The 69868-nt window shown below is 51.3% G+C and overlaps 2 protein-coding genes across 2 annotated transcripts in view; one reads left to right on the forward strand and one right to left on the reverse strand.

Moving 5' to 3' along the window:
• The first annotated feature begins 4053 nt into the window (after positions 1–4053).
• FADS2 (fatty acid desaturase 2) lies at positions 4054–46832 on the forward strand. The gene is made up of 12 exons (XM_020967999.2): positions 4054–4351; positions 18825–18935; positions 20722–20919; positions 21287–21388; positions 30866–30991; positions 38291–38351; positions 39778–39854; positions 40192–40289; positions 40843–40939; positions 41693–41772; positions 42507–42632; positions 43157–46832. Exons 1-12 carry the CDS (start codon positions 4139–4141, stop codon positions 43206–43208), a joined length of 1341 nt encoding a protein of 446 aa, XP_020823658.1. The 5' UTR covers positions 4054–4138; the 3' UTR covers positions 43209–46832.
• Positions 46833–50627: 3795 nt separating this feature from the next.
• Positions 50628–69868, reverse strand: part of FADS3 (fatty acid desaturase 3) — a 26445-nt gene continuing 7204 nt past the window's right edge. Inside the window, 12 exon segments of the mRNA XM_020968437.2 lie at positions 50628–51163; positions 52526–52651; positions 53025–53104; positions 53854–53950; positions 55256–55353; positions 56225–56301; positions 60187–60247; positions 60985–61107; positions 61968–62069; positions 63616–63641; positions 63644–63812; positions 64896–65006. Of these exon segments, the coding sequence (XP_020824096.2) occupies positions 51112–51163; positions 52526–52651; positions 53025–53104; positions 53854–53950; positions 55256–55353; positions 56225–56301; positions 60187–60247; positions 60985–61107; positions 61968–62069; positions 63616–63641; positions 63644–63812; positions 64896–65006 (1122 nt within the window). The 3' untranslated portion in view covers positions 50628–51111.

Genomic DNA, 69868 nt, shown 5'->3' on the forward strand with positions numbered 1-69868 from the left:
AGTAAAGGCTGCTGGCTGCACCTTCCACTAGCTTCTGAGAGATCCTCTCCCTGCCTTTTTGATTATCTCAATCTCCTGCTGAAAGCCTGAGACGGGAGCTCTTTCCCACTATTCCTTCTCCAATCTCAGACCTCAAAAGTTACCCAAAAATTTTTCTGGCAGACACAAAACATCCACAGACAGACAGACAGACAGACAACGTGCACTCGATTCTAATTCTAACCTTGACCAGTCAAAAGAAACTCATTTTGTCCCAAGGTCCCCTTGGAATGGGCTCCAAGGTTTTTCTGCCCCTTTTCTTTCAGTAGGAAAAGCTTTTCCTGGGTAGTCTCACTACCTCAGCTAGCTAGCTAGTGTTCCCTGTCCTCCCATCACTAGGTTTTCTCCTCCCAGGGTCCCTTTCCTTCCTGGGACTGGTCTTAACCTAGGATTTGTGACTAACAAGGTTTCCTCCCAGGGTCCCTTTTCTTCCTGAGACTGGTCCTTACCTTGCTCAAGGTATCTCGACTTTCATAGTCCCCTGGCCACCAAGGATCTCCCTCGATTGTTCACTCATCCCTTTCGGCCTTATAAACTGAAACCTCAGGGTCTGGGTGACATGAAACTGACCCAGCCCAAGGAATAAATCAGGGACTGACAAATTAAGGACAGGAGTGCTCTTCTTTGAGTTCACTCACTTGGGTCGGAGTTGGAGGTCTTTGGATCCTGGAGAGCCCCCACATGTGAGTAATGAGGCCTTAGAGACCCTCAGAGCAGATGACTGAGAAATCAAGCCTTCTAGTTAAAGACAAAACTGAGCTCAGAGTGAGTGAAGAATCGTTTATGACAGTTCTTGGGAGAACCGGGCACACCTCTCGGAAGAGAGTGCACCAAATACAGAAGCGAGACGGAATTTTATACTGTCAGAACGCCTCGACTCCTCCCTTCCAGGTCCGGATTGGTCCGTTCCTTTCCAGGTTACAATCTCACACGTCCATCCATCCCATGTCCCCTTGACATGCCCCCCCCATCCCTCATCCTTTGTCCTTCTTAGGGTTGATGAAAACCCATTCTGCTCTCTAGAACTTTGGGGTCTATTAAAAGATTAGGACCCTTCTCATCGGCTTGCTCTTTCCCCTGTTTCCCTGTTTTTGCAAGGTTTTGCAAGCTTGTTAAAACAATGTAAGTTGTTATTACCAACATCTTTGCTGATGTTGTAAGATGTCAAAGGTTATCTTAAATTGTGGAAACATGATACCTTGTCCCCCCGTACAGGATCACCTAGGGCAACAATATACAGGGAGAAGAGGGGCCAGGACAGGACCTTGGGAGATAGTGGGCGTGATTCAGCAGAAGGTGCAGCAAAGGAGACTGAGAAGGAGCAGTCAGACAGGGAGGAGGGGAACCAGGACAGACCTAGAGTGGACACAGTATCCAGGACAGCCTGATACACAGTGTCAGAGGCTGCAGAGACCTAAGTGGGATGAGGTTGCCAAAAGGCCATTAGCTCTAGCCATGGAAACAACACTGGGGACTTTGGAAAGGGAACTGATTGAATGATGAGGTCAGAAGCCAGGCTCCAGAGGTAAGAAAAGAGAGAGGAGGGAAGGCAGGAACAGAAAGTGTAGATGGCCTTCCTGAGGAGTTTAGACAGGAGAGGGAGAAGAAATTATAGGATGGGACCTAGTGGAGATGGCCACATCAGTGAGGGTTTTTTAAGGATGAGGGAGCCTTGGGTGTGTTTGTAGCAGCAGCAGGGAATCGGACCAGCAGAGAAGGACAGGGAGTCAAGAGGCCTGGGTTCTAGTCCTCCATCTGCCAGCACGGTCTCTTCTTACTGGCTAGCTAGTACAGCCTTGGTGAAATCTCTTCCTCTCTCTAGGCCCTATTTCCCACCAAAATGAGAGGGTTAAGGGGGAAGCTAGGTGGTGCAGTGGATAGAGCACTGGCCCTGAAGTCAGGAGGACCTGAGTTCGAATCTAGCCTCAGATATATAACACTTACTAGCTGTGTGACCCTGGGCAAGTCACTTAATCCCATTGCCTAGCCAGGAAAAAAAAAACAAACCCCCCCCCCCAAAATGAGGGTTGAATTAAATGTCTCTGAAGTCCCAGCCAGCTCTAACTTTTTCTGCCCTATATTAACATTTCATGAACATTCTTACTTCCAAGGCCCCTTCTAGCTTTGATGCAATATATTCCAAGGTCCTTTCCGGTTCCAGGGCCTTCAATCAACCTTTTTAATCTTCTGATGATGTCAGGCCCCTGCTCTAAGATCCAGCAGCTCTTCAAACTGAACAAAATGGACACGCTCGTTTTCTTGCTAGTCAAGTTCTGCTACAATCTAGCTGTAACTTACCTTTCTTCTTTTATTTCGTATTTCTTTACCCAAAAACTCTAGGGCCTTGCTCACAACCCTCCACCCTTCTGGGTCTGCACCCACCCCACCCCCATCCTCATGGTGGAGGGAGATGAAGTCTTTCCTTCACCCACAGATTTCCCCTTCCCACCCCCACCCACCTTGGGCTCCGGCCTCAGCTGCCTTCCCTGATGCCTTGCCAAAATGCTCTCTTCTTCCTACAACATCTCAGCACTTTGCTTGGGTCCTATCCTAGGCACTTGCCTCATTCTTGTAGAGGAAAAGTGCAACGGACTCAAGAGCCCAGGACATTGGTTCGAATTCTGCCTCTGGTGCTTCCTCCTGTTTGACCATAGACACATTTCATTCCAGGGTTAATGGGTGAGGCCTGGTTGGAGATCCAGTGGGAGGTGTCAGAGAGGTAGGGGAACAGCCAGGGTGGGTAGTGTTGAGAAAACCTAGAGAAGAGACGATGCAGAAGAGGGTGACAGCTTTGTGTGAGGCTGAAGGGAGGGCAGGATGGATAAGAAACCAGATTTCACCTGTTGTCCTTTGAATCAGAGAGGACCATGCCATCAGGAAGGTGTTAGAAAAGAGAGGAAACGAAATGGAGGCACCATTAGAAACTGCCTCTACCCTCAGGGAGTTTCCATTCTAACGGACCACTCTTGGAGCGTCTGTTGGGGGAGGAGGTCGATAAAAGCAGCAGCGTGGGGAGAGGATGCCCGCGCACAGTGCGTTAGCACCTCACTCCGGTTCCCTCTGGCACCGTGAGAGGAGCTTGGGGCACGAGGGCTTGGCATGGGCACTCCGGCACGGTCCTTTGCAGACCCCTCAATCCCTTTCCCTATTGCTCGCCCCAACTCAGTAAGAGGGGGACCGTCTCTGGAAGCATAAGGCTACCGGGGCAGCGGGGATCAGCGCAGGCAAATGGCCTCGATTCCAATCCCACCTCGGATGCTTCCTACTTGCGTGGCCCTGGACCAGTCCTTTTGCAAGCCAGAGCCCGCCTCCTCCTGCTGACAATAAGCCAGGGATAGATGGGAGGGCTCCCGGGACCCCTCCCGGCTCCAGCTCTCTGGCCCCACAGTCCTGAAGGACTGAGCACATGGGAGGGGCTGCCCGATCTCTGCCAAGAGGCTGACTGAGCGCCTCCCCTTCTTCTGTCCGATCAGGTGATGATCTGGAAGGTTACAGACGGCATGTGTGTGTATGTGTGTGCGTTATGTGTCCTGGGCGCCCAGGTGTGTCCTCCCACTTCGTGCACTCAGGTGCCAGGGGCCATTTGCCTGCTGGTCCTGGAAGGGGGGTGCAGTTGGCAACGGGGCTGCGCGGGCCGGCCAGCGGTCCGCTGGCTGGTGGCGGAGTCCAGCCCGCTGGTCTTCGAAAGATCCTCCTGGGCCAATGGCAGGCGGGCGACCCCTCCGACGGCGCACTCGGATTGGTTCAGAGGCTCTGCTGATCCCGGTGGAAGCCGGGCCGCTGGGGCTGGGGGGCGGGGGGGGGGCCTGGACTCCCCCTCCTCCTGCGGGGGCTGGGCTGGGGGGCGGGGCTGCGTAGGGAGGGGAAAGTCCACGGAGGCCGGGGCCGGGAGGGGGCGGGGCCGCCGGGAGGGCACTGGGGAGCCCGGGGCTACTGCTGAGGGAGGGAGGGCGGGGGCAGGAGCTGCAGACAAAAGCGGCGTGGGCTGCCGGGTGGCCCGGCACAGACTGCTGGAGCGGCGAAGGCTGCGACAGCTGCAGCAGCGGGGCCGGGGCTGGGGCTGGGGCTGGGGCTGGCAGCCCGGGCGGCCGCGGGCGCCATGGGCAAAGGCGGGGAGCAGGGAGATGAGGGCTCCACCGAGAGGGATGCACCCGTGCTGCCCACCTACAGCTGGGAGGAGGTCCAGAAGCACAACCTGCGCACGGACCAGTGGCTGGTCATAGACCGCAAGATCTACAACATCACCCAGTGGTCCGGCCGCCATCCGGGCGGACGTCGGGTCATCGGCCACTACGCTGGCGAGGATGCCACGGTAAGGGGCGGGGGCTCCGGGCTGGCCAGCTGCCCTGTCTCCGGAGAGCTCCCGGGAGACGGCTTCCTCAGCGCTCCCAGGCCAGCGCGCGCCACCTCACTCCCCTGGGATGACATTCAGGGCACCCCCCCTTCCAACCCACCCACCTCTAACACCCACTCCCCCTCCTCAGCGGTTTGGGCCCTGGGTCCAGCCACCCGGTAACCGGCTGCGCTCTCCCTGGCAAGGCCGAGAGGGCCGAGGATGGGGGACGGGAGGCAGCCCCCAGCCGCCCGGTGCAGTTCGTTCAGCTCCCCTGTATTTTACCAGGTCTAGGAAGCAGCTGGCCAGCTGCACCGGCTTCCACATGGCCGGGCCTGCCGTTCTGTCGCTTCCCCCCCCCCGCCCCCGCCCCCGCCCCAGCCAGGGCCTGCATTGTACTTCGGAGCCGCAGGAAGGAGGTCCCCTGGGTTTCCCGGTTCGGGGTTTGTGGCAGGAGGCTCCTAGCGACCCTCACTCTGCAGAGCCCTGGAGGTGGGGTTATTCTGGGTCATCCTCAGGGAAGCAAAGCGTGTGTGGCCTAAGGATTTCTCAGGCCTGCCAGGACCGCTGCCCCCCTCACTCCCCTTCCTCATCCCAGCTCTTCAAGGGGCTGACAGGGACCTGGGAGATGAGCCAGGGTTGCCAGCTCACCAGAGGCACCGAAGATGGATGGAGGGATGGCTGACGGGTGGCCAGTGTCTTCCCCTGCTCCGGGGATCCCCGGTTTGTGCCTGCGTGCACGTGCATACTGGCCTGTGGGCCCAGCTCCGGAAGAACAGAGGCCTTGTCCTTCCTCAACTTTATCTGTGCTCCAGAGCCCAGCACAGGGCTCTCCCCCTCCCCACATGGCAGAGGCAGAGGTTTCCTTTAATTAATGTTTGTTGGGTCAGTGACCCCATGCCCTTGGAATTGAGGTAGGCAGGTGGGCTCAAAGGATTGGGCACAGAGTGAGCAACAGCTGGGCTGGAACAAGCGGGCACATAAGCTGCTGGCAGGGACCAGGGGGAGCAGGAAGAGGGGTTGGGGAGGAGGGAAGAATCAGCCCCTATCACAGCGTCTGCACCCAGAGTTCCAGCTGGGCCAGAAGGAAGATAATAGGAAGATGTGGGCTTCTGCCAGTGACTTGGAAACCTTGACCCCTTCACCCCAGGGCAATGTTTCACTCTTGGTCCATCTCCTTCTAGGACAGCTCTGGGGAGGCCATGGCCAGAGACCCTGGTTACATTGCACAGTTTGGGTCTTCAGATTCCTGCCCTTCTGGGCCTTGCAGGGCCAGGGCAGGGACTAGTGGTCTCATCATTTCCAGTGCCATTCTAGAGCATCTTGTATATACCAGCCCATCTGCGGTCACAGGGGCCCCTGCCCATTTGGGGAAGGTGTCTTCCAGCATATGGGGTAATGCTTAAAGAGCAGGCCTTGGAGTCCATGAAACCTGGATTCAGACCCTGCTTCTAATTCTTACTAGCTGTAGGTTTAGGGCAAGAAAGAATCTTAAAGTCTATCTAGTCTACCCCTAGCTTTTTGCTTAACAGATGAAGAAACTAAGGGAAAGAAGGGAAAAGAATACACATTTATTAAGTGCCTGCTAGGTGCCAGGCACTGTGCTGATCTCATCTGATCTTTACAACTCTGGGAGGTGACATGGGGGCTGTTATTGTCCTCACTTTACAGACGAGGAAACTGAGGCAGGCGGCGTCGGGTCACTTGCCCAGAGTCACCCAGATAGTGTCTGAGGCCAGATTTGAACTCAGGTCTTCCTGATGGGGATGGGAATAGCACCTGCCTCCCAGGGCTGTTATAAGGATCAAATGAGAGAATTATTGTTAAGTGCCTGGCATATGGTAAGCATTACATATAAATATTAGCTATCATCATCATCTAAGCCAGCTCCCACCTATGGCATAGAGCAGTGGGCCTGGAGTCAGGAAAATCTGAGTTCAGAGCTAGCCTCAGACACCTACTAGCTGTGTGACCCTGGGAAAGTCACTTAACCCTGTTTGCCTCAGTTTCCTCACCTGTAAGAGGAACTGGAGAAGGAAACGACCGCTCTAGTATCCTTGACAAAAAACCCCAAATGGGGTCATAATGGCTAAGGGACCTATAACAATACTTTGAATCCTTTGACCCTGTGATTCTTTGCGTTGGGGTTATCAGATTCCCCTCTCCTCCTTTACTAGCTGTATGGCCCTGAGTGAGTCATTGCTCCTCTGCAAAATGGGGGTAATGGTACTCATTTTGCTCCCCCTTAGGGGATGCTGGGAGGACAGTGCTTTGTTCGATCTGGGATACTGCAGAGAAAGGGGGCCAGTATGACCCAAAGGCTGCTAACTCTTCATGCTTGGAAGCTCAGCCTAGCCCTCACTTTGAACTGGAGGCCTTAATCAGAACATCTGAGCAGAGAGTGTGGTATTTGTTCTGGGAAGTTTTGTACTGGCCTTTGGTCAGAAGCACTCAGAGTTCCAACAGGGCCTGCTGGACAGGTTCCTGCTGGGCAGTGGGAGGGCTGAGGAGGGCACTTCACCCACCTCCCAGAGTCAGAAAGACTTAAGTGACATCTGATATAGCCTGCAGTTGGCCAAGAACCAGGCCTTTCTACGACATCTCAAGAAGTGCTTCTCCAGCCTTTGCAGGGAGCTCACTACCTATCTCCTGAGGCAGCCCACAGCACTCTGGGACAGCTCAGCTATTGGAGGCTTCTCCTTGATCCAGCCCAAATCGGCCTCTAGCCGCTTCCCTTGCTCTGGGTTGTGTCCTTTTGGGGCCGAGCAGATAAGAAAGCCTCCTTTCTTCCACAAACTGCCCTTCCTGTACTTAGCATAGCTCTTAGATATGACCCTGGCAGGGCTCCCTGAGGCCATCTGAGCAGTGCCTGGTCACTACTAGCGGACTGCCTGAGGCAGGAAGGCCTGAAGCCTCGGTCCTGGCCTCTGGAAGCAGGGTTCTTCCAGTTAGGCTGTGCTGCCCATTCCCAAGGCTTGAAAACAGCTAGCCTGTCCCCCATCTTCTCTTCTCCATGCTGAGGATCCCCAGGCCCTTCAGCTGTTCTCAGAGGAGGTTGGGGTTCAAGACACTTGACGCTTCTCCCCATCACACCCACTTGTTCAGACTCTTTGTGACCGCATTTGGGGTTTTCTTGGCAAAGATATTGGCAGTGGTTTGCTGTTTCTTTCTCCAGCTCATTTTACAGATAAGGAAACTGAGGCAAACAGGGTGAAATGACTTGCCTAGGGTCACACCCATTTCTTCCAATGAGAAAGGAACTGCCTCGGCATCTTTCTTTTCAAAGAACAGCAGTTATTGCTAACTTAAGCACATTAAAGAGACTATTCCCAGGCTGGGCTGGGATTCTAGAAATAAGGAAGTGAGTCCAGTCAGCCCACCATCTGAGGCTTGGTGCTACAGTTTAGGAAGAGCCTTGATAAGTTGGGGGTATCCAGAGGAGGGCAGCTGGAGTCCGGGTACCATTAGGATCATTTGATTCAGCAGAAGGAGTTGGGGGCAGTTAAGTCTAGAGAAGGGAAAACTGGGGGAATGGGGGATGGGGGGAAGCATGTCTGCTGTGTTCACCTCTTTGAAGGACTGTTGTGTGATCAAGGGTTTAGCCCCACTCTGGTTGGCCACAAAAGACAGAGCCAGGAGCAGTGAAGAGAAGGTTGAGGAGGAAAACCAAGGTTGGGTGTTGGGGAAGACTTCTCCACCGTGAAGAGCTGTCCAGGAGAGGGGTGGGCTGCTTCAGGATGGGGTGGTGGGCTCCCCTCATTAGACAGAGAGAGGGCAAGGGGGAGAGAGAAAGAGGAAAGAGAAGGGAGAGTGGAAGAGAGAGAGAGAAGGAGAGTGGAAGGGAGAGAGAGAGAGAGAAGGAGAGAAAGAGAGGAGAAAGAAGGAGAGTGGAAGAGAGAGAAGGGGAGGGAGAGGAGAGTGGAAGGGAGAGAGAGAAGGAGAGAGGACTGAGACAGAAGGAGAGTGGAAGAGAGAGAAAGAAGGAGAGTGGAAGAGAGAGAAAGGAGAGTGGAAGGGAGAGAGAGAGAAGGAGAGAAAGAGAGGAGAAAGGAGAGTGGAAGAGAAAGAAGGGGAGAGAGAGGGGAGTGGAAGGGAGAGAGAGAAGGAGAGAGGACTGAGAGAGAAGGAGAGTGGAAGAGAGAGAAAGGAGAGTGGAAGGGAGAGAGAGAAGGAGAGAAGAGAGGAGAAGAAGGAGAGTTGGAAGAGAAAGAAGGGGAGAGAGGGGGAAAGGAGAGAGAGAAGGAGAGAGGACTGAGAGAGAAGGAGAGTGGAAGAGAGAGAAAGGAGAGTGGAAGGGAGGGAGAGAGGAGAGAGGACTGAGACAGAAAGAGAGTGGAAGAGAGAGAAAGAAGGAGAATGGAAGAGAGAGAAAGAAGGAGAGTGGAAGGGAGAGAGAGAGAAGGAGAGAAAGAGAGGAGAAAGAAGGAGAGTGGAAGAGAAAGAAGGGGAGAGAGAGGGGAGTGGAAGGGAGAGAGAGAAGGAGAGAGGACTGAGAGAGAAGGAGAGTGGAAGGGAGGCAGGCTGCATGGGGTTAGAGTTGGAGCAGATAGCCACCGATGGTCCCCTCCAGCTCTAAATGTTGTGATCCAGAGGAGAAAGGTCCAACTCAGGCTTGAGAGAAGGGGCTTAGCACTCATGGCCTCACTTTCTAAGTGGCAGAGGCAGGGTCAAAGCCAAGTTTCTAGGTCCCCACTTCACTATGCTCTCCACTGCAGCCCACTGGTGGCCTTTTCCTGAGAGACTGGTCTGCCTGGCAAGTTTTTAGGAGCTTGGCCAAAGAGGGGGAGCTTAGACCTAGGCATCGTGGTGGGATGGAAAGAAAGCAGGGTTTGGGCAGAGGATTAGTGCATGGCATCCCTGATGTTGGCTATCTGTGGGACCTTGTACAGGCCCCTCCCCCGCTCTGGGCCTCAGTTTCCTCATTTATCAAAGGGAGAGGGCTGGGCTAGATGCTACTGCCTTCTTTACTGGCTCCTTAGAGGAGCTGATGAGCCCTGCCCTGAGGTCAGCGTTAAGTACAAGAGAATATGGAGGTTTGGTCACTGTTTTGAGACCTGACTTGATGGGGTGCTGCCCACCCCCTCACTGGAGCAGTGACACGCGCTGTTCCTTAGGACAGACAGTCTCGCCAAGGGAGATATCTGGATGTGAATCCCTGAAGATATGCTTGAAAAGAGGAGCATGAGGGGCAGCTAGATGGTGCAGTGGATAGAGCACCGGCCCTGGAGTCAGGAGGATCTGAGTTCAAATCTGGCCTCAGACACATAACACATACTAGCTGTGTGACCCTGGGCAAGTCGCTTAACCCCATTGCCTAGCCAAACAAAAAAAAAAAAGAAAGAAAATGAAAAGAGGAGCATGAGTCCCTAGCCTTTCCCTGCACTTTTCTTGTGGCTCAAACCCTGTTGGAGGCTGCCTGGGCAGCACACTGTCTGCTGGCCTTCCCTTCTCCAAAGCCCTCATTTTTTAAAGGAGAAGGGACTTGTCCAAGATCACACAACTGGTTGGTGATGGAGCCAGCGTTTAGATCCCAAGCTCTTTGGAGTGCCCGTGACTGGCCAGAATGGACTTTCTGGAGGGAGGATTTCTGGATGGACCCAGGGCAGGGGCTAAGAAGAGTATGTACCCATTCCATTATAGTAAGTTTAATAATAAGGAGTTTCTAGAACTAATAATTTTTATTGGCTCATTGATAGCAAGTTACTTAATCTCCCTTTTTCTCAGTGAAATGAGATTATTCTAAGTGGCATCTGACATCTAGGCCCACGTCCCAGGATTACAAAGCATCTTCCCTTCCTTTCAGAAGGTCTCTGATGGGAAGGGGTACATAGGTCCTTATCCTCATTTGGCTGAGGGAACAGCTGAAGCCTGAACACTTACCTCTCACCCAGGTAGCAAGTGACCTATCTAAAAGATCCCAACCCTAGTCTTTCTGCTTCTAGGCCCAGTGTTTTTGCTCCTTGGAAGGAGTAAAACAGACAGGGAAGGGAATAGAAGGGAAAGGACATGAGCCAGAGATAAGAACGCCTGGGAGGAAGAGGCTTACTCAACGTGTGCAGAGAACAGCGTTCTATTAGTGGGCATGTCTCCTAAGAATGAAAGCTCGGGAGAAGTTGGCCTCCCCAGTGGGGGCAGGCATTGCTTTCAACCTCTCTGGACTCTGCCCCTCTCAGACCACCTCTGTAGGCTTAAGACCAGTTCAAGAAGGCTCTTAAGCTGGAGAGAGTTCAGAGAATGGCCACCATGCTAGGCGCTGGGGTCTTGGCGTCCTACCACCGAAGGGGAGGTTTGCAGGTTTCTTTAACTGGAGAAGACAAGAATCTGCTATGCCACACTGCCTGTCCTCAAGACTGGACAGCAGCTAGCCTGTCCCCCGTCTTCTTTTTCCCATGCTGAGTATCCCTAGTTCCGTCAGCTGTCCTCAGATGAAATTGGCCATTCTGATTACTTTCTCTGGATGTACTCCATCATATCCATACTCTTCCTAAAATGAGAAAGGACTTGCCCCAGCATCTTTCTTTTCAAAGGACATCAAGGCTTTCAGGTTATTCCTGAATTAAGCAGGTTAAAGAGAGTATTCCTAGTATAGGATGAGATTCTAGACATAAGGATGTGACCATTTCTTTCTTTCCCTCTCTCTGTCTCTGTCTCTGTCTCTCTCCTCTGTCACTCTCTGTCTCTCTCCTCTCTCCCTGTCTCTGTCTCTCTCCTCTCTCTCTGTCTCTCTCTCTCTGTTTCTCTCCTCTCTCTGTCTCTCTCTCCTCTCTCTCTGTCTCTCTCTTCTCTGTTTCTCTCCTCTCTCTCTGTCTCTCTCTCTGTCTCTCTCTCTCTCTCTGTTTCTCTCCCTCTCTCTGTCTCTCTCTCTCTCTCCTCTCTCTCTGTCTCTCCTTTCTCTGTCTCTGTCTCCTCTCTCCCTGTTTCTTCTCTCTCTCTCTCTCTCTTCCCCATTGCCCTCCCCTTCCCCTCAGCCCACCATCTAGTGCATTGGGCTGAGGTCCTGGTGCTACAATTTGTGAGGGACACACAATAGGTGTGTACAAATATTTGTCAGGATGTCAAAGGGCACACAGTTAGTGTTAATTAGCTGCTTGTTGCATTGAGCTGAAGAGGTCCCAGGTGGGCCCAGGATGACTTAGTATGGGGCAGGGGAGAGGTGATAGCAGCTGGCTTAGGGACTCCTCAGGGCCCAAGTTTATTGAACTCTGGGCCCTACCATTGCCTGGGGGCCTGAAGAGGGTGCTCTGGAGCGGGGAAGCTTGCTGGGTCTCTGGAAGGCTCGGCTCCCCAGCTTTGGACAAGTGACTAAGGCCTCTGTGCTCCTTTCTGCCCTACCTATGCCTGTCCTTGGGCCGGGGCAGATGGCCCCCATTCTAACCCTAAAGGCCGCTGCTTTGATTGTTGAAATTTCATCCTCTGCGACACAGCTGAGAGGTCACTGCCCTGTGGTCAAGCCAAGTCCCAAAGCACTTATTAAGCACCGACTTCATGCCAGGCACCGTCCTGGGTGCCAGAGATGCCCTCAAGGGGCTCCAGGTCCAGTAGGGGAGACGACGTTCTGACTAGTATAGACGAGATAGAGACAGGCTAGGTGGTAGACAGTCATCATCGAGGGAGGGCAGAGGCACCAGGAGGAGCAGGAAAGGCCCCTTCCCACAGGGGAGCTCGTGGCTGAGACCCGGAGGCCACTGGAGATGAGGTAGTGATAGGGAAGAAAGCTCCGTGCCCGAGAGCCAGCCAGGGAGGGCCAGGGAGGGCGGGAAGCTGGGAGATGGACTGTCTTTGATCAGCAGCTCAGCTGGAAAGCTGAGGGGGCCAATCGCGAAGGGCTTCGAACATCAGAAATTTTATATTTATTCACTGCCTCTATCCCTTCTCTCCAGCCCTTGTGTAGAACAAATGAGAAGTTAACGTTTGTGGAGTGTTTCAAGATTTGCCAAGCTGTACATGTAACATAAGCTCCTTTTATCCACACAGCAACTTTGCAAAGCAGATGCCATTTTACAGATGAAGAAACTGAGGTGAAAGCATCTTCACCAGGGTCACAAAGTCAGCAAAGTGCCCGAGGCAGGCTTCAAATTTTAGTTTTTCCTGACTCAGTGCCCAGTCAGTCAGCAAACATTAAGGGCTTACTATGTACTTAAGAACAGTTGGGTAAAACAAATTGGCATATTGGCCAGATCTGACCGTGGCTTCCTCCCGGCCGAGCGAGAGGGTGTCTCTCTCTCTCTCTTGTAACATCTCCTTCTTCATCAGCTGACTGTACTTCTGTCTTCTGGCCTCTACTGGCTCATCTCCCCAGTGCCAGAACAGGGCAGGGGCTTGTCTACTGACTGGCCATCCTTAGGCATGGGAACAGCTTGAGGGATTCGCTGTGTTCAGCCTGGTTCTCAGAGGGCTGACCCAGGAGCCAGGGCTGGAAGGAAGTTGCAACACAGGCACGTTCAGGCTTGTTATCCAGTACAGTGTTCTCTCTCTGGGCCAGCACTGCACTGATAGTAACCCTTAGTGTTTCTATGGCTCAGGTTTGTAAAGCGCTTTCTGCTTCTCTGATCCTCACAACAACCCTGAAGGTGGGTGCTGTTGTTGTTTTACAGGTGAGCAAACTGAGGCCAAGAGTGGTTAAATGACCTGCCCAGGGCCACACTCAGTATCTGGATTTGAATTCAGGACATCCCACATACTATCTTCTCCACCCAGCTGCTCCTAATACAGACACAAAAGAAAAAACAAAACATAACACAAAGACCAGTCCCTGTCCTCAAAGTGCTTACATTCTAATTTTGTTCAGGCACTTTGCTGCTCTTCATGACCTCATTTGGGGTTTTCTTGGCAAAGATACAGGAGTGGTTTGCCTTTTCCTCCTCCAGCTCATTTGACAGCTGAGGAAATTGAGGAAAACCTGGTGAAGTGACTGCCTGGTCTAGTAAGTGTCTGAGGCAGTATTTGAACTCGCGTCTTCCTGACTCTGGGCTCAGTACTCTGTCCACTGTGCCACCCAGCTGCCCCAAGTGGTCACTAAGACCTGTTGTTTCACCTCTGGAGCATCTAACACACCCCCTCATCACCTCCATCAGTAGTGGCTGATGGTGCCTTCAGTCTTTTCTCCACTCCGTTCAGCCACCAAAGGGATTTTCCTAAAGCACAGATCCCACCATGTCACCCCCTACTCAGTAAACTTCCTCGGCTCCCTATTGCCCCCAGGAACAAATCCAAATGCTTTGTTTGGCATTCAAAGCCTTTCATAACCTAGCTCCTCCTACCTTTCCAGTCTTCTTACACCTTACTGCCCACCACATACTCACTCATCCTATGAGTGGCTGTTCAATGAACAGGACCCTCTGTCTCTGGGCTCTGGGCATTCCCTCTGCCCACCCCCACGCATGCAAGGCTCTCCCTCCTCATTTGGCTTAAAGTCTCAGCTAAAATCTCGCCTTCTGCCAGAAGCCTCCTCAACCCCTCTTCATTCTGGAGCTTCCCTCTCTCAGTTTTTTCCTTTTGATCCTTGCTTGTACATATCTGTTTGCTGTCTTTGGGTTCTTAGCACTTAGCATATAGTAAATGTTTATTGACCATTTTGGTCTGGAAATTTACGAGGATGGGGAATGAAGCCCCAGGGAAGTAGACTGTCCCCACCTTCCCAGGAGTGATGGCCAGTGAGGTTATTTGGGCTGGGGCAGGGGTAGCCTGGGGAGAGAATGGAATAAAACGAAGAGTGGGCCCTGAGAGGCCTTCACCCATCAGGATCCAGGTCACCACAGCAGGAGCTTGGCAGCCGAAGGGGGCTAAGGGGCGAATGGGCCACCGTGGAGAATGGCCAGTTCTTCCTTCTCAGAGGTATTCAATCCAAAGCCGGACTGGGACTCCTTGGGGCTGTCCTGGAGCGAATCCTTCTCAGCCACAGGTTGCACTGCGTGGCCTCTGCAGTCCCTTGTCAGTGAGATTCCAGGACTCTCTCCTTGGTGTCTTACACTGTGCTTGTATGATTTAGAAAGGGCCTTGGGCAGCTCAGGGCCCTGTAAATACCCACTGTAGGTTAAGGAAGGCGGCAGAAGGGGGATGTCTGTGCCCTGGCTTCTGTTTCCCCTTCCCTCACCCCCCCCCTCCCAGCCCCATCCTTGACTGAGCCGTCTGAGGCCATCTGGCAATCCCCTGGGAGGTGGCCTGGGCTTGCTGAAGGCTGTGCTAGCTGGAAGGCAAGTTCCGGGGCCAAGCCTAGTGACAGACCGTGCATCTGCTGTCCAAGGTACAAATCACAGTCTTGCAGCGGGCCGTCCACACTGGGGATGTTTGGGTCCTGGCAAGCACCAAAGGCCAACTGCCCCTGGCTTTGGAGAGGTCTGATTTAATGACCTGGTAGGGACAGAGAGTCCCAGCCTGCTGAAATCGAGGGCCTGAAATAGTCCTACAATTCACCCTGAGGGCCTTGGAGTATTCTCAACCATAGCATTTCAGTCAATTCAATTCAATAGTATTTTGATGAAACGCCTACAGCTTATGAGAGCTTGGAGCAGGATGAGAGGGGCTCTGCCTTCAGGGAGCAACCACAGCTGTAACCAAGGCAGGATGAGCCAGGTGGGTTGGGGAGGGGCAGAGAGGCCAGGGAGGGAAGGAGAGGAGGCTGGTGGCAGCCTCGGGCAGGGGCTCTCTGGAGACCAGGACCACCCGGCAGGTAGAGGAGGGCGGAGGAAGGCCATGGGGTGTGATGGAGGAAGGAGGGCCTGAGTCGAGTCTCTGCCACATAGTACATATGTAAACTCACTGGGTCCCATTTTGTTCCTCTATGAAGTGAATTGTTCAGTCACGTCTGACTCTTTGTGACCCCATTTGAGACTGGTTTCTGGGCAAATTTACTGGAGTGCTTGATCATTTCTTTCTCCAGCTCCTTCTACAGGCAAGGAAACTGCTGAGGCGGATAGGGTTAAGTGACTTGCCCAGGGTCACAAAGCTAGTGAACATCTGAGGCAGATTTGAACTCAGGTCTTCCTGACTCCAGGCCCAGGGCTCCATCCATTATGCTACTCTTATACAATGAATGTATAGGTCTACATAATCTCTGAGGTGCCTTCTAGCTGTGACCTTGTGCCCTTCCAACTCTTCTGGGCTGTAATATTTCTCCTAGCTGACATCCCATGCTCTCTGTTCTAAGGCCCTTCCACCCTTATTCTTCTGTGTTCAGACGTTACTGCCAGCTGACGTCCCACATTCCCTGTTCTAAGGTCCCTCCCAGCTCTGACATTGTGTTCTCTGTTCTAAGGCCCTTCCATCTTTATTCTTCTATGTTTGGACGTTACTCCCAGCCGACATCCCACGTTCTCTGTTCTGAGGGCCCTTCCAGCCAGAGCTGGAGGAGTTCAGACTTGGGGAGTCAGTGGAAGGTTCTGAAGCCACGCCGGATCCCTTCCTTCTCCTATCTGCTTCCCCACCCCCAGCCCTTCCACATGGCATCTGCTCTTCAGCTGTCCTTCAGCCATGTTGTTCTCTTCCTGAGAGGCCTCTGGGCCGTCGGTTCATCCAGGTGGCTGATCCCGCCTCAGGGACCCAGGCTCCCAAGGGATGGAGCTCTCTGAAGTGCAGATGCCGAGTTACATCAGTGTGGGTCACTAGGACAGCCAGGGTCTTGTTTCCTGGCATCATCAGTTTCGCTTCTCAGGTTCCTGATCCAATCTGCTAGCTTCCTAGGTCGGGGAGGGAGGCCACCCTCTCCCTGGGGCAGCTAGGACATCTTCACTGTGCGTGCCTTGTGTCAGGTGGGAGGGGACTTAGGGAAACTGAAGGCAGAGACTGGGATAGTCAGGCTGGGGTTGGCACCAGCCTGGCTGGGGCACTGAGCCTCTGGTAACCCGGACAGGCTGGCCCCTGGAGGACAGCAGCCCTTTGCTCTGCGCGTTGCATCCTCTGCTCCAGAATCTGCTGTGGCTCCCCATTGCCCAAGCTCCTGAGCTTAGCCTTCGAGACCCTCTGCTATCCTAGACTTAGCTCTTACTGCTCCCCTGGCCAGGCTGGACTGCCCCCCAACCCCCCGGGCATTCTCTGTGCCTTTGTGTGCCTGAAATGTCCACCTTCCCTGCCTCTCTGCCTGGTGAAATTCTATCTGTTAAAGCCCAGATCAAGTGCCGCGTTTTTCAGGAAGCCTTCCTCAAGCCCTGAGACAGTAATCCCTGTTCTTCCATTTGGCATTTGAAACCTTTGCCGCTGGCCCCTTCCTGCTGTTCTAGGCTTCTCAGGCTTTTCCCATCATCCGCCGGAGGTCTGCCTGCTCTCAGGCCCCAACCCCAGCTGCCAAAGTCTTCTCTTCCCCTGTCAGTTAAGAATTTACCTCGTTGCTTACCTGCTGTTTCCCTTAGATGCTGAGCCTTTCTTTATACCCCCAGGGCTTAGGGCATCCGTGGGCGCTTGGTGAATGGCTGGTGACTGATTGGCCCTCTGGCACTTCCCCTCGCTTAGCTCCTCTGCTAAGAACTTAAGACTTGTTTGTATTTTAGTGATTTGCGTTCATCTGCTCTTCTTCTTTGTGTGCCCCGCCCCCCCCCCCCCCCGGCCGGGAGCTTTGAAGAAAGCTGGGGCTCACCGGAACTCTCCCCTTTGCCCCTTGGCCGGCTCCCTAGCTAGGGGCTGCGCACACAGCAGGTGGATAATCAGTATTTGCTGGCTGGGCATGCGGTGATACTCTACCCTTTCTGAGTAGCATCAATAATGCAACAGCTGATAGAGATTTCAGATTGGCAAAGAACTTTTTAACCAACTTCATCTCCCGGGATCCTCTGTGAGATAGACCTGCGAGATGTTATCATCCCCATTCTACAGATGTGGAGACAGAGGCTAAGGAGGAGTGAGGGATTTGTCCAAGGTTGCTGAGATAGGAGGTTGAGTCCTTCTGCTTTCAGAGGGCAGGCTGCGCTCTCTCCACTAGGCTGCCGAGGGTCTATAGTTCTGAGCTGTTGTCATGATTCATGGTAGGGGGTTAGCAGTGGGAAGGAAGAGAGGTGTATGAAGAGTGAGACCAGATGGGGTAGGGAAGACCTCTGGGGACCGTCTCGAATGGATGCCAGCTGCGTGCTTGTGACCTTGGGTGACTCACCCCCTTGGCTCAAACCTGCTGGAATATAAGCTTCCTGAAGGCAGGAACTGTTGGTTTTTGTATCCTCAGCACTTAGCTCAGGGCCCGGAGCACACATAGTGCCTTATGGGTCATCTAGTCCAGTCATTTAGTCCTACCCTTCTCATTTTACAGAAGAGGAAACTGAGGCACAAGAAGATTTTTTTTTTTTTTAACCCAAGGCCTCAGACCCCACCACAGACTTTTCCACATGTCCTTGCCCTGAGGGGTTTTGTAATCTGCTTGGAGATAAGATAGAACATTTAAACAGATAATGAAGTTTTCCCCTTGGCCCCTGCTTTGGTAAACAGGGATCTCCTGATCTGGGCTCTACCTTTGGCCACCCTCTCTTCCTGACTCTGGGGGCCTCTCCTGAAGGAATCTCCCTTCTCTGGAGGTGGAGGGACCTTGGGTCCTCATCTCCTTCAGCCCCTTTATTCTATAGACCGGGGAGGCTGAGTGACTTCAGATCCGAGGCCCAGAGCTGAAGGGGACCCCAGAGCTCATGAGCCCCGGTCCTTCTCTTTGGCAGGTGTGGAAACAGAGGCCCAGAGGTGGCAGTAAAGTGACTAGCCCAAAGTCCTCTGGATGGTAACTACTGAAGCTAGGATGGGAACCCACCTCCTGCCTCTGTGTGGGCAAATCACTTGCCCAGTCTGTGCCTCAGTTTCTTCATCTGCAAAAATGAGTTCGTTTTGGGCCAGTGGCCTCCAAGGTGCCCCTAACTTTTGTGGGGCTGGGACCCTGACCATGGGGTCCCATCTTGTCCAGAATTGGAGGGGGAGAGTTCTCCTGCTACCATCAGCCTGCTCCCACGGCCTTGAACTTCTTCCCCAGGGGTCAGGAAGAGAGGCCCAATTCTGGACCCGGCCTGGGCAGCTGATGAGATAACTACCTGGGGTGAGGTTTGGGAAGAGGAAGAGAGGCCTAGCCATGGCGGGTGGTAAACCTTGGGAGGCCTGGATTTGAATCCTGGTTCCGCCACTTTTTTTCTTTTTTTAGGCAGTTGAGGTTAAGTAACTTACCCAGGGTCACACAGCTAGTAAGTGTCAAGTGTTTGATCTGAGGCTGGATTTGAACTCAGGTCTTCCTGGCTTCAGGGCCAGTGCTCTATCCACTGCGCCACCTAGCTGCTCCTTGTTCTGCCACTTTTTCCTCCTTTCTAGGCCTCAGTTTCCTCATCTGTAAAATGGTGGAGTAGATGATTACTAAGGAATCTGTTTTCCAGCTCTTAGTCTGCAATCTTCTGAGGATTAGGCAGGAAGGAAAATGTGAACGGGGTGCCAGAGTGCTTTTGTTTATTCTGGTCCCTCTGCCTGCCTCAGATCCAGCTGTTTTTTCCTTCTCCCCACCCAGGATGCGTTCCTCGCCTTCCACCAAGACCTACGATTTGTGAGGAAGTTCATGAAGCCCCTGCTGATTGGGGAGCTGGCCCCTGGAGAGCCCAGCCAAGACCGTGGCAAGAGTGTGAGTCTAGGGAAGAGCTGGGGGCAGGGGGAGCTCAGATGGCCTGGGACTGCAGTGTGGTCGGCCTGCCTGCCAGGGGCCCTGGGGCCCTCTCCTGCTTGAGGCAGGATTGAGGCCAGATCAATTGGCATTCACCATTGGGCACCAGAGACCAAGACAAACACACTTGGTCCTGTCCTCAAGGAGCTTACATTCTTGTGGTTTCCCACAGGGACCAAGGATAGTTAGAAGACTCCTGAGCACGGGGCAGGTGTTTGGTAGAGACTGTTTTGTGCACAATACCTCACCTTCCTATTAGAAGCCCTTCTCTTCTGCCTCCTGTCACTCATTTCTTGGCACAACTGTCCCTGCGAGGCATCCTTAGCAATAAAGAAAGAGTCCAAGCACAGCAGAGACAGACAGACAGAGACAGGGGGAGAGAGGGAAAGAAAGAGAAACAGAGACAGAGAAGAGAGAGAGAGGAGAGAGAGAGAGAGAGAGAGAGAGAGAGAGAGAGAGAGAGAGAGAGAGAAGGAGAAGAAGGAGAAAGAGGGGAGGGAGGGAGAGAGAGAATGGGAGAGACAGAGAGGAGGGGGGGAGAGAGAAGAAGGAGGAAGAGGGGAGGGAGAGAGAGAGAGAAAGAGAGAGAATGGGAGAGAGAGAGAGAAGAGGGGGGAGAGAAGAGAGAGAAAGGAGGGGGGCAAGAGGGGAAGAGAGAGAGAGAGGAGAGAAGGAGGAGGAGGAAGAGGGGAGGGAGGGAGGGAGAGAGAAAGAGGGAGAGAGAATGGGAGAGACAGAGAGAGAGGGAGAGAGAAGCAGGGGGAGAGAGAGAGAGCGCTGGCCTCAAAGACTGAGATTTCCATTCTCCTTGGCCACTCACCCTCTTAAGTGCTCAGGGCAGTTTTCTAAAGTCATTAAGTTGTACAGTGGTCCCAGCTGGCCATTGCCCACACCAATGAAATAACAGCTTTTCCTCAGAACCCCTGCTCAGCTCACACAGTAATTACATTGAGCTTGTAGCCTGCTAAGACCCTCGTCTCTTTTTCCATACAAATGCTAGCTATACCATTTCTCTTACCTTATCTTATTAAATTATCCTTTTAAAATCATCTATCTATGTTATACCAGGTATCAGAATAAAGAAAACAAATGGCATAATTATTTATATTAAAAACAGAAACATCCCAAATCACATGAGCATCTCAAGAGATGCAAAAAAGAGTCTTGGAGAAGACAGAGCACTCATTTTGTTAAAACCCTATAAAACACAGGGATGGAAGAGCCTCTTTAAAACCATGAAAAAGTATTTATCTAAAGCCCAAAGCTAGAGTCCTATACAGTAGTAACAATAGAAGCTTTCCCAGTAAACACAGGCATAAAACAAGGACTCCCATTCCGCCCCTGTTATTTGACACATTCTAGAAATGCCAGGGCTAGTAAAACAAGAGAAAGAAATCAAAGGCATAAACATAGGTAAAGAGGAGACAAAACTATACCCATTTGCTGCTGACTCAATAGTTTATATACTTCTAATTTATGCCTTTTTCCCAGCCAGACTTGAAGTTTTCTCAGGGCATAGAGGATGTCTAGGGCTTCCCGCTCTCTGATGCAGCATGAGTATGGGTGTGTGAAACTCAAGACATAGTTCTGTCTGTTGATGGCCTGAAGGTCGTCTAATTAACCCTTTCGGCATGGGAAAGCTGGTTCCTCTGGGAGGGAGCACTGAGTTGCTGGGGACCTTCTGGGTTCCCGTATTGTGGGGAATCGCCCAGGCGGCTGATCCCCCTTCTTGGGCTCGACCTCTCAGCCTCAGATCACCGAGGACTTCCGAGCCCTGAGGAAGACCGCGGAAGACATGAAGCTCTTTGAGGCCGATCACACGTTCTTCCTTCTGCTCCTGGCCCACATCGTCGTCATGGAGAGCATCGGCTGGTTCACCGTTTTCTACTTTGGCACTGGCTGGATCTCGACCATCTTGACAGCCTTCATCTTAGCCACCTCCCAGGTGAGAAACAGGAGACGTTAGAACATGGGATGTCAGCTATGGGGGAGACCCTGGGGGAGAGAGCTTAGAATGTAGAACATGGACTGTCTGAGCTGGGAGGAACCTTAAGGATCATTCCACTCCCTCATTTTACAGATGAGGAAACAGGCTTAGAAGGGGGAGGTGCTCACCCCCAGGTCACATGTTGAGTTGGAGATAGATCCTCCCTGGCTCTGTCCTTCCTTCTCACCTTTCGCCTCCTGGCACTCCCAGGGCACACCCGGACCCTCTGTTTCTGTGCTTTCGATTGGCTTGTGCAGGCCAGACCTTGCAGGTGCAGTCTAGGGCCCTACCAAGTATCTTTTCCTGTCCTGCTCTCTTCCCCCAGGCCCAGGCTGGATGGCTCCAACATGACTATGGCCATCTCTCAGTCTACAAGAAATCCACGTGGAACCACGTTGTCCACAAATTTGTGATCGGCCACCTCAAGGTAAGTGCTGTCCTTGTGAAGCAGGCTCAGCGTCATCTCATTGCCCTTTGCAGATCAGAGGCGTTCTCAGATCTGTCCCTCCAAGCTAGTCTGGGCAGGGAGAAGCAGATTTCCTAGCCCCAGGCCTGGCATGCCATCCATCCTCACCTGCTCCCCTCAGAAGCCAAGTTTGAGACCTGCTCAGATGCCGCCTGCCCTGATTCCTCCTGGTGGAAAGTACTCTCTGCGTCCTCAGAGTCTCCCAGAAGGCTCTGGAGAGCTTTCTCTTGCCCATCACACACTACCAGGATCATTCTTATTTCTCTTCTTGTTGAACGACAACAATTCTGTTTCCAAATTAACTCATCTCGGTAAGTCACGAGTTATCAGAAGGAAATTCACCTGCTAAGATCTTCCAGTGTCTTATGGGGGCACGGAGGTGACTGCAGCCTCTCCGACCATTTGGATGACTTTGATTTGGAGTTTGATCTTCTCAAGGAGGCAGGGTAAGCCTGAGATACCCACTTTGTAGATGAAGAAACTGACACCTTGAGATGCCCAGGGCTCAGTAACTTGGGGCAGAGAGAAGAGCTGCGGGGCTTGCCAGCCACAGCAGAGGGGTCATAGCAGGCAAGCCGTGGGTCCTGACTTTGAAGTGCATATGTGCTCGTTACTGGTTGAATGGCCTTGGATGAGTCATTGCCCAGAGGGGCATCCCAGAGCCGGGAGGGACCTCGGGACCAAAGGGTCCGCAGATTAATCTCCATGACCACATACCCAGCAGGTGACTGGCCAGTCTCTGAACCCTTCCAGTGAGGAGGAGGGTGCCCACAAGTCCTGATGCGGCCCAGTCTACCTTGGGGTGCCTCTCATAATCAGGACATGTTTTCTTCCAGAGAGCCAAAATTTGACCCTTTCTAAATTCTATTCTAAGGGCAGCTGGGGGCACTGCAGTGCACCGAGCACCAGGCCTGGAGTCAGGAAGACCTGAGTTCAAATCCAGCCTCAGATACCTCTAGCTGTTTGACCCTGGCCGAGTCACTAAACCCTGCTTGCCCCAGTTTCCTCATCTGTAAAATGATCTGGAAAAGGAAATGGCAAACCAGTCTGGTACCCTCCCAAGAAAACCCCAAATGGGGTCATCGAAAGTCACCCATGACTTAAATGCCTGAATGGCAGCTGTTCTGTTGTGCCTGGCTCCCTCCTCCGGGGCCAGAAAGGACAAGTCTGGTCCCTGTTGCACAAGGCAGGGCGTCAGATGCTCAAATGCATCAACCCTGTCTCCCCGTGTCTTCTCCTTGCCAGCATCAGTCTCCCTGGTTCCTCCAGCCAGGCCTTGGTGCCCTTCCCGCCTCTGGTGGCTTTCCAGCTTGTCATGGCCCTCTTCCTTTTTTGTTTTTTTTGGTGGCTATCAGGATTAAGTGACGTGCCCAGGGTCACACGTCACACAGCTAGTAAGTGTCAGGGGTCAGATTTGAACTCAGGTCCTCCTGACTCCAGGCTCAGTGCTCTATCTACTGCACTACCTCGCTGCCCTGTCAATGGCCCTTTCAACTGGGAGCCCCCATTGCTGTACAGGAGACGTCTTCCTCTCTCCAGGCCTTAATCCCATTGGAAAGAAAGAAAGAAAGAAAGAAAGAAAGAAAGAAAGAAAGAAAGAAAGAAAGAAAGAAAGAAAGAAAGAAAGAAAGAAAGAAAGGGAAAGAAAGAAAGAAAGAAAGAAAGAAAGAAAGAAAGAAAGGGAAAGAAAGAAGAAAGAAAAGAAAGAAGAAAGAAAGAAAGAAGAAAGAAAGAAAGAAGAAGAAAGGGAAAGAAAGAAAGAAAGAAAGAAAGAAAGAAAGAAAGAAAAGAAAGAAAGGAAGAAGGAAGGAAGGAAGGAAGGAAGGAAGGAAGGAAGGAAGGAAGGAAGGAAGGAAGGAAGGAAGGAAGGAAGGAAGGAAGGAAGGAAGGAAGGAAGGAAGGAAGGAAGGAGGAAAGACCAAAAATATTTTGATAACTGTCTTTCAGTATCATTGGTTTCCTTGGTAATACTAAGTATTTTATTTTGTGTATTTAAAAACATTATTTTTTTTAAATGGACCCTGAGAAAGGATCCATGAGTGGCTTCCCCCAAAGAGTCCATGACACAAACATAGGATAAGTTAAGAATCCTGAGCAGTGAGGTGGCTCAGTACATAATGCTGAAACCGGAGCCAGGACCTGAATTTAAACCCGTCCTTGGACAATTGCTAGCTATATGACCCTGGACAAGTCACTGAACCTCTGTTGGACTGTTTTCTCATCTGTAAAATGGGGATAATAACAGCACCCCCCCCCTCCCAGGGTTGTTGTGAGGATCAGACAACACTATATTGGCAAAATGCATGGCTAACCTCACAATGCTAGTCACCCCCCAGGGCCTCAGTTTCCTCATCTGTAAAAGGGGGGACCTAACCCAGTTAATCTCTCACATCACCTTCCTGGGCCTTGGTTTGCTCACGGACCAGGGCTCCTGTGAACCCTCCCCCGGGGGCAGTCACTGGCCCAGCTCCCCCACAGAACTTGGCTGGCTCTGACTGCCGGGCCCTGGGCTTTCACCTTCCCTCTTAGTCACCAACGAACTGATTTCTCTCTTTCCTGGCTTGAGCGGAGCTGAGGAGCCTTCTCACGGCCAGCCTGGCCTCCTGCTTCATAACCAGCAGCCTCGCCTGAGCTCGTATGAGGGTCTGGTTTTCTGCCAGGACTGGGGGGCCTCGAGTCACACAGGGAGCTTTGTGTCTTTTCTCCTGCTCTCTCCTTTCTAATAAAAACTCTCTTGAATGCTGAAAAGCAGCACCCCCCTCCTAACCAGCCTTAGCCTTGTGGGCTTCACAAGGCTGGTCTGTGTGGACCCATGTGGCCCTGGTCCAGAGGAAGGGATGCCCCCCAGGGTGGGGGTGGACCCTGACCCCAGCTCCATGGTCAGGCCAGAGGGATCAGGCCAAGTTTCAGGAATACCCAAGCCAGAACTTTGGTTCAACACTCATCTCTATTGCTTGCTTTTGTAGGCTGAATTGGGGGAGGGGAGGGGGCACAGGTTAGCTGGCACACAGATCCCTGGGGAAGGAGGAGGAGAAGTGGGCTAGGTCAGGGGGCCCAGATTCCCCTCCTAGCTGTTTCTCCCACTCTTTCACTGAAATCCACCATTCATTTACTCAATGAGCATTTGGTAATCACCACCTGTGTGCCAGTCACTGCCAGGAGCTGGGAATTCAAAGCCCCCAAAAGAACCATCGCTGCCCTCTTGTATCCTTTGGGCGGGGACAGCGTATGCACATTGGCAAATAGAAAATCGTTTCAGGGAGCACTAGATGAGTTGGGGGAGGAGGGCCTCTTTCTTGAGGGGGTGGCCCTTGATCTGAGCTTTGAATGAAACTCAGAATTCTAAGAGGCTGTTGGGAGGAAGGGAGTCATCTCCAGGTAATAGAAAGTCACGGAGATAGGAAACAGGCCATCATGTCTGAGAATCAGCCCCCAGCCCAGTTTGGCTGGAACACAGAGCGTGGGAAGGGGACTGGTGTGTAGTAAATGAGGGAGGGAGGCTGGAGTGAGATGGGGAAGGGCCTCGTGTGAGAAACAGCACATTTGTTTTTTGGTTTGGTTGTGGAGTTCCATTATTAATTTAAACCTTCTTTTCAAATTTTAAGTTCCAAATTTTCTCCCTCCTATACCCACTGAGAAGGCAAACGATATATCAATTGTACATGTGAAATCATCTAAAATATTTCCATATTAGCCATATTTTAAAAAAAAACAAGGAAAAAAAAGTGAGAAGATTATATTTTAATTTGCTTTCAGTTCATCAGTTCTCTCTCTGAAGGTAGATAGTATTTATCATCACGTCATTATCTTTTGGAATCATCTTTGATCATCGTATCATCAGAACGCCAAGTCTTTCACAGTTGATCGACGTTGCTGTTACTGTGCGCAGTGATCTCCCGGTTCTTCTCACTTCACTTTGCCCCAGTTCGTGGAGGTGTTGCCGTATCTTTCTGAAACCACCCCCTTGTCATTTCTTGTAGCGCAGTAGTATTCCATCACAATGATATACAACGACTTGTTCAGCCATTCCCCAACGGATAGGCATCTTTATAATTTCCAGTTCTTGGCCACCACCAAAAGAGCTGCTATACATGTTTGTGCACATGTAGGTCCTTTCCCTTTTTCTTTGATCTCTTTGGGATACAGACCTAGCGCTGGTCTTCCTTGGCCAAAGGGTATCCACAGTTTTGTAGCCCTTTGGGCATAGTTCCAAACTGTTCTGCAGAGTGGTTGGACCAGTTCACTACTCCACCAGGAATTCATTAGTGGACCTATTTTCCCTCATCCCCTCCAACATTTTTCATTTCTCATAGGTGTGAGGTGGCACCTCAGAGTTGGTTTAATTTGCCTTTCTCTAATTAATCATGATTTAGAGCATCTTTTCATATGACTCTAGATAGTTTTGATTTCTTCTTCTGAAAAATGCCTGTTCCTATCTTTTGACCATTGATCAATTAGAGGGAATGGCTCTTATTTTTATAAATTTGACTCAATTCTCTATATATTTGAGAAATGAGGTCTTTATCAGAGAAACTTGCTGTCAGTTTTGGGGGGCAATAATCCATAGACTATAGTGCCTTTTAGCAAAATGTAGTTTCCCTGATGATCCCATTTAATTAGGCCCGGTTTAGCTTTTGCTTTGTCTGAGGTCATGATTGCTGCCCCTGCCTTTTTAACTTCAGCTGAAGTAAATAATAGATTCTGCTCCTTTATTTTTAACTCTGTGTGTGTGTGTTTCTGTTTCAAACGTGTCTCTTCTAAACAACATATTGGATTCTGGTTTCTAATCCATTCTGCTTTTGGCTACCATTTCATGGGTGAGCTCATCCCATTCACAGTTACGATTACTGTCTATTTCCCTTCTTTCTATTTTCTTCTATTTATCCTTCTCTCTTTTTATCATGTCTCTCCTCAAAAGTCTATTTTACTTCTAACCTCTGCCTCCTTTAATCCATCTTTCCTTTTATCAACTCCACCCCCATCTCTTATCCCCTTCCCCTTCTATTTCCCTGTTGGATAAGATAGCTTTCTATATACAACTGAGTGTGTGTATATATATTCTTCCTCTTTGAACCAATTCTGATAAGAGTAGGATTCAAGCATTACCCGCCACCCATCCCATTCCCCCCCCTCCCCCCGTTTCCCCCTCCACTCTAAAAGCTGCTCCTTATGCTCCTTTTCTATGTGAGGAAAATTTCCCCATTCTGTCTCTTCCTTCCCCCATCTTGCAGGGCATCCCTCTTTCTCACCCCTTCATTTGTTTTGGAGATCATTGCAACATAATTGGCTCAAAGCTACACCCTCTGTTTATGCAGACTGCTTTTAACTGCCCTAATAATGATGAAGTCCTATCATCTTCCCATACAGGAATATAAACAGTTGAACTGTATTGAGACCCTTATGAGTTCTCTCTTAGGTTTTACCTTTTCATGCCTCTCTTGAGTCCTGTGTTTGAATGTCAGATTTTCTGTTCAGTTCTGTTCTTTTCATAAGGAATGCTTGAAAGTCCACTGTCGCATTAAATATCTATTCCCACCCCCCACCCCCGAAGGATTACGTTCAGTTTTGTTGTACGGGTTATTCTTGGTTGTAATTCTAGCTTCTTTGCCTTCTGGACTATCATATTCCAAGCTCCCCACTCCTTTAATGTGGAAGCTGCCAAATCTTGGGTGATCTGTTTCTTTCTGGCTGCTCCCAATGCTTTCTCCTTGACCTTGCAGCTCTGGAATTTGGCTATAATATTCCTGCAAATTTTCATTTTGGAATCTCTTTTAGGAGGTGATCAGTAGATTCTTTCAATTTCTATTTTACCCTATGGAGCTAAGATATTGGGGCAGTTTTCCTTGATAATTTATTGAAATATGATGTCCAGGCTCTATTTTTGACCATGGCTTTCAAGTAGTCCAATAATTCTTAAATTCTCTCTCCTTGATCTATTTTTCAGGTCGGTTTTTCCAATGAGATGGGAAGAGATTCATTCTTTTGTCTTCGTTTTATTGTTTCTTGATGTCTCATAGAATCATTAGCTTTCATTTGCCCAAATCTCATTTTTCTTCAGTGAGATTCTGTACCTTTTTTCCCATTTGGCCAATTCAGCTTTTGAAGGAATTCTTTTCTTCAGTAAATCTCTGTGCCTTTATCACTATTTGGCCCATTCTGGTTTTTTAAGGTGTTCCTTTCTTCAGTATTTTTTTGCGCCTCTTTTACCAAGCTGTTTAATTTCTTTTCATAATTTTCTTGCACCGCTCATTTCTTTTCCTAATTTTTCCTCTACCATGCTTACCTCTTCTTTTTTTTTTTTTGGTGAGGCAGTTGGGGTTAAGTGACTTGCCCAGGGTCACACGGCTAGTAAGCGTCAAGTGTTTGGGCTGAGGCCGGATTTGAACTCGGGTCCTGCCGACTCCAGGGCTGGTGCTCTATCCGCTGTGCCACCCAGCTGCCCCTCAACTCTTTCTTTAACTCTTCAAGGAATTCTTGTTGGGTTTGAGTCCAATTAGCTCTTTTTTTTTGTTTGAGATTTGGTTTGTAGTTGTTTTCACTTTTCTTCTTCTGAATTTGTTTCTTGGTCTTCCCTGCACTTTTCTCTGCCCTGGAACTGCAACCTAAAACTGCATATGAGTCACCAGTCGGTGCCAGCAAGGAGTCCCCTGTAATCTCTCTGACCGGTTGGTCTGATCTCCTTACAGTCTCTGGGCTGAGAGCTCCCAAAGTTGCTGCTAGTGCTGCCGACAGACTTCTGCAGACCTCCTAAGTTATGTTAGGCTGGAAAAAAGTCCCACTCTAACCTTTTGTTGGCTCTGCCACTCCAAAATTTGATGGCAGTTGGGCAGCAGGTAACATTGTAAGAATTCATCTGGGTTGCTGCTTCTCCTCTGCCATCTTGGCTCTGTCCGTTCAGGATATTAATCTTTGACCTGACATAGCAGATGTTTTAGAGGGGTGAGGCAGCAGTAGGGTACAGTGAGGCAGGGAATCCATCTTCACAGCCCTACAGAACCAGCTCTGGGCTAGTCCGAGGTTTCCAGCCTTTTAGACAGTGGGAAGGAGCTTGGGGACCACAGAGTTCAACCTCCTCATTTTACAGGTGGGGAAAATGAGAGCCAGAGAGTGATCTACCCAAGATCAGCCAGTTAGTAAGTGGCAGAGGATTCCGAATCCAGGTCTTTTGACACCCAGCTCAAGGGCTGATTTGGATCTGATCCAGGGTATCTTTTTTTTTTTCTTCTTGCTGGTCAGTATTTTCTCAGGGTGGTCAGAGGCCAGAGGGAGGGTGGATGTTGCTTTCAGTTTCTTCATCTGTAAAATGGGGATGACAACGCCCTACCTCACAGTATTCTTACGATGAGATAATGGCTATAAAATGTAAAGCATTCCATTCAGGAAGACTTGGGTGGGTGGGGGGATGCAATTTATATCCTAAGTGGGAGTAGCCTTCTATATTTCTAGGATCCCAGGAGATGAGCATTTGTAAAGGGACACACCCATTTTACTCCTATATTTCAAACATTCAGTAATTCAACATCCAACCAGCATTTATGAAGCACCTACTATGTGCTAAGCACTGGGAATATAGAAAGGGACAAAAGACGGTCTGGGCTCCTAGTCCAATGGGGGAGGGAGCGTGCAAACAAATATGTACAAACACGCTACCTACAGGATAAATTGGAGATAGTTAAAAGGAAGAAGGCACTGGAATGAGGAGGGATTGAGGAAGGCTTCCTGCAGATGGTGGGAGGCCTAGCTGAGATGGGAAAGCATGGGGGATTCGTAGACCCACCCTCCAGAGCGCAGGAAGCCTCTTGCGCAGAGCTGTGACATGGATAGCCTGGGCTCACGGCATCTCCCTCAGTGCTTCTGCCAGCGGCCCGTCGCTAGCTGACACGCTGGGCAACCCTCATGCTCTCTCCCCAGAACCTGTCAGCACAGATGTCTCCATCAAGTCAGGGAACTTTTGCCAGGTTAATATCTTAGACAAGAATGCGGGCCAACCAATGAGAACACGCATTTGCTCCAACAAACATTTTGTGCTTGGGAAACATTCTGGGCACAAGCCAGGCCTTTGGCAGAACTGCCATCTGTGTCTAGATCTCTCTATCTCAGGAAGCGAACAAGCCAACTGACGGCTCGTCAATAGTCCTTGGGTGCCACTGATTATCGGGCAAGGCACGCTTCCCACCAACGCTGGGGCCCAGGAAACAGGCAGCGTCCCTTGGGAGGGTCACAGTGAAGGGCTCAAGACCCCACACACAGGGAAGGCTCAAGGGTGTAGTAATAACAGCAGCAGCAATACGTCCCTTTCAAATCCATCCAGTTAAACTCATTTCAGTTCAGGTAAGAAGCCTTGGCTGGGGAATTGGGTCAGAATTAGTGGCTGACGGTTGGACTGGTGATTATTCGATACTTTCTTGTAGAGCCCAGTAAGGCTTGGTTTGGAATTCTGCCTCAGACACTTACCAGCTGTGTGACCCTGGGCAATTAATTTAACGTCTCTGGGCCTCAGTTTCCTGCTCTGTAAAATGATTAAATAGCCTCTGAGGCCTCTTCTCACTGCTTTATGACCTTTCCTGGATTTAGAACTGGAAAGGTACAACTTCACTAATGTGAAAATATGTTTAATGGGTATGTAAATGTAAAGCCTATATCAGATTGTGTGCTGTCTTGCGGGGGGGGGGGGGGGGGGGGAGAAGAATTTTCAACTCAAAAGCATATGGAAGTGATTGTTGATACATCAAAATAAATTAATAATTTTTTTAATTAAAAAAAAAAGAACTGGAAAGGACTTTACGAATTACCTGGTCTATAAAATATCACAGCTAGAAGACAGACTGCCTGATCCAGTCATCTTCTTACAGAAGAAGAAAGAAATGACTCACCCAGACCATGCAGTTCACCCATTTTCTATTGACAGACATCCTTTTCCACTTTAAGAATAGAAGTATTTTTTACCGATGCCTTTTGTTTTGTCTATCCACGATTTCTGCAGTAACCTCTCTTCTCTCTCACCCATCCCCCTCCTCCCCAGCTTAAACCCTCCCTCGTAGCAAAGAAAACCATTTAAGCGAAAACAGGGGCTTCAGTGCCTGAATCTGGTAGTGTATCCGGCTTTCTGGCCCGGTAGCCTTCACCTCTCTCTTAAGACCGGAGAGCTGTGTTTCATGATCTGTAGCCGGTTTCTTGTTGCTCAGTTTGACTTCCTTATAGCGACTCATCTTTTAAGGACGTTCTTACGGACATGGTGTGGCCTCGGTTCTCTTTATTTCACTCTGCATCAGGTTTTGCCCCCACCCCTCTTTTCACAGATCTGGCCGTCTGCCCCTGTGTGTTTCACTCTCTTGGAGCCCTGCTCAGGATGGACAGGCTGCTTCCCGGGGCTCCAGGCGCCCACCAGCATCAGATCCCAGAGCCCATCCCTCTCATCCCCTCTCCTTTCCCCCCCAGGGAGCTTCAGCCAACTGGTGGAATCATCGGCACTTCCAGCACCACGCCAAGCCCAACATCTTCCAGAAGGACCCCGATGTGAACATGCTCCACGTCTTTGTTCTGGGCGAGTGGCAGCCAGTGGAGGTAAGAGGAGGAGGAGGGAGTTGTGGGATGGCACAGAAATGGGGACTCCAGAAAAGGACCAGCCTACCTCTAGGTAGGTTCATACTTCCTCCTAACATCTTGAGATGAGCCTCTGGACTTGGGAATCAGAAAGACTTGGGTTCAAATCTCAGTCTGACACTAGCTCCATGACCCTTAATGAGCCACAGTTTCCTCATCTGTAAAATGAGTGGAGTTGGATTAGAGGATTGCTAAGATGCCTCCTCACTTAAATCCAAGTGTCTGAGGGAGGGGTTGACCCCAGGTCTTGCCAACTCCCAAGTCCAAGGTTCTGTCCACCATAGGCAGAGGTATTCATCAGTTCCTAGGGAAGCACAGATCTCATTTGTGGAATCTTGGCATTGGAAGGGACTTCAGAGGTCACCTTCATTCAGAGGTCTTCTCTGACATGGTGACAAGTGGTCATCCCGTCTGCTTGAAGGCCTCCAGAAAGGAGAGACTCACCCCTGTGAGGCAACCCCTTTTAGTTTGGGACAGCTCTCATGGTCAGCAGATGTTTCCCGGTATCCAGCCTAAACTTGCCTCTTTTTGACTTTCCTCTGTGGCCAAGCCAAGTCAGGGCCCATGACATGAACAAAGGCAAAGACATGGCCCTTGTTCCTGAGGAGCTCACCCTCTGATGGGGGAGAGATGAAGAAAAACCAGCTTTTCACATATAGCCTATGTGCATGATGAATTAGAGGCAACCTCAGAAAGAAGATACTGGCACTAAGGAGGCAGGAAAAGCTTCTTGTAGAAAGTGGGATTTTATCTGGGACCTGAAGGAAGCCAGGAGGCCCAGAAGAGGGGGAATGGGAGGAGGAGGGGGGGAGGGGAAGGAGGGGGAGGAGGAGGAGAGAGTTTGAGACAGGGGAAATGCCCTGAGTTGGGAGGACAGTCATGTGTGAGGCGAGGCAAGGAGGCTGGTGTCACCGGATCACAGAGTTCTCCTGGCACTAGTGAGGCGTGAGAAACCTGGAAAGGCTCCTGATTTTGTCCTCTGGGGCCAGGCACAGCAGTGTAATCCCTTTGCCAGGAAGACACGTGTCTTTCCAAGTGACAGCTCTCTTCTGGCCAGCCTGCTAGATGGTAATCTCCCTTCCTGCCCCAAAGTTAACTTCCTTCAGCCTGCATTGAGGTTTATGCATGGAGATAGTGGAGACATAGATAAGGGGAGTGATTAGAGCCTGCAGATTAGGGTTCAGAGTTGCCCTGGGTGAGGATGGGGAGATATGAGAAGGTTGGAGCCAACGGCCTCCAAGGGACCTTCCAACTCTAGGTCTGTGCTCGGATGGCTTGGGTTCAAATCCTGCCTCTGATGTATGGCCTCGAAAAGTCACTTACTTCCCTGGGCCTCAGTTTCCCCTTCTCTAAAATGAAAGGGTTGGCCTAGATGGGCTCTGAGCTCTTTCCAGCACCAGGCCTGTGCTCCTCAGAACTGATATTGTGGTATTTTTTTGATTTTCACTGGGGAAAGAGCAAACCTTTCCTGGAGGCAGAGAAGAAGCACCTGAATGCAACTGTCTCTCTTTCCTCTTCGCCTGTCCCTCTGACTCTCTCTCTATCTCTCCTCATTCTCTTTTCTCTGTGTGTCTCCTCTGTCTCTGTCACTTTCTGTCTCTCTTTGTCTCTCCTCTCTGTTCTTGTCTCTTTGTCTCCTCTTCCTCTCTCTCCCCACCCTCCTCTCTTTTTCTCTCCATCTCTCTGTCTCTGTTTCCTCTCTGCCTCTCTCTCCTCTATCTCTGTCTGTCTCTGTCTCTTTCACTCCCTCTCCCCTCTTTCTCTTTTTCTCTCTCTGTCTCTTTCTTTCCTCTCTGTCTCTCTGTTTCTCTCCCCCTGCGCTCACATACTCCCTCCTCTCTCTGTCTGTCTGTCTGTCTCACTCCTCTCTCTCTCTCTCCCCTCCCCAAAGAACACTGGATTTTGAATTAGAAGGCCTGGGATTAGATCGACTCTTACTCTTTCTAATGAGGCCGTCTCTGGGCCTCAGTTCCCCCCTGTAAATGGAGGGGGCTGGACTCAGTGACCCCAGGGGTCCGCTCTACTGCTGGGTCTGAGGAAGATGGAGTCGGGCAGGCCTCTGGGACACCTTGTCTTGTAAAGCCTTGTCTTTAATGCCAGGGTTTTGAATTAAAATCGGGTTGCCAGTAGCAACAGGATTACTCCCAGCTTTGCTGCAATGGACAATTTCACAGAAATCCTCTTTGCAGAAACAAAAGGAATCCTGTTCCACTTCTGGGGTGGGAGGGGTCTCTGTCTGAGCAGGGCTGTGTTGTCCCCCAAAGGAAGCCTGGCCTCAGGGGTCAGTGCCTACCATAGGTAGGTATTCATTTATTCATCAATTCCATTAACATTTCTTAGGCACCTGCTGTGGGTTCAGTTCTCAGGGAGTAGAGCTGGGGAGTTGAGGGGATATGGCCCCTTCTTTTATGGGGCTCTGCCTAGCCAGAAGGATTATGGCCCCCCAACGAATAAGCAAAGTACAGGTTAGGGATTGAGAGCCAGAAGAAATATCAGAGATCATTGAGTCTGGTCTGTCGTTTCACAGGCCCATAGAGAGAGGTCTCCCCCAAGGTCACCCAGCTTGTACGTCTGTGAGGCAGAATTCAACCCCCCCCCCAGCTTAGGACTAAAGAAATGGGGCAGCTTTGGAGTGGGGACTAGCAAGGTGGGTGGCAATGATGGAAGACGATGGGTGCTCCCGATGTGGTCCTAGGGTGCAGCCTGGATGGAGGCAGATGAAGGGGTAGGAGATGATGAAGATGGAAAGGTAGTGAGGGGTCTTGAATGACAGACTAAAGAATGTGTCCTTTACCTGGTGGGCAATATCCAGGGGAGGGGGAGGGAGGCTCATGACGAGAACTACAAGGAGCATTGGATTTCCTCCTCCTGGAAGGGGCCTCCGAGAATATCTAGTCTAGCCCCCTCTTTTTAACAGAGGAGGAAACCGAGACTCAGTCAGTAAGGGATTTGCCCAGGTGGTAGCATAGGGGTTGTCGGCTCAATAGGATCCTATCATAAGGCTAATCAGTGACAGGTAGTGGGATTTGAGGTTCAAATCATACTGTCTGTGTGACCTTGGGTGAGTGGCCTGTTTCTCTGGGCCTCGATTTCCTCTTCTGTAAAACAAAAGTGGTGGACTTTTTGAAGGTCTCTTCCAGCTCTAAATCTCTGATTCGGTTGTCCCCAACCCCCCCACACACATCCTTACCACCCTCCCTGGTAGAATTAAACCTGTTAAATACTGTGAAATCCTGATGTCAGTGTTGGAATTTAGGACCGAGGTGCTAATGTGGAAGATCTGGCTGCCTGGCCTTGGTCAGAGGTGGTGGTGACGTGCTTCAGGAGGGGGCTGTGGAAATAACTCTAGCTCTGGCTAGGTTTGAATCCTAATTCTACCACTTCCCAGCTATGAGAGTGTGGCCAATTTCCTTCCCCTCTCTGTGGCCCAGCTCTCCTCTCTGTAAAATGATAGGGTTGACCTCTGAGATTTTCTAACATCTTGTGATTAGGCCCATGCCTAAGGAATGTTAAATCTTGGGATGCTGAAAGACAGATGGGGGGTGGGGCAGGAATTTACTCCAGGGCTGTTAGAGTCATCTGGGTGGCTGGTCCTGGTGGCCTGAACTCAAGGGCAGCTCAGAGGGGAAGGGAAGGGACAGACTTGGAGGAAAAGTGTGAAGATGGAGTCTGGGAGGAGCTTGAAGCTCAGTGTAGAAGGGTGACAGAGGGTGACAGGATAACCTGTTCAGAGCCTGAAGCCCTGAGAAAGCCCCTCAGAAGTCATCTGGAGCACCCCCTGCTCCACCACTGTCCATTTTACAGATGGACACTCAATGAGACTGAAAGGATCAATGACTTACACAGGGGCTCAGTTTCAGACCCTACTTCCGAGGCCAAGGCTTCCCCATGGCGCCATCTTGCCCCCGTGCCTTAATAACACCCCTCTGCAAAGGTGGACCGTAGCCCCGTCATCTCCTCAACCTGACCTGAAGCATGCCACTGGTCAGAGTTGAGGCCCTGAGGGCCCCGAGTGACATCACCCCCCAGATGGCCCAATCCCAGCCAGCTGAGAGAAGATAAGTTGGGAAGGAGTTTTCCCCTTGTTCCTTCACTTTCTCCTGGGGAGAGAAAGCTCAGTTGTGTTTCTGCATGGGAACAAACTGGCTGAGAATGTCATTATGCAGATAGAGCAGAGACAGCTGGGCCTTTGGTTGATGGGAGAATTGGGCTGCCCTGTTAGGCTGTGGCTGGGCTCCCAGACCCTGGCCCCTCTGCACCTGGAGAAAGTGCAGCTCTGCCCAGACAGCCGGGGGGGCTGCCTCAACCTCCCTTTCTCCTTCGCTGTCTACACACTCATCCTTCAAGGCCCCCCTTGAGTCCTGGCCTCCATGAATCTGGGGTGCTGACCCCCCTCCCTGTATTCCTCATGATCAGGCTGCACTGAAGGGCATGGATGACAGGATTTAGAGCTGCAGGGGCCTTCCCTGCCTCTTCAACCCCCTCATTTTACAGGGAAGGAAAGTGGAATTCAGTTCAGATCCACGTAGCAACTGTCCAGCCTCAGACTCTTATTAGCTCTGTTACTCTAAGCAAGTCATTTTGTGAGCCTCAGCTACTTCATCTCTAAAATGGGTATAAGGATACTATATAATATATTATGTATTATATATAATAATAGCTGAGATGTAGATGACTAGGCTCAGTAGGAATCAAAAGAGATAATAATATGTGGAAAGTGTTGTTTTATCAATGCCACGTATAGTTGGCATCATTATGGGATACGGAGGTAGCGCCAGTCCTCAGTGAGCTTACCTTCTGCCGAGAGGGAGAAGGGCAGATACAGCCTTTGGCCAGATCGATAGCCTCATAGATGAGAGCTGGAAGGAGACAGAGGTCGTCCTGTCCATCTCCTTCTTTACAGATGAGAAGACCGAGGCCTAGAAAAATGAAGGGATTTGGGTCAAAGACCCAGGGATGGTAAATGGCAGAGCTGGGCTTCGATCAATCAGTCAGTCAATCAGTAACACTTATGAAGCTCCACATATATTTGAGGGAGGGAGATAACAAAGGCAGGAGATGGGATGCCAAGTTCAGGGAAGTGCAAATGTAGGCCAGCTTGCCAGAATGGAGAGTCCATGCAGGGCAGGCTGGGAAGGGACTTGGCAATGACATCCAGCTAGGACTGGGCCTCTGGGGGGAGGTGGGGCTTGCTCCCCTCCCCCATAGTGGGACGGGATGGGAATTGGGCTCCAGCTGTCTGTCCATCCCTTTGGTCCAGAAACTTTAATCTTCCAGATCAATCATGGAACTGCCAAATAGGGCTTTAAAATGTTTATACAGGTTATATATATGTATAAATATAAATATATACATATATATCAGCTCCATGTCCAAATACATCTCTATTGTGTGTGTATATGTATATATATATATGTATGTATGTATGTATGTATGTATGTATGTATGTATGTATGTATATCAGCTCCATTTCCAAATACATCTCTTCCCTTCTCTTCCCCGGAGAACCGTGTCCCCTGTGACGATGAATAGAAAAAGAAAGGGGGTCTGGGGTGAAGGGCGAGATGTGGTTCAGCAAAGCTCACCAGCCAACCTCATCTGCTGGGGTTTGGCTGCACAGGCCGTGTTCCAGACCCCCAGGCGCTCCCCCAGCTTCTGCGAAGAAGGAAGGGAAGCTCCTCTTTCCTCACTCCTCGTTGATGGGCGTGGTCACTGGAACGACATATTATTCAACATGGTTGTTGTCCTCTATGAAGTGTTGTAGTCAATGTATATGTTGCTTTCCTGGTTCTTCTTCCTTCACGTTGCATCAGTTCAGAGAAATCTCCTCTTGCTTCTCTGAAGTCTTCATTTTCTTCGTCACTTCTTAGACAGTGGTACTCAATCCCATTCAAGCCAATCAACACACCTTTATTAAGCACTTACTGTATGCCAAGCACTGTGCTAACCACTGGGAATGTCAAAGGCAAAAGACAGTTCCTGCCCTCGAGGAACTCCCACTCCAATGGGGGAGACAGTGTAAGCCACTCTGCGCACACACGAGCAGATGGAAGGTAGTCTTAGAGGGAAGGCCTTAGTTTGGGGGCACCTGGAAAGGCCTCTTTCATTAGGTGGGATTCGAACCGAGTCTTGAAGGAAACCGGGAGGTAAAGGCAGGGAAAGGAAGGCATTCCAGGTATGGAGCACAGCCAGTGCAAAGACAGGGAGTTGGGAGACGGACTCTTGGATCGGGGGGCCTTTGGATGAGATATGACAGTAGACCTTGTCCCTTGTGGTCCTTGTTCTCCAGGCCTGGGAGGCCTCTCCAGTGTTCCAGTGTCCAGGGTTGCAGAGGCCATTGAGGACTTGGCTGGCCACTTGGGCTGCCCAGGACTTCCGGCCACAGGTTGGGCTCAGCCCAGCACTGATCACTCAACTCAGAAAGAGTCCCCAGAAGTCCCAGGTGGAGTCAGCATTTTGCCAAGGCTGTTGTCCCCAACTTCACTTTGACCTTTGCCAGCCCTTGGCAGAGAGGCGGCCCACCTCCTCTTGGGCCTTTTGGTGCCAAAATGACCCTTTCTACCTGTGCCCTTTGTCCAGGGATGAAAGCCAGCCAGAGCAGCTACGGGCACCCAAACCAGTGCCGCCAGGGCTGGCCCCGGGCGCAACGCAGTGCATTCCCTAGATGACAGGGGCAGGACACAGAGTACTCCATGTGGGTTCACCCCCACAGACATCCCTGCCTGAGGGTCACTCCTTATGACACCCTGCTGGGTGTACGGAGGAACCTTCAGCTAAGTGTAACATGTGGGCCGCTGGCCCACGTTGTCCATCTGCCTTCCTTCCCTTAGCAGGGCCCCCAGCCAGACCGGCTTTTTATCCAGGCACTGTCCTACTAATGCAGATGCAGTAGCGCTGGGGCCAAGCTTGGCTTAGCATGGTGCCTGGCACATTGTAGGGACTTAATAAAGGTTTACTGACCGACCGTCTGGCGCACCAGGCACTCATGAGTGAGCTCAGGTAAGCTCCAGCCCTCAATCCTGGCCTTCTGCAATTGATTGTTTATTCCAAGTGTAGAACTTCACCTTTATCTTCATTCAATGTCATCTTGGGAAATTTGGCCCCTCTTTCTAGCCACTTGGGATTCCTGTCACCTGGTGTGACACCTCCCATTCCTGCTTGGCTCTCCCAGACTCCTCCCTGCCTGCCAGCCCCGGCCACCTCTCCAGGCCAGGGTCAGCAGTCCAGACGCTTCTGAACGACTTCCCTTCTCTCCTCCAGTACGGCAAGAAGAAACTGAAATACCTGCCTTACAACCACCAGCATCAGTACTTCTTTTTCAGTGAGTACAGTGGCCAGTCCAGGGCTGCCCACCCAAACCCGGCCCCAGGCCCCAGACCCTCAGCAGCCCTCTGTCCCTCCCCCACTGGTGAGGTGCTCAGAAGAGCCAAGAGGTCATAGGATGCTAGAGCTGGAGGAGGAGGAGGGGAATAGCAACCATAGACCCCATCTGATAATGATTTTATATTATTGTAATGATTATGATTAATGTAATAACAGGAGATCTCACTGAATAATATTGATATGCTAATAATTAGCATATATTATATTGTTACATTATAATTATAATTAAATTAATAACCAGAGATCTCATTTAATAAAAATACTAGATCTCATCTAATAATTATCTATCATTATATTATAATAATCTAATTAATATTATACAGTGGATCATTGGAGTCACTAGACAACAATAGGCTGTTATAATTAATATTGTATTAATAACAATAATCGGTACCCCATTGTTATAATGTTAATAACTGGAGAGCAATCTAATAAAAGGAGCTCCCATCTAATAATACATAATATACTAATCATTATTAGAATTGATATTGTAATATTGATATCAATCATTGGAGATTCCATCTAATTATGAGGATAACTTATAATATCTAGCATTTGTAAAGTGCTTTATAGACATTAACTCACTGTATCCTCACAGCAATGCTGGGAGGTAGGTGCTGTTATCCCCTTTTACAGGTGAGGAAATTGAGGCAGTCAGATGCCTAGCCTTGGGTCATCTAGCTAGTAAATGGTCTAAAGCTAGAAAGGAACTCATATCTTCCAGACTCCAGGCTCAGCTCCACCCTTTCCTCCTTTCCCCAGAACACCTCTATGAGAGAGATCTTTATTTTATGCCCATTTTAGAGATGAAGAAATAGAGGCCCTTTAAATCAATAAGAAATAGAGTCGTTTGTCCATCATCCAGCAGCAGATAAAATGCACAGCCTGGGGCCCAATCCAGATTCTTTCACTCCAATTCTTAATGTATTTCTCGCCATATCAACCAAGGAACTCACTCGGTTTATGGTTGAGGAAACGGAGTCCCCCAGAGGTTCAATGACCTGCCAGTGATCCCACGGCTGAGTGTGGGCCCCAAGCGGGCTCCCTCAGCCCCACCAGCCACGGCGGCCCACTCGCTTCTTTTACAGAAGAGGACGCAGAGGCCCAGAGAGGGCAGCCCGTGTGCATGGTCACTCGGGGAGTCTGGGCCCGGCTGCAGCAGGCTCCGTCCTCTCACCTCGGGCTCCTCACGTGCCCTCGGCATGATATGGCAATGGCCGTGGTCAGCGAGGTCAGCCCGGCCCCTGCCTGCTGCCCCAGGGCTCGTGACAGAGCTGTGCCGCACGTGGGAGGGGCGGGGGGGGGGCCCACACCTGCCCTCCCAGCCCCCCTCCCTCTCACCGCTTCCTGTCTTCCTCCTACAGTCGGGCCGCCGTTACTCATCCCAATGTACTTCCAGTTCCAGATCATCATGACCATGATTGTGCGCAAAGACTGGGTGGTGAGTCACATGACCCGAGATATGGGGTGGGGGGGGGCAGTGGGTGTACTGAGCTAGGCATCTGGTCTCTGAGGACTCAGCTCCCATGGGGGTGGACGGTGATTGGCCTTGGAGTCAAAGGACCTGGGTTCTAATCCTCACTTGGCCACTGACTGACTCTTGGGTAAGTCTCTTGGCTCCAGTCTTCCTCTCACCCTCCGTTGTATAAAATGAGGCCTCTGAGGGGCCTTCTGCTCTAGACTCTGATCCTTTGTGCACACACACGCACACACTGGAGGGGCCACAGAACATCCAGCCCTGTGAGGCCGGGTGTCTGAGCTCTTGGCTCTCTCCCTAGGACTTGGCCTGGGCCATCAGTTACTACACACGGTTCTTCATCACCTACACCCCTTTCTATGGAGTCCTGGGATCCCTGTGTTTCCTCAACTTTATCAGGTAGCCGGGCTGTGCTGATTCATTCCTGGGGACGAGGGGCAAAGCTTGTTTTGACTACCCTCCTGGCCTCCAAGGAGAGCTCAGGGGTCCCCTCCCCTTGGCTCTCTGAGGGAGTGAAGACTGCCCTAGCACCACAGACCCCTGACCAAGTGGTATGTGGGGAGTTCAGGGCAGTGTCAGGCAACACGTCCAGATTAAAAGGTGCCACGCCATGGTCTCAGCCTTGCTGCTCCCCCTCACAATGGTGACCCTGCCCAGATATCCACTGCCTGCTTGTCGCCATGCCTACCTGGGGCATGGAGCCATGTGGGGAAACATCTACTGGCCTAGACCCCCAGGTGCTCCAGCAGACCCCCCTGAGCCTCCTCCCACTGCTGGTCACCACTGGGACACTGACCTTCCCTTGATCTCCCGGCACGAGGCGGGTAGCCCCCAGGAGCGATGAAGGCGCTGCCCTCTCTAATGCCCAGGTTTGTCAAGCCTTCAGAAGCTCCAGGGGACCCCGGGTGGACGCAGACACTCAATGGGCTGAGCTGGCTGTGTTCTCTCCCAGGTTCCTGGAGAGCCACTGGTTTGTGTGGGTCACACAGATGAATCATATTCCTATGGACATCGATCGGGAGAAATACCAAGACTGGCTGAGCAGCCAGGTGAGGGCTGTGGCAGGGGTGGGCTGGGAAGAGGATCAGGGGCTGTCTTCCCTTTCATCCCTGGGGGATGTGAGCTCACGAGGAATGAGAGTCTCTCCGTCCGATAATGACTTGGACCTATTGACCCAAGTTTTCCTTAGCTCAGTCTGCTGAGGAAATGAATGGAGCCCCACCGATGGGGGCTCCCATATGCCATGTGGGTGGAGCGATAGAATCTGGGATCAAGGTCTGGCTTCAGGGAGAGCAGACCCCCCAGGATGGTGGGGAAACTGGACAGGGGGCACGCCACCTGGGATGGCTTAGCGGAACATGGGGTATTCTCATCTTAACTGGAAGAAAAGAGTCAGGTGGGGCATGAGGTACAGAGTAATAATAAGGCTCTCTGACGTGCTGTCTTGGGGAAAAGGGATTAGCTTCATTCTGCTTGCTCACCCAAGGCAGAACAGGATGTAATGATAGCAAGTGACAAAGACACAGATTTAGACTGACCCAAGGGGAAACTTCTTAATTCCCCTCCGGGGGTAGTGCATTCCCTGTCCCAGCGGTCTTCAAGCCATGGCGGGATGGCTATTCGTTGGGGGTGCCATTGAGGGGCCGCCTTTTGGGTCCCTTCCTGCTTTGATGGTGGGTGCTTCTGGTGCTGGGGTTGATGGGGTGGATGAAGGTGGGTGATCCCCCACCTGGCCCAAGGAGCCGGGCCACCCCCAAGATGTTGGCTCCTTCCCTGTGTCTTATCCTCCCTCTTCCTGGCAGCTTTCAGCCACCTGCAACGTGGAACAGTCCTTCTTCAATGACTGGTTCAGTGGCCACCTCAACTTCCAGATCGAGCACCAGTGAGTCCGGGCATGGGCTGGGGAGGGCATGGGGTGGCGGCAGCCGGACATCTCGGGGAGGGGCAAGCCTGAGATTAAAGAGGAGGAGGAGAAGGAAGGGCCTTCCAGCCCTGGGGGCCCTGCCAACGTAAAGGCACTTGGTCTGTGTCGCTGACACCATGCCTGGCACACGGGAGACACTTCAATGCCTCCCACGCGCACACGTGCCCTGTGTACACAGATATGCCAAGAGACACGAGGCCCTTGTGCCAAGGCACGTTCATCCTCAGCCTTGGGCCCTATCGTGGACACAGGGAAGCTGTTGTTGCACCATTGAGAGACAGTTGTGGCCCCGGATAGAGAACCAGTGTTGGAGGCAGAAAGCCCTGGGTTCAAATCTTGCCCCTGACACATGCTGCCAGTGGGATCCTGGGCAAATCACTTCCATGCTCAGTGTACCAGGTCCCTTTCTAAGGTGATCCATTGCAGAATGGATGCTGGTCTGCATTGGTGGAGGGGAGCCCCTTTGCTGGGACTTCTCTCTGCCCGTGTCCTTCCCAGGCAAGGAGCTCCACTGAGCTGGGAAGCAGAAGACCTGGGTTCAGGTTCCCACCCTACGATAAACTGGCTAGGTGGCTGAGTTCCTCACTGGTCCTCTCTGGCCATCAGTTTCTTCATCTGCAGAAGGAAAGGGTGGGTCCAGCTGGTCTCCCTCTAGGCCTTGCTCACCTCCTCTTTCCCTGCCCCTTCCCCAGTCTCTTCCCCACCATGCCGCGTCACAATTACCACAAGGTCGCCCCCCTGGTCAAGTCTCTGTGTGCAAAGCATGGCATCCTTTACCAAGAAAAGCCCCTCATGAGAGCCCTGCTGGACATCGTGGGGTAAGGGCTGGTGGGGGGGTGGGCCTGGGGGCCCAGCATGGGCGAGGGGCGGGGGCTGCCCAGTGAGTGGGGGGAGGGAGCATGCATCTGCCAGGGGAAACGCCTCATCAAGATCTCCTGGGTCCATGGCCAGATCCTTGGGGTCGTAAGATGCTGGGGAAAGGAGGCTGTTCTGTCTGCGAATGAAAGACGAGGCAACCAGGAAGACCTGGATTCTAATCCCGACCCTTCACCGGGGAATCAAGGGCCTCAGACACTTCGGTGACCATGTAGTCCAATTTCCACATTTTACAGATGGGAAAAATGGGGTCCATTGAGGTGAGAGACTTTCCTGAGGTCACACAGCTCGTCAGTACCAGAGCAGGGTCTCAAACCCAGGGCCTCAGAGTCCAAATCCAGGGCACACCCCATGCTGCCCACCCTGGGCCTCAGTTTCCCCATCCATAACATGAGAACATTGGACTAGATGCCCTCTAAGTGTCCTGAGATCCATGACCCTAAGAGCCTCCTCTTCCTCTCCACAGGTCCTTGAAGAAGTCAGGAGACCTCTGGTTGGATGCTTACCTCCACAAATGAAGCCCACCCCCCTTAGGGACCTGTGGGGAAGGGAGGCAGGGGCTGAGCAGCACGTTTGAGTTAGGGTGGACCAAGCTCCTCCAAGAGGGCTCGGGGCCATTTCAGGAAACCTCCATGGGAGCCCCCTTTGATACCCCTTCCCCTCTTGTCTCTCTGCCTCCCCTTCTCTCTCCTGTCTCTGTCTCCTCTTTCCTCTCTGTCTCTCTCCTCCTCCCTTTCTTCATTCTCTCCCTCTCTTTGCTCTTTCTCTCTTTCCCTTCTCTCTCTCTCTGTCTCTGTCTCTCTCTGTCTCTGTCTCTCTCTGTCTCTCTTCTGTCTGTCTCTCCTCTCTCTCAGTCTCTCTCAGTCTCTCCCTCTGTCTCTCTGTCTCTTTGTCTCTCTCTGTGTCTCTGTGTGTGTGTGTGTCTCTCTCTCTGTCTCTCTCTCTCTCTCTGTGTCTCTGTGTATCTCTCTCTGTGTCTCTCTGTCTCTGTCTCTCTCTCCCTCCCCCCAGAGCACAATCCCCTTCTCCAATTTCCTGCCATCTGGCAGCGGCTGATCTGACTCAGTTCTTTCCAGGGGATGATCTGACTCAGTTCTTTCCAGGGGATGGGGGTGTAGTGGTCGGGACACACGATGAGCCCTTTGGGTGTTGGGGTCGCTATGATCCAAGCCTAAATGTTGACCTCATCCCTCGTCACATTCCAAGCCTGGCTTCTGCTTCTGGCCTTCACAGGACAGGCTGCCCTCCTTCTTCACCCTGCCATGATTCCCAGCTCTCTCTTTCCTGAGGGAAAGAAAGGGATGGTGCGTGTTGTCCTCAGTCACCAATCCCCCCACGCCCCTGCCTGTCGCCAGGGTAGGAAGCCTCTGCCAGCTGCTGGCCTAGCCTCTGGGCCTTGGCCCAACACTCTCCACACCCCTGGGAAGTTGTGATAAGCCCTAACCCTCAGACCTGCTGTTTGGGGCCTGCCTAGCCAGCAGAGTCCCTCGCCCTCAGCCCTGCTGGCCATTTCACACTGAGCCTGGGCAACTTACAAACGGCCTGCTGATTTATCCTGAAATGTGGGTCATTCTCAGGACCAGAGCCTTTGGGGGCCTCCCTCAGAGGATCACCCTGGTGTGGCGGGAAGAACACCAGGTGAGCTATCAGGAGTCCCGGGTTCAAATCCTGGCTCAGTGACTTACTGCCCGTATGACATTGAGAAAGCAATTTGGGCTTCGTTTTCTTCTGTTAGAGAGGGGATCAGACTGGATGGACCCCAGGGCTCCTCCAGGTCTGAAACCCTCTGATCCTGTGACCAGCTCAGCCTGGTTTCAGATTAGAAACGCCTGGTACCCCCTTTCCTCCCAAGAGCATCGCTGGCTTGGAGCTGGTCGAAAAGTCAAAACTCCACTGACTCCCCCCCCCCCCCGCTGGAGCTGCCCAGCATCCCCCAAGCCCCAATTCATTAGTCCCAGGGCCTGTCCCTCAGGTTGCCTTTTGAGCCTATCACTGGGACTGGAGAATGCCCAGAACAGATGGGCAAATGAGGCAGCTGTTCATCCTGCCTTCTTTGGATGTCTCTGGAGGGTTTTCTGCCTTCCCTTCAGGCATGTCCCAGCCTCAAAATCAGAGGAGTTCACCTGCCCCCACTCCCGTGCTTGGCACCCCGGGCACCGCGGTAGTGCTCAGTGCCTAACTGTGGGAGCATCGATTTAGAAAGCCAGAGGGGAAGGGTGACCTTAGGGATTAGAGAGCCCACGCTCACCTCCTTTTACAGATGGGGAAACTGAGCCTCAGAAAGGCTCGCCTGAGATCACACAGGTAGTGAGGAGCACAGCAGGGCTTCCAACCCATGTTGTCCGGCCCCAAATCCATTGCTATTTCTGCTAGACCGAGCTGCCTTCTCTTTGGAGTAGCAACCTTTGGCCTCAGGCCACCTCTCTCAGGCACACATCACAGTGGCCTTAAGATCTGGGAAGAAAATTCTCCTCCTTCTCCTTTTTGACCCAGATGCTGGGAGGGGGCTCCCTCACAGCAGGGAGTCCAGAGGACAAACATTCCCTCTGATCCTGTCCTGGGGCTAGGCAGTGGTTAGCTTCTCCCTCGGGCCACCCTTGTACACCCAGGCCCAATGACAGTGGGGGCTTTTCAGACTTCTTTTGGGGCCTCACTTTCCCCTCTCTGTAAAACAAAGCAGGTGGACTGGATTACTGGCATCCAGTGTCCAGCACCTCTACGAGTACCAGCGCGATCCGTCTCCTCTCATGGCCCTCCTTCCAGCCATGGCGTCTGTCCTTCCCCGTCCTGGGAGAGCCCTCGTTTTGCTTAGTGTTAAGCCGGGCAGTTCAGAGGGGTCCCAGGAAAGGGCACCTTTGGCTCTCGGAGGGAAGATGAAGCTTTGGCTGGTGGCGATGGCCAGCTTCCAGTCTTGGTCTTTGAGGAAGCCCCATAAGGGTAAGAAGTGATGCTTGCCAAGGGATTGTTGGGGTGGAGGGAGCACCCCAGGCAAACAGCCAAGTCTCACCCTCTAAGAAGCTTCAGGAGATAAGGGAGATGACACTGGAGGGATTCTCCGTTGCCCCTTCTTCCCCTCCCCTGCTGGGTAGGATTTGACCACTCCTACAGCAGGTCCCCTTCTAGGCTTTAGAAATGCCCGACTGTACTAGCTCATCCTCGAGCAGGATGTGTGAGACTTACTAACTTCTGTCTTCCGGGACCACCAAGGGCTCTTTATCCCTTAGTTTTATATGCGCTGATAACTATTTTCAGGTTGAGTATAAGAACTAGATTTAGGTGGTCACATCCCTGTGACCCCCCATTCCAAAGGTGTGGGATGGTGGTTAGCAGTATTCACTGTCCATAGCATTCCCTTTAAAAGTCTTAACTGGATTAGAATGTATGCTGTTGTCAATGGAGGGGTCCTTGGGGCTCCCAGGAAAATCATCCTTCTCCAGTGCTGCCCTACTCCCGCACCCCCAATGTCCCTGAGCCTGCTAGAGGGGGCGGGCGAGGTGGAGATGGCAATGTGGAGGTGAGCCCTGAGTCTTAGATTGGCAGAGAGCCCTGAGTGCCCTGGAGGTTCGGAGGTGGAGAAGGGAAGGGACCCGAGAAATGATTAAAGGTTGGGAAGGAGAAAGTGAGGAAAGGAGTTTGTGCTAGAGGAGGACAAGTCTGGGAAGGTGAGGGATGGGGAAGGGAGGGCGCAGCTAAGGGTCCAGGGGGAGCACAGAGGATGGGAGGAGTGCCTGACATCACCGTGCCCCACAGCTGGGTCTCTAACCTACTAACACATTAGTTCTTCCCAGGGAATGAGGAAGGTGGCGTTTTAGGTCTGTTAGTGTCGCATTGGAGGGTGGGGGGTGGCGGGTGGGGGGCAGGAGAAATGCTCATCTAGCCTGCCGACCTGGTGCTTCTTTGTTGGGGCTAGCTCTGGTGGCAGTTCTGAACTGAATGTTCTTCATGTTTGGAGGGACCTTTCCTGACCCCCTACCCCCATCCTCAAGCCACTTCCCCCTCCCCCATGGAGGCAGAATTCTTAGGAAACAAGAACTTGATTTTATGATTCCTCCCCCCCCCCCCGCAATGTCTTGGGAATGAATGAAAGGCCCGTTTTATTCTGATGTTCTTGTTACTCAATAAAAATCAACCTTTTGTGTTAAGCCAGGTCTGGTGGTGGTGTGTAACCTCTGGGAATCGGCTGGCCACTGCAGCCACATCCTGGGGATGCTCCAGGCCCACACAGGGCAATGCGGAATGTCCTGGCCTGTGGCTGGGGGCTGGCTGGGCTGCCTGGCCCCGTGTGGGAAGGCGGTTGGCCTGCGATGAGCCGGGTTGGGGCTCAGTGTCCAGCATCAGGAATGTTCTGAGCATCTTGTCCCCAGGGAAAGAGCTCAGGTTGGGAAGCAGGGAGAGGGCCAGGTCTAATTCCCAACTCTGCCTGCTTAGCGCCTTGGCCTTGGACAACTTCAGAACTCTGCAGGCCTCAGTGTCCCCCACTGTAAAAGGAGGAGCTTAGATTAGGCGGTCCTCCCTCTAAGCTGACCTCTCTGGTGTCCCCCCTCTGAGGCTGGCTGCTTCTTCTGCCCTGCCCCCTGATACGCAGGGCTCCTTGGCCTCCCCTGTGGTCTGCAGAGCCTCCCTCTGCTGTCCCTGGCTCTCAGCCACCTCCTTTTCATGTTCCATCCTGCCCACCCCTCATCACTGCCATCAGTGAATCCCTCTACACTCTCCCCCCTCCTCAGTAAGCTGAGCACCTGAATTGTCATTTTTCCACCCCAGCCCCTTGCAAGGGGTCTGGCCTCCCAGGCTCTCAGCTTCAGCTCCCCTGACCCAACCACACACAGGAGGGGCCCTGCCGCGGCACACAGGGCCCGTCCCTTTCCCTGGCTCTGTTCCTGCTGCCTGAGTGCCTGGTGAGGACTCTGCCTTGGCTAAATCCAGGCTTCATTCAGAGGGGGATTGCCCCACCAGGGAGACGCCCAGGAGTCTGGGTACAGGAACTCTTGCCAAGGCCCCATCTGTGCAGACGTCATGCCTGGGGCCCCAGTGGGCTCCATCTGTCTGCCTGGGGCCCATGCTCAGCGAGGGCCTGCAAGGGTCAAGTCCAGGCATGAGAAGACTTCTTCCAGCTCTCAGGCCCGGGGCAGGCTGCCACTCCTCAGCTATCAGACAGCCTGGGGCAGGACAAGGCCCTGGAAATGGTGCTGACCTCTCTTTGCCTCCGTATTTACCTCTGTAAAAACAAAGGGCTTGGGCCAGGCCATCTGTAAGGTCCTTCCCCTGCTAGAGGTCCATGAAATACTTATCACTCGGAGCCACGTTCTACATGGGCAGGAATAATCTTAAGAGTTTCTCATCTTTGTCTCCAACGTCATATCAAGCCAGGGCGCCGGAACGTAGATGAACCTTAGAACCCAAAACCCAGTGTCAGGGCTGGGATGGACCTTCAAACAGAGGTCAGAAGGGCCTGAAAATGTCAGAGCTGAAAAGGACCTTAGAACAAGGAATGTCAGAGCTGGGAGGGGCCTTAGAATAGGAAATGTCAGAGCTGGGATGGACCTCAGAACAGGGAAAGCCAGAGTTGGGAAGAGCCTGGAGGGAACCTAGAACAGGGAACATCTGAGTGGGCATGGGGAAGTGGGCTTTTGATTTCTAGTTCAACCCCTTATATTTCCCAGATGGGGAAATCAAGGCTCTTCTTAAAGGAATGATATGGCCAAATTTGGTGTGATATCAAGTTAGAGGCAGTACCTATCCTAGAACTCAGCACTCCTTAGAAATGTCCCTTGTCTGGAGGATCTCACAGCCTGGTAAGGGGTCAGGGTCTATGCCCAAAGAGCTTTCATGCCAGGGAGGATGTGGGAGCTGAAGTGCCGCTTCCCCAGTGCAGGGAGCCCCATCAGGACCAGGAAAACTGGCGAGGGAAGGGCCGGCTGGCCGTGGGATGGCACACTCTGGCAGCAGGTATATTCTTGGGAACTCTCGGCCCATCTGGAGAACCAGTGCATGGCAGAGGTTGCCAGAGCACGGCCAAGAGGAAGGCTGGGCACAGCTGCCCTGGGTCTGGTGCCAGGGTCCCTGTCCTCTCCGGGGATTAGCCCAACATGAGGAGCTCCTGGCCATGCCAGCCCCCACCTGAGGTTTTCACTCGTCTCTCCCACTAAAAGAAGTTTTTTCTGATGCCCCCAAGTGCTAATGCCCTCCCCCTCTACTTTGTATTCTGCATATATTCATTTTGTATCTGTGTGTGTGCACGGCTTCTCCCCCAACAGAATGCGGGCTCTTTGAGACAGAATTGTTTCCTTTTTTGGGGTCTTCATATCGCCTCTGTCCAGCATGGGATGTGGTTCACAGTAGGTGTTTAATAAAAGCTCGGTTACGGCAGGTGGTGTGCTTGGATTACCAGCTACACCATGGTCGGCCAATTTTCCCTCCCCAAGGAGCTGATCTCCTCTCCCTGCCCACTCTCCTCATTTGCAGGTTCCAGAAATTCCTACTCACTCATCCAAGCTCCATCTCACTTTCTCTCCTGTTCTACTTCACTGTCTTTCAGCCGTCTGGATTTTCTGCTCCGCCCCCATCCTGGTCTCTTTCTGTAATTTGTGTTTCTGCCTTTTCTTCTCTGTTCCAGCCAGCCAGCACCCAATACAGACTATGTGTGGCACCAGAAATACCAAGTCAAAAATGAAAACAGTCCCTGCCCCCCAGGGGCTTACATTCTAGAATCAGCAGGAAACGACACCTGCACAGATAAGTAAATAAGAGTCATTGGGAGGGGGCTGAAGAAACCAGGGAAGCAGGGAGGACTTCTTGTAGGTTGTGGCCTGTAAGTGGAGCCTTGAAGGACGTGAGAGGTTTCCATTTGGTGGAGATCAGGGGACGGAGTGCATGCCAGGAGTAGGGCACCGGCTGGGCAAACAGTCAGAGTGGGGAAAGTCAAGGGGAGATCGCTGTTGGCTTTTCTCTCCTCTGGCTCTGCGCTGTTTCTTTCTGCGTCTCTTTGTCTCCCTCTAGAGGGGACGTTCAGAGTCAGACAAAGTCACTCTGGTCTTTATCAGACTAGTGGCACTTATTTGCACCCTGAGTCCATCGCATTGATGCTCTAGTCTATGCTTTGGTCCAAAGTCTGTGGGTTCTGAACAGCACCAGGCTGGCCTCCACTCAACCCTACTCACTCCCTTCCCAGTGCCTGAGATCCCACCATTAGGGATTCATTTCCTATGGGCTCTGAAGGACTTTTCAACTTTCCAAAATCCCTGGTTAAAATGCAGAGAGCCCCAGGAGGGGAGGACCCAGACCTGGCCAACTGATACCTCAGGGGTCCCCTGACAACCAAGAGCCAGGTGGGTCCCCAGGGCAGAGAAGGAAGAAAGGAGGGGCACTTCCTGACCAACCTGGCACTTCAGAGACCACAGGACAGGAGCCCAGTGCCCACCCTCACCCCGAGAGCATGCTGGGGCAGCCCAGGCTTCACATCACACTTTACCTTCCTCTCTGAACCAATGCTGACAGGTGAGGCCCAGCTCAGCCTCCCACCCATGCACACGAGTGTTCTGGGCAGGGGGGAAGGAAGCCTGGCACAGCAGTCGGAGGCCCTGAATTCTAGTTCTGCCCCTTACTCTTACTTCCTGGGTGACTTTGAGCAAATTGAGCCTCAGTTTCTTCAACTGTAAAATAAAGTTTATGAAGCTTCTTCTAACTCTAGGCCTACGATCCTTTAATTTGAAAGCACAGAACAGCAGAAATATTAGGAACATAGCTGATGGGCAGTGCGGAAGGGGAAACAAGAAATCTACACATGCACACACACACACACACGCACCTGCACACATACACACACATATGTGTGTGCACGCATGCACTCCCTGGCTCCACAGAAAGAGCTTTCTCCCTTTACAGATAACGAACCTGAGACCAGAGAAGACTTACTCAGTGCACAAGTGACCAAAACTGTGTCCAGCTTATCGGTGTGTTTTTAATCATTAACCTACAGTGCTCACAAACCAGGCAGGAACTAGAGCCCAGCAGGAATCTCGGGCAGAGGCGGAGAACAGATCCAAGAAATACGTCTGCAGCGGGGTCTGGCCTGAGCCCATGTCCCTTGGGCAAGTGCCCCAGGATCTGTCCAGGTGGGGCCTGGGGCTGCAGGGCCAGAAAAGACCCAGAGAAGAGGCTGTGTCGGCCCAGGGGGAAAGCTGGGGCCCAGTTGTACAGGGCTGAGCTTGGTAGAGATGCCTTCTTCAAAGGGCTCACGCCCCTCCCCAACTCCCCCCCAAATCAGTTGTGGAGTGTGAGGCTGAGAGTCGGGGCGATGCAAGGGGTTCAGGCTTGGCCCGCACTGGGGGAGGCAGCAGCTTCCCTATGCAGGTGGGGCTGAATGCTCGCCTCCTAGGGCACAAGGTGGCAAGGTTGCCCCGGGCTTTCTCCACCTAGGCGGCTTCACTCATGGAGGTAAGCGTCCAACCAAGCATCACCATACTTCTTCAGGGACCTGTGGAAAGGGAAGGGACATTTTTACCAGCAGAGGGTGATGTCAGGGGGACGTGCTTGGAGACCTCCTCTTCCCCAGGGCCGTTGGGAAAAGCTGGTCAGAAATGGGGGTGGCCCTGGGACAAGGGGCAGCTGACTGGTCCACAAGGGCCCCCGGACCTTGACCTGAGTGATGCAGAGTTGTAAAGAAAGCAAGAGACTGGAAGTCAGGACATTTGGGTTCTCCCCAAGCCCTTCCAGCTAGTTGTGGGACCATAGATGAGACTTAGGGCTCCTCCTCTGTAAAATGAGGATCTCAAAGGTGGCTCCTAACTCTGATGTTGCTCTCATCCCTGGTATTCTCTGTTCTAGGGCCCTCCCAGCTCTGATATCCTCTGTTCTAAGCTCCATCCCAGCTCTAATGTTCACTGTTCTAAGGCCCCTCCCAGCTCTGACATCCTCTGTTCTAGGGCCCTCCCAGCTCTGATATCCTCTGTTCTAAGCTCCATCCCAGCTCTAATGTTCACTGTTCTAGGGCCCTCCCAGCTCTGACATCCTCTGTTCTAAGGCCCTCCCAGCTCTGATATCCTCTGTTCTAAGCTCCATCCCAGCTCTAATGTTCACTGTTCTAGGGCCCTCCCAGCTCTGACATCCTCTGTTCTAAGCTCCATCCCAGCTCTGACATCCTCTGTTCTAAGCTCCATCCCAGCTCTAATGTTCCCTGTTCTAAGGCCCCTCCCAGCTCTGACACCCTCTATTCTAAGTTTTCTCCCAGCTCTAATGTTCCCTATTCTAAGGCCCCTCCCAGCTCTGACATCCTCTGTTCTAAGGCCCTCCCAACTCTAAGGCCCTGCCCAGCTTTGACATCTTCTGTTCTAAGCTCCCTTCCAACTCTAATGTTCCCTGTTCTAAGGCCCCTCCCAGCTCTGACTTTCTATTTTATGATCCCCCTTTCATCTCTGACCTTGTTTTCTAAGCTCCACCTCTGACACTCCTCTGTGTTCTAAGCTCCCTCCCAACCTAGCTTCTCTGAAGCTTTACAAGACAGCCCATCCCACTTCTAGGTGGCTCTAATGGGTCACAGAATGCTTCCAGACCACCCTACGAACTGCTCCTAGGTCTCTCCCTGGGGGCTAAAAGAACAAGTCTAGAACCCCACCCATATGACAGCCCTTCAGATGCAGCTGTCCCATCACCCCACAAACCCAGAACCAAGAACGGGCAGGCGTTAAAGTTCCTTTGTGGGCCCTATGGACCCTCCTGGGGGCAGGGCCAAGAGAGAATGCCCCCAGTGCCAGACTAGACTAGCAGGGACACAGTCTGCTCTCCACTCCACATCTTCCCACTCCCCAGCTGAGTGCTTTGCACACAGTAGGCATATTACCTGACAATGTCCACCAGGGCTTTCAGGAAAGGCTTCACCTCGTAGCTGAGCCCGTGTTTGGCACAGAGAGACTTCACCAGGGGAGCAACCTTGTGGTAACTGTGCCGAGGCATTGTGGGAAAGAGGCTGGGAAAAACCGGGAGGAGAGAGGAGGGCTTGGGAGGCAGCATGGGACAGGGACCCTGAGCCCCATGGACTGAGGGGGCCGCCCGCTATCTGTGCGACCCCCTGGGCCTCCTTCCTTCATCGGTGCAATGATGAGGTTGGGCTAGGCGGCCTCTGACACCCCTTCCAGCACTCGAGCTGGGACCCCCAACCTCAGCCCACCTGCCCTCATTTCCCATCAGTCCTCCATCTACTCCTGGGACCTGGCAGGCAGAAAGTGACTTGGACCCAGCTGTCTGGACTCCAGACTGTTCACTTTCCCTAGGGCTTTAAAACACGGTCTCCTTTTTATCTGCACCCCCCAACTCCCTCCCCAGCTCATACCCCAACTCACTGATGTTCAATCTGGAAGTTGAGGTGGCCGCTGAACCAATCAATAAAGCGGGATTGCCTCACGTTACACGTGGCTGTCATCTGTGGGAAAGGGACCAGGATTGGGAAGGTCAGACAGGCACTTCCCCAGGACCCCAGGCACTGGACGGAAGGGGGCCTTGCTGGGCAGGGCGAGGCAAGCCCCAGATTGGGAGGCTTGGGGTCTGGGTTCCAATGCTGGCCCTTGCCTCTTACTTCCTGGCTAAGTGACCTCCCCGCTCTCGGCCTCAGTTTCCTCATCTGTAAAATGGGGACAATAATACTTTCGAGGAAATTGTTTTATGAAGGCCACTAGGTGGCACAGTGGATGGAGCTCCAGACCTAGAATCAGGAAGACCCACATTCACAGCCAGCTATAGCCTACGGATATCCATTTACATTAGACACTTAATTATTAGCCGGTGACGCTGGACAAGTCATAACATGTATATGCATAATTACATAATACACATGTTACATGTGTGTATATTTATCTATCTTTGCAAGCCCTGCAACAGTGTTACCTTTAATAAAGACCTAGCTTTGATAAAAGTCGTCACATTTGTAACGTCCTCAGTGCTACAGAAATGTGAATGGGGGAGCGCATCCGGGGAGTTGTCCCACCAGCCCTCAGCCCCTCCAGCCCTGCTAGACACCCCCCTTCCCAGGGATGGCTTCTTCGAGGGGACTTTCTGTCGGTAAGGTGCTTAGAAGTGGACGCCTCCCGAAAGTTGAGGGTGCCCTGACCACTCACCTTCCTTCCTGCTCTCCCAGGCCCCAGCCTTCCCTTCACACCACCCTGAGGTTCTCACCTGGGAGCTGACCCAGTCTCTGTGTTTCTCGCCGCCAATGTCCTTGGGAATGTGATTCATCTGGGTGATCCACACAAACCAGTGGCTCTCCAGGACCCTGGAGAGGAAGTGAAATGGGCCCTGCCTGCCAGGCTCTCTGGGGATGCCCCAAGAGCCCTGCTCGGGGGTGTCCTGGGGGAGCCAGGCCGAGTGAGGAGGGTGGGGGTGGCAGAGGGCAGCACCCACCGGCAGAAACCCCTCTAGTTCCTAAGTGGTGCCAGTGGCCTTCAAAGGTAGTCCACGCATGGGAGCACCCCAGAATGCCACCCTGGAGAGGCACAGTGGAATAAGAAGCAGGCCAAGTGCACTAGCACTTGGTGAGTGTGCGACCAGACACAAAATGAGGGCGCTGGACACAATGACCTCTCAGCTCACTCAGCTCTAAATCAGACCACACGGGGCGAGCTGGGAGTGGCCTCCCAAGCTGCTGAATCCACTCCTAACATTTTACAAATGAGGGAAATGAGGCCCAGGAAGTTCAATGACTTGCCCAAGGTCACACAGGGAATGGGCTTTAGAGGCAGGATTTGAACCCAGATCCCCAGACTCTAGACTCCATGGTCTTTGGATTGTAGGAGGAGGAACCTTGGAGTGGGGACCAAAAGAAGTGGATTCCAATCCCAGCTCTGCTACTTAATATTTCTTCTCCTTACGCCTCAGTTTCTTCATCTATAAAATGGGAACAGGAGTGCCTGAACTACCTACCTCACAGGGCTGGTTGATGCCGGGAAGAGCTTTGTAAACCTCTAGAACTGCCAGCTGTCCTTGTTATTGGGAAAGAAGGGAAGGCTGGGCTTTGGGAAGGTGGCATCAAGATAGAGACCTCGGGGCAGTTGGGGTAGCGAGGCAGGATCAGAGAGGTGTGAGAAGGCTGGCTTCTGGCCCCCTGGGACCTGCCAAAGGTCCTTTCCTCGCCTGAGTACTGATCATGTCCCTCTCCTGCTCAGTAATCACCTGGGGCTCCTGGTTACCTCCAGAATCCAACGTCCTCCCATCCCAGCCTGGCCCCTTCCCACCTTTCCAGTCTTTACCCCCTTTCTTCTAAGAAGCACCCACCCTGGCCTATCTGAGGTTCTTCAAATGCGATACCCCATCTCTACTACGCCTTTACCCAGTCCGTCCCCATCCTCACCCCGTCTCTGGGTTGGAGGCTTAGATCCCACCTTCTGGAGGATGCCTTTCTGGCCCCCTTGCCGCTACTGCTAGGGCTTTCTGGGATCGCGTCCCATTTACCCTGTGCATCACCCATATGGACCTCTTAGGTGCTCTGAGGGCAGGGACTTTTTAATAAATGCGTTGACTGACTGACTGACTGAATGAATGTGAATGAAAGTGTGAAAGCGGCTGCCAGTCCCAGACATACCTGACAGAGATGAAGAAGAACAGGGTTCCTGGGATGCCGTAGAAGGGCATGTAGGACATGAAGAATCGGACATAAAAACTGAGGGCCCAGAGTAGGTCCTAGGGAGACGGGGAGGCGGTCAGGACCCTCAGTGCCTTCCCCCTGGGTCTTCTCTTCCCCTTCCATCCCACTCTGAGGGAGAGCTCGGGACCAGGTGTGGAACAGGCACCCAATGAACCCGGGAGGAGGGGAGGGAGGAAGCTGGGGCGGGGAGCAATTCTTTCCAATTTCCATTCCGTTCAGCTCCAAAACACCCAGGCTCACAGGGCTTGGCTGGATTCACTGGTTTTCTCGCTAGTTCCCTGGAGCATTCTCTGCCTGCCTCTGTCTGTCTCTGAGTCTGTCTGTCTCTGTTTCTCATTCCTTCTACCTCTGTCCCTGTCACCCCTCAGTCAGACTATCTCTGTTTCTGTCTCTGTCTCTATCTCGGTTTCTACCACCTCTCTACCTCTGTCTCTCTTCTGTCTGTCTGCCTCTCTGTCTCTGTCTCTGTGTGTGTCTCTCTCCCTCTCTTCTCTCTGTCTCTGTCTCTCTGGCTTTGTCTCTGTTTCTCTCTCCCTCTTTGTCCCCACTTCTCTCCTCTCTCCCTGTGTCTCTTTCCCTCCCTCCTTTCTGTCTCTGTCTTTCTCTGTCTGTCTCTCTCCCTCTCTCTCTCTCCCCACCTCTCTCCTCTCTCCCTGTCTCTTTCCCTCCCTCCTTCTTTCTGTCTCTATCTCTGTCTGTGTTTGTCTCTCCCCCTCCCCACCCCCTCTTCTCTCTCTGTGTCTCTCCCTCCCTCCCTCCTTCTCTCTGTCTGTCTGTCTGTCTCACACACACCACACACACACACACACAGTCTTTTCAAGACAGCTCCCTCCACCATCCTCCCACACTGTCTGCCTCCTCCCTCACCACCTTCCCCCAGGATTACCCCCCCGCCCCATCACTCACCGTCCACCTCATGCACACCAGCATATACGCCAGGTTTTCCACCTCAAAATTCACCAGTGTGAGGAGGGGTGGCCCAACTGTGGGGGAAGAGCAGACACTGTCAGCAGGGGAGGGGCCCCAGCAGCCTTATCCCAGGGCTTCATGGAGAGATGGCTTAGCTGCTCAGGGGGTGCCTAGAACAAAGGCTGAGGTGAGGGTGAGGACTCATAGATCCAGACCTGGAAAAGTCCTTCAAGCGCACTGAGTTTAACTGCCACGTTTTACAAATGAGGAAACTGAGGCCCAGAGAGGTAGACTTGGAAAGAAGCCATACTGAGTTCCCCTCTTGGGGAAGGCAGAAGAAGCCTCATTGAAAATGGCAGGAGGGGCAGCTAGGTGGTGCAGTGGATAGAGCACTGGCCCTGGAGTCAGGAGGACCTGAGTTCAAACCTGCCCTCAGACACTTGACACTTACTAGCTGTGTGATCCTGGGCAAGTCACTTAACCCCATTGCCTAGCAAAAGAGAAAGAGAGGAAGAGAGGAAGAGAGAAAGAAAGAGAGGAAGAGAGGAAGAGAGGAAGAGAGGAAGAGAGGAAGAGAGGAAGAGAGGAAGAGAGGAAGAGAGGAAGAGAGGAAGAGAGGAAGAGAAAGAGAGAGAGAAAGAGAGAAAGAGAGAGAAAGAGAGAAAGAGAGAAAGAAAGAAAGAAAGAAAGAGATGTCTGAAAGGCAGTTGGGGATGTGAGATTGGAGGTCAGCAGAGAGTTTGGGACAGGAGAGGTAGATTTAAGAGTCATCAGCACAGAGAAAATAAATCCATGGGAGCTGATAAGATCCCCAAGTGAAGCAGTATAGAGGGAGAAGAGAAGGCCTGGGACTGAACCCTGAGGTACCCCTGTGGTTACCAGGTGTGTCCTGGAGGAAGATCCAGCAAAGGAGACAGAGGAGGAGTGGGGGGAGAGAGGGGGAGAGAGAGAGGGGGAGAGAGAGAGAGAGAGAGAGAGAGAGAGAGAGAGAGAGAGAGAGAGAGAGAGAGAGAGAGAGACGTGTCCTGAATATCCAGAGAGAAGAGAGTATCCAGGAGGAGGGGTGATCTACAATTTCAAAAGGCACAGAGAGGTCAAGGAGAATGAGAATTGAGAAAAGGTCACTGGATTCAGCAACTAAGAGGGCATTAATAACTTTGGAGAGAGCCATTTCCTTGGAATGATTGGGTCAGAAGGCAGACTGAAAGGGCAGAAGAGATATAGGACAGGTGTAGGGATGGAAGGACCGAGGAGACTTGGGCAAGTTTGGAGACAGTAGGAAATGAGCCATTAGAAGGGGAAAGACTAAAAATCAGTGCAACAGTAGGAGGTAACAGGGGCAATCTGGTGGAGGTGACCAGATGAAACAGGATTGCTTTAATAGGTAGAAGGGTTAAGCTTGTTCAGAAGTAAGGGTGCCTCATCATGGGAGACAGGGGAGAAGGAGGAGGTGGCAGAAGGGCCCTGGTTGATAGATGAGGAAGAGGGAAGAAGAGGGAGCTCACAGCAGACGGCTGTTTTTCTTAAGAATGTGAGGCAAGATACTCAACTGGGGTGAGGGGAGCCATGGCAGGGAGCAGCAGTGGATGTGGGGATTGGATAAGGCAGTAAAGTGGGATTGCCTAGCAGCAGTGAGGGCCCAGTTAAGTATCATCAGTAACATCAATTTGTAGTGGACCCAGAACAAATGGGTGTGTAATTTTCTCCCTCTTCATTTAGCAACTTGTGTGTAGGAGTGAAGGCGGCAGATGGTGGAAGAAGCCAAGGCTGAGGCTCAGCTGGGCATAATCAGGGATAAGCTAACGAGGCTATCAGGAGAGGAATTTAGTGCAAAGTTGAATTGGTTCATGCAGGGAACATGGCCTAGGAGAGAAGTAAGGGGCCAAGGAATTAGAGTGCAGATGAAGAGTTTTGTAGGGGACAGGTTTTGCAAGGGAAAGGAAAAGGGAGAGGTGAAAAAGACACTAGGCTGTTGTCATTTGGGGGAATTTTTGAATTCTTGAACATGGAGGTAGTCCATTTGTGGGGAATGGCTAGATCATACCCTTGGTCATACCCATTTTGTGCATGGCTGAGGTAGAGTGGAAAAGTAGCTCATGGGAAGGGACTAGGTTGAGGAACTGAATGGTTAGGGTCCTTGAGGGAGAGTCACTATGAATGTTGAAGTCCCCTAGCAGGACGGCAGCAGTTGGGGAGGAGAGGAAAAGTGTGAGCCAGGTATCAAACTCATTGAGGACAGAAAGGGAGTGCCATGGAGGTCTATACACAGCAGCTACCTGGACTTTGATTGGGCGGTAGATATAAGTAGCATGAACCTCAAAGGGAAAGAGGCTGTTGAGTGATGGAGGCAGGGAGAGAGCCTGGAAGAGACAGGGTGGAGGAGAATGGGAGCCAGTACTGGGAAGGGTGACCAGGGAAGCTGTATCATGGGGGTGAGGGGTAGGGGAGGACCAGGATTCAGTAGGAGCTGGAAGAAGGAAAGTTTTAGGATGAAGGAAAGGTTGTTGCCTATGGAATGAGTATTCCAGAGGGACCATGGAAGAGGTAGCTAGCATTTGGTTGGGACTTTAGGAACGGATGTGAGGGAGATGAGAATATGGAATCTGATGGGGTGAGGTGCAGCGGGGGTTTTGATGCTGACCTACAGGGGTTCAGAATCACTTCTCCAGGCTAAACAGGAAGAATGATCCTCATTTCGATGGGTTCAAGACCCTTCCCCATTGTTACAGTTAAAATAATTAAGCCAAGTATCATCCAGACAAGCGATTTATTGCAAAACAAAGTATCCAAGAACCTAGAACTTTGGTTTTTACCCGGTTAATATACAGTTTGGAAGGAATGGAAAACAGGATGAAAGGGTTAAGACGTCTGATTGCTTACTGGAGGAGAGGATCTGGAGACAATGTGGTGCAGGTGAGGGTTTGCTGGAGAGGGATTGGGAGATAATCAGGAGACTGAAGAGAGAAGGAAAAGAGGTAGTTTGTGACATTCTTTTAGTTGGGTGACTCTCAGTGGGGTAGGGGGAAGGGTAATTTTGTGACTTCTCCCACCTTGGGTGATTTTGAGACTTAACTTCACAAAATGGTGGATAAAGGCAAAATGGAGTCACTAAGGCTATTTTAATATTATACCAGCCCAGTCATCTTCCAGTTTATCAACAACCTTCTTAATCTGTGGTCTCCAGAACGGAACACAGTCCTCCAAATAAGGTCTAACCAGGGCAAAGTCCACTGAGGCAATCTCCACCCCTTATTTCTGGATCACCAGCCCAGGATTATCCTATGAGCTTTCTTGGTTGCTCTATTCCACTGCTGACTCATTCTGACTCACACTTGTGGCCCACTAAAACCCCCAGGTCTTTTTTAGAATGACTGCTGCATAAGCATCCTTCCCTATCTTATACTTGTAAGGTTGATTTGTGTGTGTGTGTGTGTGTGTGTGTGTGTGTGTGTGTGTGTGTGTGCCTAAGTATAAGACTTTCTATTTATCCCAGGGAGTTTTGTCTTATTAGATTGAGCCTGATTGTATGACCTGGACCTGGAGATAGGAAGACCTGAGTTCAAATCTTGCTCGGGTATTTTTCTAGCTATATGACATTGAGCAAGTCTCTTCATCTCTGCCTGCCTCAGTTTCCTCAAATGTAAAATGCAAAATTGTAGCATAATAATAGCACCTCCCTCCCAGGGTTGTGGTGAGGATCAAATGAGATAACATTTGTAGTGTTCAGCACATAATAGGTACATGTCTCCTTCCCTCTCCCCCTCTATCCCCCCCACCCCGCTTTTGGACATTGACTCTGTCATACAGTGTTTTAATTATCCTTTCCAGTTTGGGGTCATCAGCAAACTTGAGCAGTTCACCTATTCCTTTATCCAAGTCCCATCTAGCCCCAGGCCCTAAGATCTAGGAAGACAGATAGCCAGGTGGGTGTGGGAGCCCCCAGGAACCAAAGCACTCACTTAGGAAGAAATACTGGTGTTGATGGTTGTAGGGTAGATACCGCCGCTTCTTCTTGCCATACTGGAGGACAAGGAGGAAAAAGGTGAGCTGGGTGAGGAGAGAAGAATGGCCTGGGAACATGGGGAGCTCCTTCTGTGAGTCTTGGGTGATAAAAATCCCCCCAGTGATAGCTGCTTTGGTCACGCGGTGGCCAGAATGAAAGGCTGCCTGTCTCCAGTCCATGAGTCCCATCCTTTCTTTATGAGCAGATAAGCAAGATCTGCCTCCTGACTTATTTTTCTACCAGCATGGCTGGGGCCGTAGCATCACCCACACTCTCACCTTCATGTGCTCTTAATGGACAGGGATCAGAAGTCTAGCCTGTGGTCTAGGTCAGGGCTTCTGAGCATGGTTGGGATTATGGTCCTGTCCATGACTGGGCTTAGGGAGGCCAGTCTATGACCAGGATTAAGAAGCCCGGTCGGTGGCTGGGACCAGAGGGGATAGTCGATATTTGGGGTCAAGAAGTCCTGTCCATGCCTGAGGTCAGAGATGTAACAGAAGGAAGCCCCTTGGGTCAGATGAAAATCTCTCTTCCCCAACCCTAAACTTTTGTCTCTGCTCTCAACAACCCTAAGCAAATTAATCTTCAGCTGGGGAGCAAAGTAAAATGGGTCCCCCCTCCACCCCTGAACCGGCTCTCTATCTAGGCTTGGTGGAGCCACGAGGATCACAGAGCCTGAACTCTATTCACCTCCTCCCTCTCCCTCCAGAGGCTGGAGGGCCGCCCTTGATGGCATGGAGTGCGCAGCCAATACCTCCACTGATGACTCTCCCAGGAGAAAGACAGGAGCCAATGTCACATCTGGGTCCTTGTAGAAGACATTGGGCTTGGCGTGGTGCTGGAAGTGACGGAAGTTCCACCAGTGGGCTGAGAAACCCTGTGGAACCAGGAGGGGAAGATGAGGTCAAGTTCAAGGCACAGAAGGCACCAGAGTAGGGGTGGAAAGGAAGGAAGGAAGGGGCTGGTACCTGAAGGGGCTTATCTGACCACATACTCCAAGACGCCCTTTCCAAAGCAGGCTGGGCACATCCCCACAAGCCCAGGCCAGGATATCAGAAGTCCAGGGTCTCTTGTCCCCTCCTGCCCGCCCCCCTGCTTCACCTCTCTAGGAAAAGACTCCTCAAGTGGCAATCCCCCCTCAAGCACAGGTGGAGCTTGGTGTTCCATTATGGAACTGTCAGATGTCAGAGCTAGGAGGGACCATAGGGCAGAACATAAAATGTTAGAGCTGGAAGGGACCTTAGAACGCAGAATGTTCAAGTAGAAGGGCTCTTAGAACATGGGATGTTAGACCTAGGAAGGACCTATGAGCAAAGAACTTAGACTGTATGAGCTGGAGGGATCTTAGAAAAGAGAATGTTACAAGAAGGGCTCTTAGAACATGGGATGTTAGGCCTAGAAAAGACCTGAGGACACAAAATGTTAGAGCTGGAGGGACCTTAGAACATGGACACTTGGATCTGGACAAGACCTTAGATGACCTGAATGATCTTATCCAGACCCAAACCCCTTCATTTTTCGGATGAGGAGAAGTGAACCACCCAACATGACATAAGGAGTTAGTGGGAGTCCAAATAAGGCTTCCTAACATCTAGATGGGGGTCCTTGTCACTCTCCTTGGCCGTCTCTCCAAGCTCAAGGGAAGGGAGCTTTGGCTTTCCTGAGGGAAGGAGGAATAGGTGGACTCCACCCCCACCCCCCCACACACACATCCAGGGTCCAGCCCCTAGTCATTACCTTCAACTGTCCCATCACAAACTGCTGGGCCACATGGTTCCACTTGGACTTCTTGAAGACAGACACATGTCCGAGGTCATGCTGCAGACACCAAGATTGAGCCTGGGGAGAGAAGCCATAGAGGTGGCTCAGAGGGCTTGGGCAGAAGGCACCCAGCCAATGATCCCACTCATGGGATTCAACTTGAAAAACCCTTATTAAGCCTTTAGTGTGTGTGGCCCTGTCCTTGGTGCTAGGCACACAGAGACAAACCAAAAAACAGTTCCTATCTTCACAGACCCTAAAGGGAGGAAGTGGGAGGTGGCAGAGAGGCACCTTTATAGGATATGAGGTAGAAAACGATGGGGATATGGAGGAGATCCAGACAAAGGGCTCCAGAAAAACCTGAGGAGGGACAGATCGCTTCATCTGGGGGAATCAGGGTGGGCTTCAAGGAGGAGGGGGCACCCACGCTGAGCCTTGAAGGAAGGGGATTTTAACCCAAGCCTCCAGATTACAGGTAGGGTTGTCTAGTGGATAGAGCACTAAACTAAGTTGGAAAGACCTGGATCACCACACTTGCAGTTGATTTACAGCTGTGTGACTATGGGGTTCTTGGCCTCAGTTTCCTCATCTGTAAAAATGGGGACAATAATAGCTCTGACCTGATGGGTTTGTTGTGAGGCTCAAATAAGATAATAGGCACTCCGCAAAACTTTATAAATCCCTTCATAATTGTTGGCCATTATTATGACAACCCAGCTATCAGAGCACAGGGGAATGACCACAGAAACAAGACAGGGCAGTCTGATACCAGGGATTATAGCTATCATCCTTAGAGAGATAGGGCACCTCAGGGGTCATCTAGTCCAGTGCCTTCATTTTAAGAAGAAGGAAACTGAGGCCCAGAGAAATGACTGGTCAAGGGTGACATAGCATGTGAGGCAGGATTGTAATTCAGGGCTTTCTGACTCCACAGTGAATACTCCACCCAGCTTCCCTCAGGTCATCAAGCAGAGAAGAGATGTGATACTGAGTTGGACAGGTAACTCACTAACCTTTCCTGATTGCTGAGGGCCATGAATGCCACACTAAGGTTTATTATATAAGGTGCCCATCAGGAACCACTGAAGAATTTCAGGGCCAGACCCGTCTTTGTTTCTGATATTGCCTTGGTAAGAGGTGGGGTGAAACCTCTGGATCAGGGAGGCAATAACAGGGTTTGCTCACCCTTCTCTTCATCCCCACCCCCTACTCTACTCCACAGCCTGAAAATCTGATTTACACCAAGAGGAGGAGAAGTAAGGCCCTGTGGATACAGTATGAATGTAGGGTGGGGGGACCTTCAAAAGGCAACTCTGTCCAAAGAAACCTCATTTACACAAAAGATAAAGAAATGGGAATAAGGGATGCAGGAGGGTCTACCCTGGGATGGAGCTCCATCCATCATACCTTCTCCCCTTGCACTTAAAATGCTTTTTTTAATTAACAAAAATTCAGCAAAAACACACATTTTTCAGGAGCCCTGCCTCATCTGTTGTATAAAATGGTGGCCTGCTTTCATACAGCCTTATCTCAATTATCAGGGATGTATGACAGCCAGCTTCGCAGCTTAAGCAGACTCCCACATTCTATGACCCCTCCAGGTCCCCAGCCCAAGAGTGCTCACCTGGGAGATGGCCAGGACCACAGCAGCAAGATGGTGGGGACCCAGCCATTGCCCAGGAGGTAGACCATCAGCCAGGCGAAACCCTCCATGAGCAGAATGTGGCCCAACATTAGGGAGAAGAATTCGGTGTCGACCTCAAATAGCTTCATGTCCTCTGCAGTCTTGCGCAGGGCACGGAAATCCTCAATCAGCTGCTCCTAGTGGGGAGAGGAGTGGGGTGAGTCTGACAGGTTTCTGAGTCTGTCCCAGCCCTAAATCTGGGATCCTGAGTCTTCTTCCCAGTCCCCATCTGGGGACCCAGCCCACCTCCCTGGCCAGGCAGGAAGAAGACAAGCACACAACGCCAAAGATACTTTAGGGTCTCTGGATGCTGTCCCACCCCCCCACCATTTTCCACAAACTCTTCTCTCTCTGAGGAGTGAAATGGATCTCTGAGTGAAATAGGCCACCTTGAGTGGTGGTGAGGTCCCTGTCACTAGAGGCCTTGTTGTAGAGGGCACTCCTGCTTCAGGCAGATGTTGGATACCCTCAGAGATGCCCTTCCACAGCTGTGTGAATCTATGATTGAAGCACAGCTGTCCCATTCTACAGATGAGAAAATGGAGGCCTCTGGAGGGGAGTGCCTGACCCAAGGTCACCCTTGGGTGGGACTCCCAAATCCAACACTATTTCCACCTCACCATCATGGATGTGATGACCATGACTTAGAGGTCTGAAGAAGAGGTACTAAGGGTTGTCCGGAGGATGGGTCAGCAGAGAAGGAATTTTTTTAAAGTGCCATACACCCATCCATCCATCCAGGACTTCTCATTCATCCACTGATCTGTTCAATGAACAGCCATTGATTGAGTGGGATTTACTTAGGACTTTTCTCGAAGTTCTTTCCCACTTATCATCTCACTCCATACTTCTTGAGGACCTGGACAGTCCAGAAGATCCTTATTCTCATTTAAGGCAGCCATCATGGAATGGAAAGAGTAAGGAATATAGATGAGACTGTTCTTGAAACCTGTCTGCAGCTTACTTCCTCCAGCACCTTGGGCAGCTCTCTTTCCATCACTGGGCCTTAGTTTCTCATCTATAAAATGAGCCAGCTGGACTAGGCAATCTCTGAGGGTCTCTCCAAGATCCTATAATGTAATGGGGAGCCACAGAAGCCTTCTGAGCAACGCAGGGACGAGGTTAGGCTCTGGGGACTGGGGAATGCCTGGTTGCGTACTGGTGGCACAAGGAGCCTCATCTCTGCTCTCATCTCCCCACAGAAAGTGACCTTAACTCACATTTTGCTCTCTGTCGTGGCTGGGCTCTCCAGGGGCCAGCTCCCCAATCTGCAGGGGCTTCAAGAACTTCTTCACAAAGCACAGGTCCTGGTGGAAGGCGTGGAAGGCATCCTAGGTGGGGAGAAGAGATGCAGGGACAGTCACAGACAAGACCCCCAGGAGAGGACAGCAGATCTTTGCTCAACAGGCTTCTGCCAGCCCTAATTGTTCTCCACCCTCTTGGTAGCCAAGCTAGGTCACCAGCCTGAGTCACCAGCCTAGGTCTATGACTCTGGACCCCGAGGCTGGAGTAGAGACCAGAGCAGTGCAGGCGGACCAGGCTTTAGAGCCAACTGCACCAAGGAAACTTTACCATAGTTTAAATTGTTCACTTGTTGCATATCTCCCCCATGAGATTGGAAACTCCTTGAGGGCAGGGAGTGTCTTTTGCCTTTCTTTGCATCCTCAGTCTTTAGCACTTTGTAGGCATTTAATTTAATGATTGATTACTCATAAGGCAACTCTGTAAATATGAACTATTGAGATCCTGTGGTTAACCCTTCCTGTTAAGGTCCTTTGAAAACTGGATTAATTGTGATGGACAGCTCTCCAGCAGACTTTTATCCTTGGATTTTCAGAAGCTCTTTCCCTCTGAATGGGACAGCCACAGCCCCACACAGAGAGGAAATCAGCATTGAATCTCCAACTAGGAAGGGACTTGGAAAGCCCTCTGCTCTAAGCTGACTAGGAATAGCAATAGCTTCTCTAGACACCAAGCCTCAATGGGGGTCTTTCAGCTCTACCCCAACACACACAGGTGCACACACACTTCCAGAGGCAGGCCGCTTCTCTCTCCATACAGCTGTGATGGTCAAGGATCTTCCTCCCTGCATCTGCCCCCTCCTAGTTCTGCCTGGGACCAAGCAGAAAAATCTAATTGAATCCTCCTTCTCCACGACAGACAGCCCTTCAAATCCTCAGAGGAAGCTACCTTCCTCCCTTCCCCCTTCACTCCATCTTTTCTTCTCTAGGTCCTTCAACCCAGGGCCCAAAGCCCACGGCCATCTTGGCTACTCTCTTCTGGGTAGCTCCTAGTTCTCACTATCTATCCTTCCTAAAATAGGACACCCCTAGTTGATTCCAACCTTCCCCAAGACAGAGTCCAGCAAGATTACTGCCTCCCTCCTCATTGCTTTTCTTAATGCATCCTGGGAAAGCATGAGTTCTTTGGCCATCCCAACACTCTATCAGTTCACATAGAGTTTGCAGTCTGCTCAAACTCCCAGACTTTTTAAGAGGAGCTATTGTCTGGCACCCTTCCCCCCCATTTATGCTCAGGAAGCTGATTTTTTAAAAACCTTTTTGTTCAAACAAGTTTCATTAATGTCCCTTGTCATTACATCAGCCGTTTCTGGAAATACTCCATCTCTAATTGTAGTGACCAAGCTTGATCATGGAGAAGAGGCAAGACAATGCCCCCCCCTTGTAGAAGTGGGGGACTACAGGTGTGGACTATTGGAAACACCGTCAGCCACTGCAGATGTGTTGATTGGCTTGGGCCAGCAGGTTTTTTTTGTTTTCTTTTAAAATCTTTTTAATGAGGGAAAGGACGGTCAGATTTTGAAATGAAGGTCATGTAAAAACAAAAGATGTCCATACTAATCAGATAAAAAATCATACACTGACAGCATTCTACCTAAAGAACTCCTAACCTCTCTCCACCAAGAAGGCAGAAGTTGGCCATACTGTGGGTTTCATCCCTGCCCTTTCAGTGAGTTATTCATAAACCTGATGTAGGACTCTCTCTCTCTCTCCATATATATATATACACACACATACATATATGCACATATACCATACATATATGTATATGTGTGTGCATATGTATGTGTAGATATATGTATATATCCCTATTTAATTTCATTTTATTATATTTGACCTTTCATTCTAGCCTATGAATATCTTTATAGCCAGCCTATTAACCCTGGCCTATCATGGGTTAGCTGACCCTCTCATGATCGGGCCACCTTATTATACTTCCATCCAAACTAGTGATAAAAATGTTAAACAGCATAGGGTAGATCCCTGGGGCACTCCACTAGAGGCTTCCCTATAGGCTGCTATAGATCCACTGAAGAATATTCCTTGGGTCTGGTCACTGAAGTTCTGAAGACACCTGACTGTCCTATCCCACAGACCAGAGTTCTCCAGTTTTTTTCCCCCGGAAGACTGGCATGAGAGACTTTGTCAAACGCTCTGCTGAAATCTCAGCAAACTAGGATGTTCTCTGCAGCGTCCTCTAGATTGACCTGTCAAAAAAAGGGAATGAGGTCAGCCTGTCACTGCCTCTTCTTGATGAAGCCATCCTGGATTTTTGTGATCACTTCCCTTTTAAATGCCCACTGACCATGTAATGAATGGATGTATGGGTGAAGCAGAAAAAGAAGGGGGAGGCATCCTCTGGAGTTGTGATTCTCAAACTTTTTTGTCTCAGGACACCTTTATACTCTTAAAAACTATTGAGCTCTGAGACAGATAGGTGGCGCAGAGGATGGAGCATCGACCTTGGTGGCAGGAGGACCTGAGTTCAAATGCAGTCTCAGACCAGATGCTTGACATTGACACTTACTAGCTGTGTGACCCTGGGCAAGTCACTTAACCCCGATTGCCTCCAAAAAAAAATTCACTTATCTTTGGGCCTACATTTCCCCATCATTAAAATGAGAGCATTGAACCAAGGCCTCTTCTAATTTTAAACCCTAAGGGCCAGGTTAATTTCTCACCTCCATGGAAGTGAACTCCACCAGGGTAAAGGAGGAAGCCTGGGCCTCCAGTTCTTCTCATCAGGAGCAAACTATGGAAAGCCCCTGAGCTCTGGAGCCAGAGGACTTGGTTTAACCAGTCGGCCAGTCAACGAACATTTATTAAGCGCCTGCTATGTGCCAGACGCTCTGCTAAGCAGAGTCCAACTTCTGCCTCTGTTAATTCCTGTTTGACCCTCAGACCCTAATCCCTTCCCTTTCCTGGGTCTCAGGTTTCTTATCTGTAAGATGAGGGGAGGGGGGCATATTTGCCTCTTGAGATGCCATCTACCTCCAGATCTCTGCTCCTACGATTGGGAAGGAACACGGCTTCAGTCCTGGGAGAATTGATGGGAGGTTGGCGGGAGGGGACTGAAGCAGACAGACCCTCTGGGAGCTTGTGAGACCCAGTCTGGAGGCCACACACACACACACACACACACACACACACACACACACACACACACCCCTACAGATTTCTATTTATAGCCTGCGCTCTGGGGGTGAGGTCACTACTGGCCTCTTCCCCATCTAGCCGCAGCCCAACAGGGGATGAGTCATGTTTCCTCTTCCCCCAGAGGCACTTCCCGTCTCCCTGGATACCTCAGCAAGGTAGGGAGGGGGGCTGCTGCTAGGCAGTGTAGGAACAGAGGGGCAGGCGGGGAGGCATCATAATAAGAGAGATGTGGAGAAGTCTGTGCTCTGCTTGGAGTCAGGAAGATCCCCCTGTCTCTGACAAGCACTTACCAGCCCTGTGACCCTGGGCAAATCACTCATCCTTTCTGAGCTTAGTTTCTTCATCTATAAAGTGGGCATAACAGCACCTTTGTCACAGAGGGCCAGTGTGAGGTTGAGATGAGATAATACACATAAATGGCTTTGTAAATGTTACTGCATTATAAATGCCAGCCATGGTGATGATTTTCTGGACCAGACTTCTGAGGTCAGTACTTACCAATACCTGTAAATTCTCGTCTTTGAGATTTCCAGGAAATGCAGAAACGTTAGGTGCCTATGGACTGTGACCAGCAGGGCCTGAAGGCTGGAATTAAGCCCTGCTCTTCCTGACTCTGAGACCTAGCACTCTAGTTCCTACCATGTACTTATCCTTAAAACAGCATTATAATAATAGGTAAGAACATTTCAGTGTGCTTTCTGGGAAATAAGAGAACATAAGCCTTGATATTCCCACTTTACAGGCAAAGAAAATGAGGTTCAGAAAAGGAATCTGTCCAGGATCAAGAGAAAGCTAACCACACCAAACGGAGAAAGTCCTGGCCTCGTGTGGGATGGGAGCTTGACTCTGGCCCTACCACTCCCTGGGTGTGGTGAGCAATCCCCCAGCTCTCTGAGCATCTACTCCTGCAGAAAAAGGTCATTAGCCTTTCTCTGTCTCCCTCATGGGGCCCGTCTGAGAAGAGTGCTCAGGAAGCCTTCAAGCATCGTGGGAAGGCAAGGTGTGCTGTGGACACACAGGAGAAGCAACAGCCCCAGAAGTCCAGCCTCATCTGCAAAACAGGGAGCACAAAAGAAAGCAGTGACTTGCTTGAGCTCTCCCCTAAACCCCCCCCCAAATCCCTGTAAAAATGACTCTAAACAAAACAGGGAGCACATCTGGGGCTGAGGGGGAAGCCCAGGATTGGTGTGCAATCAGGAAAGCTTCACAGAGGAGGAAGCATTTGAGTCAGGCTTTCAAGGGTAGGTAAGAATTCAACAGACAAACAAGGGGAAGGCATAAAGAACAGAATGATCCAGGTTTGGAGGTGGGAGATAGCGGCACATGTACAGTAACCAAGTTAACAAGTATTTATTAAGAACCCACTATGTGTCGGGCACTGTGTTCAGTACTGATAGACCTGAAAAGTGTAAAAAGTAGGGGCTGAGAGGCACCATTTTGCAGAGAGCCTTAAAGAATTTAAAGAAAGTCTCTTGAATAGCCAGATGGGGCAGTCTGAATTCTCTTCACCAGGTAGTAGGAGCTAAGAAGAGTTTTGAGCAGAGCAGATCTGAATATAAGATGGATAGATATGTGTATAAGAAATGTTAGTCTAGGGGCCAAGTGAAGGGTGGGAACTTGGGGAGGGCTCTGAAGACCTGGAAGGAGAGGATCAAATGGATTTAAATACCCTTTGTCATGGTATTCCCTCTCCCTCCTGGGCAAAGTATGTGGTGGCTATCATACGCAGGAGATGT

The sequence above is a fragment of the Phascolarctos cinereus genome, unplaced genomic scaffold (genome assembly GCF_003287225.1).
Source record: "Phascolarctos cinereus isolate Bilbo 61053 unplaced genomic scaffold, phaCin_HiC Scaffold_9;HRSCAF=440, whole genome shotgun sequence".
Lineage (NCBI taxonomy): Eukaryota > Metazoa > Chordata > Mammalia > Diprotodontia > Phascolarctidae > Phascolarctos > Phascolarctos cinereus.

Coding starts and splice junctions, on each gene's coding strand:
- FADS2 (XM_020967999.2), top strand. CDS start 4,139: ATGGGCAAAGGCGGGGAGCAGGGAGATGAGGGCTCCACCGAGAGGGAT. Junction 18,936..20,721: donor GCCAAGACCGTGGCAAGAGT/GTGAGTCTAGGG, acceptor TCGACCTCTCAG/CCTCAGATCACCGAGGACTT. Junction 20,920..21,286: donor TCATCTTAGCCACCTCCCAG/GTGAGAAACAGG, acceptor CTCTTCCCCCAG/GCCCAGGCTGGATGGCTCCA.